We start from the raw sequence: 72,089 nt of genomic DNA, 5'->3' as shown, positions 1-72,089 counted from the left end.
GAATTTATGATCCGATTCAGTGGTTCCACCTATACTCAGTTTTTCCTCCGTCTCGTGTACTACCCCCTTTGGCAATACTGTCAAAATTTTTAACGGGCCACGTGGTGGCGTGAGGGAATGATTATTTATCCGATTCTTTCTTAGGGTCTTAAAATATGGTATGGCAATCTCCATGACCGAATTTATGATCCGATTCAGTGATTCGTCCCATACGCGGTTTTTCCTCCGGCTCGTGTACTACCTCCTTTGGCAATACTGGCAAAATTTCGAACGGGCCACGGGGTGGTGTGAGGGCATAATAATTGATCCGATTCTTTTTAGGGTCTTAAAAATATGGTATGGGAATCACCATGACCGAATTTATGATCCGATTCAGTGGTTAGACCCATACTGAGTTTTTCCTCCAGCTCGTGTACTACCTCCTTTGGCAATACTGGAAAATTTTTGAACAAGCCACGGGGTGGCGTGAGGGCATAATTATTTATCCGATTCTTTCTTTGGATTTTAAAATATGGTATAGCAATCTCCAGGACCGAATTTGTGATCCGATTCAGTGGTTCGACCCATACGCGGTTTTTCCTCCGGCTCGTGTACTACCTCCTTTGGCAATACTGGCAAAATTTCGAACGGGCCACGGGGTGGTGTGAGGGCATAATAATTGATCCGATTCTTTCTTAGGGTCTTAAAATATGGTATGGCAATCCCCATGACCGAATTTATGATCCGATTCAGTGGTTAGACCCATACTCAGTTTTTCCTCCGGCTCGTGTACTACCCCTTTGGCAATACTGGCAAAATTTTGAACTGGCCACGGGGTGGCGTGAGGGCATAATTATTGATCTGATTATTTCATAGGGTCACAAAATATGGTATGGCAGTCTCCATGACCGAATTTATGATCCGATTCATTGGTTCCACCCATACTCAGTTTTTCCTCCGTCTCGTGTACTACCCCCTTAGGCAATACTGTCAAAATTTTTAACGTGCCACGGGGTTTCGTGAGGGCATAATTATTTATCCGATTCTTTCTTTGGGTCTTAAAATTTGGTATGGCAGTCTCCATGACCGAATTTATGATCCGATTAAGTGGTTCGACCCATACTCAGTTTTTCCTCCGGCTCGTGTACTACCTCCTTTGGCAATACTGGCAAAATTTCGAACGGGCCACGGGGTGGTGTGAGGGCATAATAATTGATCCGATTCTTTCTTAGGGTCTTAAAATATGGTATGGGAATCACCATGACCGAATTTATGATCCGATTCAGTGGTTAGACCCATACTGAGTTTTTCCTCCGACTCGTGTACTACCACCTTTGGCAATCCTGACAAAATTTCGAACGGGCCACGGGGTGGCGTGAGGGCATAATTATTTATCCAATTCTTTCTTAGGGTCACAAAATATGGTATGGTAGTCTCCATGACCGAATTTATGATCCGATTCAGTGGTTCGACCCATACTTAGATTTTCCTCCGACTCGTGTACCACCCCCTTTGGCAATACTGGCAAAATTTCAAACGGGCCACTGGGTGGCGTAAGGGCATAATTATTAATCCGATTATTTCTTAGGGTCACAAAATATGGTATGGTAGTCTTCACGACCGAATTTTTGATCCGATTCAGTGGTTCCACCCATACTCAGTTTTTCCTCCGGCTCGTGTACTACACACCTTTGGAAATACTGACAAAATTTCGAACGAGCCATGGGTGACGTGAGGGCATAATTATTGATCCGATTCTTTTTTAGGGTCACAAAATACGGTATGGCAGTCTTCATGACAGAATTTATGATTCGATTCAGTGGTTCGATCCATACTCAGTTTTTCCTACGACTCGTGTACTACCCCCTTTGGCATTACAGGCAAAATTTCGAACGCGCCACGGGGTGGCGTGATGGCATAATTATTGATCTGATTTTTTCTTAGGGTCATAAAATATGGTATGGCAGTCTCCATGACCGAATTTATGATCCGATTCAGTGGTTCCACCCATACTCAGTTTATCCTCCGTCTCGTGTACTACCCCCTTTGGCAATACTGTCAAAATTTTTAACGGGCCACGGGGTGGCCTGAGGTCATAGTTATTGATTCGATTGTTTATTAAAGTTAAAAAATATGGTATGGCAGTCTCCATGACCGAATTTATGATCCAATTCAGTGGTTCGCCAATACTCAGATTTTCCTTCGTCTCGTGTACTACCCCATTTGGCAATACTGGCAAAATTTTGAACGGGCCACTGGGTGGCGTGAGTGCATAATTATTGATCTGATTCTTTCTTAGGGTCACAAAATATGGTATGGCAGTCTCCATGACCGAATTTATGATCCGATTCTGTGGTTCGACCCATACGCGGTTTTTCCTCCGGCTCGTGTACTATCTCGTTTGGCAATACTGGCAAAATTTCGAACGGGCCACGAGGTGGCGTGAGGGCATAATAAATGATCCGACTCTTTCTTAGGGTCTTAAAATATGGTATGGCAGTCTCCATGACCGAATTTATGATCCGATTCAGTGGTTAGACCCATACTGAGTTTTTCCTCCGGCTCGTGTACTACCCACTTTGGTAATACTAGCAAAATTTCAAACGGGCCACGGGGTGGCGTGAGGGCATAATTATTTATCTGATTTCTTCTTAGGGTCTCAAAATATGCATGGCAATCTCCATGACCGAATTTATGATCCGATTCAGTGGTTCGACCCATACTCAGATTTTCTTCCGACTCGTGTACCACCCCCTTTGGCAATACTGTCAAAATTACGAACGTGCAACGGGGTGGCGTGAGGGCATAATTATTGATCTGATTCTTTCTTTGGGTCACAAAATATGGTATGGCAGTCTCCATGACCGAATTTATTATCCGATTCAGTGGTTCGACCCATACGGGGTTTTTCCTCCGGCACGTGTACTATCTCCTTTGGCAATACTGCCAAAATTTCGAACGGGCCACGAGGTGGAGTGAGGGCATAATAATTGATCCGATTCTTTCTTAGTGTCTTAAAATATGGTATGGTAGTCTCCATGACCGAATTTATGATCCGATTCAGTGGTTCCACCCATACTCAGTGTTTCCTCTATCTCGTGTACTACCCCCTTTGGCAATACTGGCAAAATTTCGAACGGGCCACGGGGTGGCGTGAGTGCATAGTTATTGATCTGATTCTTTCTTTGGGTCAAAAATTATGGAATGGCAGTCTCCATGACAGAATTTATGATCCGATTCAGTGGTTCGATCCATACTCAGTTTTACCTCCGACTCGTGTACTACCCCCATCGGCAATACTGGCAAAATTTCAAACGGGCCACGTGATGGCGTGAGGGAATAATTGTTTATCTGATCTTTCTTAGGGTCACAAAATATGTATGGCAATCTCCATGACCGAATTTATGATCCGATTCAGTGGTTCGACCCATACTCAGATTTTCTTCCGATTCTGTACCACCCCCTTTGGCAATACTGTCAAAATTACGAACGGGCAACAGGGTGGTGTGAGGGCATAATTATTGATCTGATTCTTTCTTTGGGTCACAAAATATGGTATGGCAGTCTCCATGACCGAATTTATGATCCGATTCAGTGGTTCGACCCATACGGGGTTTTTCCTCCTGCTCGTGTACTATCTCCTTTGGCAATACTGGCAAAATTTCGAACGGGCCACGAGGTTGCTTGAGGGCATAATAAATGATCCGATTCTTTCTTAGGGTCTTAAAATATAGTATGGCAGTCTCCATGACCAAATTTATGATCCGATTCAATGGTTAGACCCATACTGAGTTTTTCCTCCGGCTCGTGTACTACCCATTTTGGCAATACTAGCAAAATTTCGAACTGGCCACGGGGTGGCGTGAAAGCATAATTATTGATCCGATTCTTTCTTAGGGTCACAAAATATGGTATGGCAGTCTCCATGACCGAAATTTCAGTGGTTCCACCCATACTCAGTGTTTCCTCTATCTCGTGTACTACCCTCTTTGGAAATACTGGCAAAATTTTGAACGGGCAACGAGGTGGCGTGAGGGCATAATTATTTATCTGATTCTTTCTTAGGGTCACAAAATTTGGTATGGCATTCTCCATGACCGAATTTATGATCCGATTCAGTGGTTCGACCCATACTCAGTTTTTCCTCCGACTCGTGTACCACCCCTTTGTCAATACTAGCAAAATTTCGAACGGGCCACGGGGTGGCATGAGTTCATAGTTATTGATCTGATTCTTTATTAAGGTCAAAAAATATGGTTTGGCAGTCTCCATGACCGAATTTATGATCCAATACATTGTTCGACCCATACTCAGATTTTCCTCCGTCTCGTGTACTACCCCATTTGGCAATACTGTCAAAATTTTGAACGGGCCACGGGGTGGCGTGAGTGCATAGTTATTGATCTGATTCTTTCTTTGGGTCAAAAAATATGGTACATGACCGAATTTATGATCCGATACAGTGGTTCGATCCATACTCAGTTTTTCCTCCGACTCGTGTACTACCCCCATTGGCAATACTGGCAAAATTTCAAACAGGCCACGGGGTGGCGTGAGGGCATAATTATTTATGTGATTCTTTCTTAGAGTCACAAAATATGTATGGCAATCTCCACGACCGAATTTATGATCTGATTCAGTGGTTCGACCCATACTCAGATTTTTTTCCGACTCGTGTACCACCCCCTTTGGCAATACTGTCAAAATTACGAACGGGCAACGGGGTGAAGTGAGGGCATAATTATTGATCTGATTCTTTCTTAGGGTCACAAAATATGGTATGGCAGTCTCCATGACCGAATTTATGATCCGATTTAGTGGTTCGACCCATACGGGGTTTTTCCTCCGGCTCCTGTACTATCTCCTTTGGCAATACTGGCAAAATTTCGAACGGGCCACGAGGTGGCGTGAGGGCATAATAAATGATCTGATTCTTTCATAGGGTCTTAAAATATGTTATGGCAGTCTCCATGACCGAATTTATGATCCGATTCAGTGGTCAGACCCATACTGAGTTTTTTCTCCGGCTCGTGTACTACCCACTTTGGCAATACTAGCAAAATTTTGAACTGGCCACGGGGTGGCGTGAGGGCATAATTATTGATTCGATTCTTTCTTAGGGTCACAAAATATGGTATGGCTGTCTCCATGACCGAAAATATGATCCGATTCAGTGGTTTCACCCATGCTTAGTGTTTCCTCTGTCTCGTGTACTACCACCTTTGGCAATACTGGCAAAATTTTTAATGGGCCACGGGGTGGCGTGAGGGCATAATTATTGATCTGATTCTTTCTTAGGGTCAAAAAATATGGTATGGCAGTCTCCATGACCGAAATTATGATCCGATTCAGTGGTTCCTCCCATACTCGGTGTTTCCTCTGTCTCGTGTACTACCACCTTTGGCAATACTGGCAAAATTTTGAACGGGCCACGGGGTGGCGTGAGGGCATAATTATTTATCTGATTCTTTCTTAAAGTCACAAAATATGGTATGGCTGTCTCCATAACCGAAATTATGATCCGATTCAGTGGTTCCACCCATACTCAGTGTTTCCTCTGTTTCGTGTACTACCCCCTTTGGAAATACTAGTAAAATTTTGAACGGGCCACGGGGTGGCGTGAAGGCATAATTATTTATCTGATTCTTTTTTAGTGTCACAAAATATGGTATGGATTTCTCCATGACCGAATTTATGATCCGATTCAGTGGTTCGACCCATACTCATTTTTTCCTTCGACTCGTGTACAATCCCCTTTGGCAAACTGGCAAAATTTTGAACGGGCCACGGGGTGGCGTGAGGTCATAGTTATTGATCTGATTCTTTATTAGGGTCAAAAAATATGGTATGGCAGTCTCCATGACCGAATTTATGATCCAATTCATTGGTTCGACCTATGCTTAGATTTTCCTCCGTCTCGTGTACTACCTCCTTTGGCAATACTGGCTTAATTTTGAACAGGCCACTGGGTGGCGTGAGGGTATAATTATTTATCCGATTCCTTCTTAGGGTCAAAAAATATGGTATGGCAGTCTCCCTGACCGAATTTATAATCCGATTCAGTGGTTCGATCCATACTCAGTTTTTCCTCCGACTCGTGTACTACCCCCATTGGCAATACTGGCAAAATTTCAAACTGGCCACGGGGTGGCGTGAGGGCATAATTATTTATCTGATTCTTTCTTAGGGTCACAAAATATGGTATGGCAGTCGCCATGTCCGAATTTATGATCAGATTCAGTGGTTCCACCCATACGGGGATTTTCCTCCGTTTCGTGTACTACCCCCTTTGGCAATACTCTCAAAATTTTTAACGGGCCACAGGGTGGCGTGAGGGCATAATTATTTATCCGATTCTTTCTTAGGGTCACAAAATATGGTATGACATTCTCCATTTCCGAATTTATGATCCGATTCAGTGGTTCGACCCATACGTGGTTTTTCCTCCGGCTCGTGTACTAAATCCTTTGGCAATACTGGAAAAATTTCGAACGGGCCACGGGGTGGTGTGAGGGCATAATAATTGATCCGATTCTTTCTTAGGGTCTTAAAATATGGTATGGCAATCACCATTACCGAATTTATGATCCGATTCAGTGGTTAGACACATACTGAGTTTTTCCTCCGGCTCGTGTACTACCCCCTTTGGCAATACTATCAAAATTACGAACGGGCCACGGGGTGGCGTGAGGGCATAATTATTGATCTGATTCTTACTTAGGGTCACAAAATATGGTATGGCAGTCTCCATTACCGAATTTCTGCTTCCGATTCAGTGGTTCGAACCATACGCGGTTTTTCCTCCGGCTAATGTACTACCTCCTTTGGCAATACTGGCAAAATTTCGAAAGGGCCACGGGGTGGCGTGAGGGCATAATAACTGATCCGATTCTTTCTTAAGGTCTTAAAATATAGTATGGCAGTCAACATGACCGAATTTATGATCCGATTCATTGGTTAGACCGTTACTGAGTTATTCCTCCTTCTCGTGTACTACCCTCTTTGGCAATACTGGCAAAATTTCGAACTGACCACGGGGTGGCGTGAGTGCATAATTATGGATCCGATTCTTTCTTGGGGTCATAAAATATGGTATGGCTGTCTCCATGACCGAAATTATGATCCAATTCAGTGGTTCCACCCATAATCATTGTTTCCTCTGTCTCGTGTACTATACCCCCTTTGGCAATACTGGAAAAATTTTGAACGGGCTACGGGGTGGTGTGAGGGCATAGTTATTGATCTGATTTTTTCCTAGGGTCAAAAAATATGGTATGGCAGGCTCCATGACCGAATTTATGATCCGATTCAGAGGTTCGACCCATACTCAGATTTTCCTCCGACTCGTGTACCACCCCTTTGGCAATACTGTCAAAATTACGAACGGGCCACGGGGTGGCGTGAGGGCATAATTATTGATCTAATTCTTTCTGTGGGTCACAAAATATGGTATGGCAGTGTCCATGACCGAATTTATGATCCGATTAAGTGGTTCGATCCATACGCGGTTTTTCCTCAGGCTCGTGTACTACCTCCTTTGGCAATACTGGCAAAATTTTGAACGGGCCACGGGGTGGCGTGAGGGCATAATAATTGATCCGATTCTTTCTTAGGGTCACCAAATATGGTATGGCAGTCTCCATGACCGAATTTATGATCTGATTCAGTGGTTCCATCCGTACTCAGTATTTCCTCCGACTCGTGTACTACCCCTTTTGGCAATACTGTCAAAATTTTTAACGTGCCACGGGGTGGCGTGAGGGCATAATTATTTATCCAATTCTTTCTTAGGGTCACAAAATATGGTATGACATTCTCCATGACCGAATTTATGATCCGATTCAGTAGTTCGACACATACTTAGATTTTCCTCCGACACGTGTACCACCCCCTTTGGCAATACAGGCTAAATTTCAAACGGGCCACGGGGTGGCGTAAGGGCATAATTATTAATCCGAATATTTCTTTGGGTCACATATTATGGTATGGTAGTCTTCATGACCGAATTTATGATCCGATTCAGTGGTTCCACCCATACTCAGTTTTTCCTCCGGCTCGTGTACTACCACCTTTGGCAATACTGACAAAATTTCGAACGGGCCACGGGGTAGCGTAAGGGCATAATTATTTATCCAATTCTTTCTTAGGGTCACAATATATGGTATAGCAGTCTCCATGACCGAATTTATAATCCGATTCAGTGGTTCGACCCATACTTAGATTTTCCTCCGACTCGTGTACCACCCCCATTGGCAATACTAGCAAAATTTCAAACGGGCCACGGGGTGCGTCAGGGCATAATTATTAATCCGATTATTTCATAGGGTCACAAAATATGGTACGGCAGTCTCCATGACCGAATTTATGATCCGATTCAGTAGTTCGACCCATACTTAGATTTTTCTCAGAATCGTGTACCACCCCCTTTGGCAATACTAGTTAAATTTCAAACGGGCCACGGGGTGGCGTAAGGGCATAATTATTAATCCGAATATTTCTTAGGGTCACATAATATGGTATGGCAGTCTTCCTGACCGAATATATGATCCGATTCAGTGGTTCCACCCATACTCAGTTTTTCCTCAGGCTCGTGTACTACCCACCTTTGGAAATACTGACAAAATTTCGAACGGGCCTCGGGGTGACGTGAGGGCATAATTATTGATCCGATTCTTTCATAGGGTCATAAAATATGGTATGGAAGTCTTCATGACCGAATTTATGATTCGATTCAGTGGTTCGATCCATACTCAGTTTTTCCTCTGACTCGTGTACTACCCCCTTTGGCAATACTGGCAAAATTTCGAACAGGCCACGGGGTGGCGTGTGGGCATAATTATTGATATTTTTTTCATATGGTCATAAAATATGGTATGGAAGTTCCATGACCGAATGATCCGATTAACTGGTTCGACCCATACGCGGTTTTTCCTCAGGCTCGTGTACCCTTTGGCAATACTGGCAAAATTTCGAACGGGCCACGGGGTGGCGTGAGGGCATAATAATTGCTCTGATTCTTTCTTAGGGTCACAAAATATGGTATGGCAGTCTCCATGACCGAATTTATGATCCGATTCAGTGGTTCCACCCATACTCAGTTTTTCCTCCGTCTCGTGTACTACCCCCTTTGGCAATACTGTCAAAATTTTTAACGGGCCACGGGGTGGCGTGAGGGCATAATTATTTATCCGATTCTTTCTTAGGGTCAAAAAATATGGTATGACAGTCTCCATGACCGAATTTATGATCCGATTCAGTGGTTCAACCCATACGCGGTTTTTCCTCCGGCTCGTGTACTACCTCCTTTGGCAATACTGGCAAAATTTCGAACGGGCCACGGGGTGGTGTGAGGGCATAATAATTGATCCGATTCTTTCTTAGTGTCTTAAAATATGGTATGGCAGTCTTCATGACCGAATTTATGTTCCGATTCAGTGGTTCAACCCATACTCAGTTTTTCCTCCGACTCGTGTACGACCCCATTTGGCAATACTGGCAAAATTTCGAACGGGCCACGGGGTGGCGTGAGGGCATAATTATTGATCTGATTATTTCTTAGGGTCACAATATATGGTATGGCAGTCTCCATGACCGAATTTATGATCCGATTCAGTGGTTCCACCAATACTCAGTTTTTCCTCCGTCTCGTGTACCACCCCTTTGGCAATACTGGCAAAATTTGAAACGGGCCACGGTGTGGCGTGAGGGTATAATTATTATTCCGATTCTTTCTTAGGGTCACAAAATATGGTATGGTATTCTTCATGACCGAATTTATGATCCGATTCAGTGATTCGACCAATACGCGGTTTTTCCTCCGGCTCGTGTACTACCTCCTTTGGCAATACAGGCAAAATTTCGAACGGGCCACGGGGTGGTATGAGGGCATAATAATTGATCCGATTCTTTCTTAGGGTCTTAAAATATGGTATGGGAATCACCATGACCGAATTTATGATCCGATTCAGTGGTTAGACCCATACTGAGTTTTACCTCCGACTCATGTACTACCCCCTTTGGCAATATAGGCAAAATTTCGAACTGGACACGGGGTGGCGTGAGGGCACAATTATTGATCTGATTATTTCTTAGGGTCGCAAAATATGGTATGGCAGTCTCAATGACAGAATTTATGATCCGATTATGTGGTTCCACCCATACTCAGTTTTTCCTCCGTCTCGTGTACTACCCCCTTTGGGAATACTGTCATAATTTTTAACGTGCCACGAGGTGGCGTGAGGGCATAATTATTTATCCAATTCTTTTTTAGGGTCTTAAAATATGGTATAGCAATCTTCATGACCGAATTTATGATCCGATTCAGTGGTTAGACCCATACTGAGTTTTTCCTCCGACTCGTGTACTACCACCTTTGGCAACACTGACAAAATTTTGAACGGGCCACGGGGTTGCGTGAGGGCATAATTATTGATCCGATTCTTTCTTAGGGTCACAAAATATGGTATGGCAGTCTCCATGACCGAATTTAAGATCCGATTCAGTGGTTCGACCCATACTTAGATTTTCCTCCGACTCGTGTACCACCCCCTTTGGCAATACTGCCAAAATTTCAAACGGGCCACTGGGTGGCTTAAGGGCATAATTATTGATCCGATTATTTCTTAGGGTCAAAAAATATGGTATGGTAGTCTTCACGACCGAATTTATGATCCGATTCAGTGGTTCCACCCATACTCATTTTTTCCTCCGACTCGTGTACTACCCCCTTTGGCAATACTGGCAAAATTTCGAACAGGCCACGGGGTGGCGTGTGGGCATAATTTTTGATCTGTTTTTTTCATATGGTCATAAAATATGGTATGGCAGTGTCCATGACCGAATTTATGATCCGATTAAGTGGTTCGACCCATACGCGGTTTTTCCTCAGGCTCGTGTACTACATCCTTTGGCAATACTAGCAAAATTTCGAACGGGCCACGGGGTGGCGTGAGGGCATAATTATTGATCTGATTCTTTCTTAGGGTCACAAAATATGGTATGGAAGTCTCCATGACCGAATTTATGATCCGATTCAGTGGTTCCACCCATACGCGGTTTTTCCTCCGACTCGTGTATGACCCCCTTTGGCAATACTGGCAAAATTTCGAACGGGCCACGGGGTGGCGTGAGGGCATAATAATTGATCCGATTCTTTCTTAGGGTCTTAAAATATGGTATGGCAGTCTCCATGACCGAATTTATGTTCCGATTCAGTGGTTCGACCCATACTCAGTTTTTCCTCCGACTCGTGTACGACCCCATTTGGCAATACTGGCAAAATTTCGAACGGGCCACGGGGTGGAGTGAGGGCATAATTATCGATCTGATTATTTCTTAGGTCACAAAATATGGTATGACAGTCTCCATGACCGAATTTATGATCCGATTTAGTGGTTCCACCAATACTCAGTTTTTCCTCCGTCTCGTGTACCACCCCTTTGGCAATACTGGCAAAATTTGAAACGGGCCACGGTGTGGCGAGAGGGCATAATTATTATTCCGATTCTTTCTTAGGGTCACAAAATATGGTATGGTATTCTTCATGACCGAATTTATGATCCGATTCAGTGATTGGACCAATACGCGGTTTTTCCTCCAGCTCGTGTACTACCTCCTTTGGCAATACTGGCAAAATTTCGAACGGGCCACGGGGTGGTGTGAGGGCATAATAATTGATCCGATTCTTTCTTAGGGTCTTAAAATATGGTATGGGAATCACCATGACCGAACTTATGATCCGATTCACTGGTTAGACCCATACTGAGTTTTTCCTCCGACTCGTGTACTGGTAACCTTTGGCAATACAGACAAAATTTCGAACGGGCCACGGGGGTGGCGTGAGGGCATAATTATTTATCCAATTCTTTCTTAGGGTCACAAAATATGGTATGGCAGTCTCCATGACCGAATTTATGATCTGATTCAGTGGTTCGACCCATACTTAGATTTTCCTCCGACTCGTGTACTACCACCTTTGGCAACACTGACAAAATTTCGAACGGGCCACGGGGTGGCGTGAGGGCATTATTATTGATCCGATTCTTTCTTTGGGTCACAAAATATGGTATGGCAGTCTCCATAACCGAATTTATGATCCGATTCAGTGGTTCGACCCATACTTAGGTTTTCCTCCGACTCGTGTACCTCCCCCTTTGGCAATACTGGCAAAATTTCAAACGGGCCACTGGGTGGCGTAGGGGCATAATTATTAATCCGATTATTTCTTAGGGTCACAAAATATGGTTTGGTAGTCTTCACGACCGAATTTATGATCCGATTCAGTGGTTCCACCCATACTCAGCTTTTCCTCCGTCTCGTGTACTACCCCCATTGGCAATACTGTCAAAAATTTTAACGGGCCACGGGGTGGCGTGAGGGCATAATTATTGATCTGATTCTTTCTTAGGGTCACAAAATATGGTATGGAAGTCTCCATGACCGAATTTATGATCCGATTCAGTGGTTCCACCCATACGCGGTTTTTCCTCCGACTCGTGTATGACCCCCTTAGGCAACACTGGCAAAATTTAGAACGGGCCACGGGGTGGCGTGAGGGCATAATAATTGATCCGGTTCTTTCTTAAGGTCTTAAAATATGGTATGGCAGTCTCCATGACCGAATTTATGTTCCGATTCAGTGGTTCGACCCATACTCAGTTTTTCCTCCGACCCGTGTACGACCCCATTTGGCAATACTGGCAAAATTTCGAACGGGCCACGGGGTGGAGTGAGGGCATAATTATCGATCTGATTATTTGTTATGGTCACAAAATATGGTATGACAGTCTCCATGACCGAATTTATGATCCGATTTAGTGGTTCCACCAATACTCAGTTTTTCCTCCGTCTCGTGTACCACCCCTTTGGCAATACTGGCAAAATTTGAAACGGGCCACGGTGTGGCGAGAGGGCATAATTATTATTCCGATTCTTTCATAGGGTCACAAAATATGGTATGGTATTCTTCATGACCGAATTTATGATCCGATTCAGTGATTGGACCAATACGCGGTTTTTCCTCCGGCTCGTGTACTACCTCCTTTGGCAATACTGGCAAAATTTCGAACGGGCCACGGGGTGGTGTGAGGGCATAATAATTGATCCGATTCTTTCTTTGGGTCTTAAAATATAGTATGGGAATCACCATGACCGAACTTATGATCCGATTCACTGGTTAGACCCATACTGAGTTTTTCCTCCGACTCGTGTACTACCACCTTTGGCAATACTGACAAAATTTCGAACGGGCCACGGGGTGGCGTGAGGGCATAATTATTTATCCAATTCTTTCTTAGGGTCACAAAATATGGTATGGCAGTCTCCATGACCGAATTTATTATCTGATTCAGTGGTTCGACCCATACTTAGATTTTCCTCCGACTCGTGTACTACCACCTTTGGCAACACTGACAAAATTTCGAACGGGCCACGGGGTGGCGTGAGGGCATAATTATTGATCCGATTCTTTCTTCGGGTCACAAAATATGGTATGGCAGTCTCCATAACCGAATTTATGATCCGATTCAGTGGTTCGACCCATACTTAGGTTTTCCTCCGACTCGTGTACCTCCCCCTTTGGCAATACTGGCAAAATTTCAAACGGGCCACTGGGTGGCGTAAGGGCATAATTATTAATCCGATTATTTCTTAGGGTCACAAAATATGGTTTGGTAGTCTTCACGACCGAATTTATGATCCGATTCAGTTGTTCCACCCATACTCAGCTTTTCCTCCGTCTCGTGTACTACCCCCATTGGCAATACTGTCAAAATTTTTAACGGGCCACGGGGTGGTGTGAGGGCATAATTATTGATCTGATTCTTTCTTAGGGTCACAAAATTTGGTATGGAAGTCTCCATGACTGAATTTATGATCCGATTCAGTGGTTCCACCCATACGCGGTTTTTCCTCCGACTCGTGTATGACCCCCTTAGGCAACACTGGCAAAATTTAGAACGGGCCACGGGGTGGCGTGAGGGCATAATAATTGATCCGGTTCTTTCTTAAGGTCTTAAAATATGGTATGGCAGTCTCCATGACCGAATTTATGTTCCGATTCAGTGGTTCGACCCATACTCAGTTTTTCCTCCGACTCGTGTACGACCCCATTTGGCAATACTGGCAAAATTTCGAACGGGCCACGGGGTGGAGTGAGGGCATAATTATTGATCTAATTATTTCTTAGGGTCACAAAATATGGTATGGCAGTCTCCATGACCGAATTTATTGATCTGATTATTTTCCTCCGTCTCGTGTACCACCCCTTTGGCAATACTGGCAAAATTTGAAACGGGCCACGGTGTGGCGTGAGGGCATAATTATTATTCCGATTCTTTCTTTGGGTCACAAAATAAGGTATGGTATTCTTCATGACCGAATTTATGATCCGATTCAGTGATTCGACCAATACGCGGTTTTTCCTCCGGCTCGTGTACTACCTCCTTTGGCAATACTGGCAAAATTTCGAACGGGCCACGGGGTGGTGTGAGGGCATAATAATTGATCCGATTCTTTCTTAGGGTCTTAAAATATGGTATGGGAATCACCATGACCGAATATAAGATCTGATTCAGTGGTTCGACCCATACTTAGATTTTCCTCCGACTCGTGTACTACCACCTTTGGCAACACTGACAAAATTCGAACGGGCCACGGGGTGGCGTGAGGGCATAATTATTGATCCGATTCTTTCTTCGGGTCACAAAATATGGTATGGCAGTCTCCATGACCGAATTTATGATTCGATTCAGTGGTTCGACCCATACTTAGATTTTCCTCCGACTCGTGTACCACCCCCTTTGGCAATACTGGCAAAATTTCAAACGGGCCACTGGGTGGCGTAAGGGCATAATTATTAATCCGATTATTTCTTAGGGTCACAAAATATGGTTTGGTAGTCTTCACGACCGAATTTATGATCCGATTCAGTGGTTCCACCCATACTCAGCTTTTCCTCCGTCTCGTGTACTACCCCCATTGGCAATACTGTCAAAATTTTTAACGGGCCACGTGGTGGCGTGAGTGCATAATTATTGATCTGATTCTTTCTTAGGGTCACAAAATATGGTATGGAAGTCTCCATGACCGAATTTATGATCCGATTCAGTGGTTCCACCCATACGAGGTTTTTCCTCCGACTCGTGTATGACCCCCTTAGGCAATACTGGCAAAATTTCGAACGTGCCACGGGGTGGCGTGAGGGCATAATAATTGATCCGATTCTTTCTTAGGGTCTTAAAATATGGTATGGCAGTCTCCATGACCGAATTTATGTTCCGATTCAGTGGTTCGACCCATACTCAGTTTTTCCTCCGACTCGTGTACGACCCCATTTGGGAATACTGGCAAAATTTCGAACGGGCCACGGGGTGGAGTGAGGGCATAATTATTGATCTGATTATTTCTTAGGGTCACAAAATATGGTATGGCAGTCTCCATGACCGAATTTATTGATCTGATTATTTTCCTCCGTCTCGTGTACCACCCCTTTGGCAATACTGGCAAAATTTGAAACGGGCCACGGTGTGGCGTGAGGGCATAATTATTATTCCGATTCTTTCTTTGGGTCACAAAATAAGGTATGGTATTATTCAAGACCGAATTTATGATCCGATTCAGTGATTCGACCAATACGCGGTTTTTCCTTCGGCTCGTGTACTACCTCCTTTGGCAATACTGGCAAAATTTCGAACGGGCCACGGGGTGGTGTGAGGGCATAATAATTGATCCGATTCTTTCTTAGGGTCTTAAAATATGGTATGGGAATCACCATGACCGAATTTATGATCCGATTCAGTGGTTAGACCCATACTGAGTTTTTCCTCCGACTCGTGTACTACCACCTTTGGTAATACTGACAAAATTTCGAACGGGCCACGGGGTGGCGTGAGGGCATAATTATTAATCCACTTCTTTCTTAGAGTCACAAAATATGGTATGCAGTCTCCATGACCGAATTTATGATCCGATTCAGTGGTTTGACCCATACTTAGATTTTCCTCCGACTCGTGTACCACCCCCTTTGGCAATACTGGCAAAATTTCAAACGGGCCACTGGGTGGCGTATGGGCATAATTAATAATCCGATTATTTCTTAGGGTCACAAAATATGGTATGGTAGTCTTCACGACCGAATTTTTGATCCGATTCAGTGGTTCCACCCATACTCAGTTTTTCCTCCGGCTCGTGTACTACACACCTTTGGAAATACTGACAAAATTTCGAACGTGCCATGGGGTGACGTGACGGCATAATTATTGATCCGATTCTTTCTTAGGGTCACAAAATATGGTATGGCAGTCTTCATGACAGAATTTATGATTCGATTCAGTGGTTCGATCCATACTCAGTTTTTTCCTACGACACGTGTACTACCCCCTTTGGCATTACAGGCAAAATTTCAAACGCGCCACGGGGTGGCGTGATGGCATAATTATTGATCTGATTTTTTCTTAGGGTCATAAAATATGGTATGGCAATCTCCATGACCGAATTTATGATCCGATTCAGTGGTTCCACCCATACTTAGTTTTTCCTCCGTCTCGTGTACTACCCCCTTTGGCAATACTGTCAAAATTTTTAACGGGCCACGTGGTGGCGTGAGAGCATAATTATTTATCCGATTCTTTCTTATGGTCTTAAAATATGGTATGGCAATCTCCATGACCGAATTTATGATCCGATTCAGTGATTCGACCCATACGCGGTTTTTCCTCCGGCTCGTGTACTACTTCCTTTGGCAATACTGGCAAAATTTCGAACGGGCCACGGGGTGGTGTGAGGGCATAATAATTGATCCGATTCTTTTTAGGGTCTTAAAAATATGGTATGGGAATCACCATTACCGAATTTATGATACGATTCAGTGGTTAGACCCATACTGAGTTTTTCCTCCGGCTCGTGTACTACCCCTTTGGCGATAATGGCAAAACTTCGAACGGGCCACGGGGTGGCGTGAGGGCATAATAATTGATCCGATTCTTTCTTAGGGTCTTAAAATATGGTATGGCAATCTCCATGACCGAATTTATGTTCCGATTCAGTGGTTCGACCCATACTCAGTTATTCCTCCGACTCGTGTACGACCCCATTTGGCAATACTGGCAAAATTTCGAACGGGCCACGGGGTGGAGTGAGGGCATAATTATTGATCTGATTATTTCTTAGGGTCACAAAATATGGTATGGCAGTCTCCATGACCGAATTTATGATCCGATTCAGTGGTTCCACCAATACTCAATTTTTCCTCCGTCTCGTGTACCACCCCTTTGGCAATACTGGCAAAATTTGAAACGGGCCACGGTGTGGCGTGAGGGCATAATTATTATTCCGATTCTTTCTTAGGGTCACAAAATATGGTATGGTATTCTTCATGACCGAATTTATGATCCGATTCAGTGATTCGACCAATACGCGGTTTTTCCTCCGGCTCGTGTACTACCTCATTTGGCAATACTGGCAAAATTTCGAACGGGCCACGGGGTGGTGTGAGGGCATAATAATTGATCCGATTCTTTCTTAGGGTCTTAAAATATGGTATGGGAATCACCATGACCGAATTTATGATCCGATTCAGTGGTTAGACCCATACTGAGTTTTTCCTCCGACTCGTGTACACCACCTTTGGTAATACTGACAAAATTTCGAACGGGCCACGGGGTGGCGTGAGGGCATAATTATTTATCCAATTTTTTCTTAGAGTCACAAAATATGGTATGCAGTCTCCATGACCGAATTTATGATCCGATTCAGTGGTTCGACCCATACTTAGATTTTCCTCCGACTCGTGTACCACCCCCTTTGGAAATACTGGCAAAATTTCAAACGGGCCACTGGGTGGCGTAAGGGCATAATTATTAATCCGATTATTTCTTAGGGTCACAAAATATTGTATGGTAGTCTTCACGACCGAATTTTTGATTCGATTCAGTGGTTCCACCCATACTCAGTTTTTCCTCCGGCTCGTGTACTACACACCTTTGGAAATACAGACAAAATTTCGAACGAGCCATGGGGTAACGTGAGGGCATAATTATTGATCCGATTCTTTCTTAGGGTCACAAAATATGATATGGCAGTCTTCATGACAGAATTTATGATTCGATTCAGTGGTTCGATCCATACTCAGTTTTTCCTACGACTCGTGTACTACCCCCTTTGGCATTACAGGCAAAATTTCGAACGCGCCACGGGGTGGCGTGATGGCATAATTATTGATCTGATTTTTTCTTTGGGTCATAAAATATGGTATGGCAGTCTCCATGACCGAATTTATGATCCGATTCAGTGGTTCCACCCATACTCAGTTTTTCCTCCGTCTCGTGTACTACCCCCTGTGGCAATAGTGTCAAAATTTTTAACGGGCCATGTGGTGGCGTGAGGGCATAATTATTTATTTGATTCTTAATTAGGGTCTTAAAATATGGTATGGCAATCTCCATGACCGAATTTGTGATCCGATTCAGTGATTTGACCTATACGCGGTTTTTCCTCCGGCTCGTGTACTACCCCCTTTGGCAATACTGTCAAAATTTTTAACGGGCCACGTGGTGGCGTGAGGGCATAATTATTTATCCAATTCTTTCTTAGGGTCTTAAAATATGGTATGGCAATCTCCATGACCAAATTTATGATCCGATTCAGTGATTCGACCCATACACGGTTTTTCCTCCGGCTTGTGTACTACCTCCTTTGGCAATACTGGCAAAATTTCGAACTGGCCACGGGGTGGTGTGAGGGCATAATAATTGATCCGATTCTTTTTAGGGTCTTAAAAATATGGTATGGGAATCACCATGACCGAAATTATGATCCGATTCAGTGGTTAGACCCATACTGAGTTTTTCCTCCGGCTCGTGTACTACCCCCTTTGGCAATACTGGCAAAATTTTGAACAGGCCACGGGGTGGCGTGAGGGCATAATTATTGATCTGATTATTTCTTAGGGTCACAAAATATGATATGTTAGTATCCGTGACCGAATTTATGATCTGATTCAGTGGTTCCACCCATACTCAGTTTTTCCTCCGTCTCGTGTACTACCTCCTTTGGCAATGCTGTCAAAATTTTTAACGTGCCACGGGGTGGCGTGAGGGCATAATTATTTATCCAATTCTTTCTTAGGGTCACAAAATATGGTATGGCAGTCTCCATGACTGAATTTATGATCCGATTCAGTGGTTCGACCCATACTTAGATTTTCCTCCGACTCGTGTATCCCTTTGGCAAAACTGGCAAAATTTCAAACGGTCCACTGGGTGGCGTAAGGGCATAATTATTAATCCGAGTATTTCTTAGGGTCACAAAATATGGTATGGTAGTCTTCACGACCGAATTTTTGATCCGATTCAGTGGTTCCACCTATACTCAGTTTTTCCTCCGGCTCGTGTACTACACACCTTTGGAAATACTGACAAAATTTCGAACGAGCCATGGGGTGACGTGAGGGCATAATTATTGATCCGATTCTTTCTTAGGGTCACAAAATATGGTATGGCAGTCTTCATGACAGAATTTATGATTCGATTCAGTGGTTCGATCCATACTCAGTTTTTCCTACCCCCTTTGGCATTACAGGCAAAATTTCGAACGCGCCACGGGGTGGCGTGATGGCATAATTATTGATCTGATTTATTCTTAGGGTCATAAAATATGGTATGGCAGTCTCCATGACCGAATTTATGATTCGATTCAGTGGTTCCACCCATACTCAGTTTTTCCTCCGTCTCGTGTACTACCCCCTTTGGCAATACTGTCAAAATTTTTAACGGGCCACGTGGTGGCGTGAAGGCATAATTATTTATCCGATTCTTTCTTAGGGTCTTAAAATATGGTATGGCAATCTCCATGACCGAATTTATGATCCGATTCAGTGATTCGACCCATACACGGTTTTTCCTCCGGCTCGTGTACTACCTCCTTTGGCAATACTGGCAAAATTTCGAACGGGCCACGGGGTGGTGTGAGGGCATAATAATTGATCCGATTCTTTTTAGGGTCTTAAAAATATGGTATGGGAATCACCATGACCGAATTTATGATCCGATTCAGTGGTTAGACCCATACTGAGTTTTTCCTCCGGCTCGTGTACTACCCCCTTTGGCAATACTGGCAAAATTTTGAACAGGCCACGGGGTGGCGTGAGGGCATAATTATTGATCTGATTATTTCTTAGGGTCACAAAATATGATATGTTAGTATCCATTACCGAATTTATGATCTGATTCAGTGGTTCCACCCATACTCAGTTTTTACCCCGTCTCGTGTACTACCCCCTTTGGCAATACTGTCAAAATTTTTAACGTGCCACTGGGTGGTGTGAGGGCATAATTATTTATCCAATTCTTTCTTAGGGTCACAAAATATGGTATGGCAGTCTCCATGACTGAATTTATGATCTGATTCAGTGGTTCGACCCATACTTAGATTTTCCTCCGACTCGTGTATCACCCCCTTTGGCAATACTGGCAAAATTTCAAACGGGCCACTGGGTGGCGTAAGGTCATAATTATTAATTCGAGTATTTCTTAGGGTCACAAAATATGGTATGGTAGTCTTCACGACCGAATTTTTGATCCGATTCAGTGGTTCCACCTATACTCAGTTATTCCTCCGGTTCGTGTACTACACACCTTTGGAAATACTGACAAAATTTCGAACGAGCCATGGGGTGACGTGAGGGCATAATTATTGATCCGATTCTTTCCTAGGGTCACAAAATATGGTATGGCAGTCTTCATGACAGAATTTACGATTCGATTCAGTGGTTCGATCCATACTCAGTTTTTCCTAAGACTCGTGTACTACCCCCTTTGGCATTACAGGCAAAATTTCGAACGCGCCACGGGGTGGCGTGATGGCATAATTATTGTTCTGATTTATTCTTTGGGTCATAAAATATGGTATGGCAGTCTCCATGACCGAATTTATGATCCGATTCAGTAGTTCCACCCATACTCAGTTTTTCCTCCGTCTCGTGTACTACCCCCTTTGGCAATACTGTCAAAATTTTTAACGGGCCACGTAGTGGCGTGAGGGCATAATTATTTATCCGATTCTTTCTTAGGGTCTTAAAATATGGTATGGCAATCTCCATGACCGAATTTATGATCCGATTCAGTGATTCGACCCATACACGGTTTTTCCTCCGGCTCGTGTACTACCTCATTTGGCAATACTGGCAAAATTTCGAACGGGCCACGGGGTGGTGTAAGGGCATAATAATTGATCCGATTCTTTTTAGGGTCTTAAAAATATGGTATGGGAATCACCATGACCGAATTTATGATCCAATTCAGTGGTTAGACCCATACTGAGTTTTTCCTCCGGCTCGTGTACTACCCTCTTTGGCAATACTGGCAAAATTTTGAACAGGCCACGGGGTGGCGTGAGGCATAATTATTGATCTGATTATTTCTTAGGGTCACAAAATATGATATGTTAGTATCCATTACCGAATTTATGATCTGATTCAGTGGTTCCACCCATACTCAGTTTTTCCTCCGTCTCGTGTACTACCCCCTTTGGCAATACTGTCAAAATTTTTAACGTGCCACGGGGTGGCGTGAGGGCATAATTATTTATCCAATTCTTTCTTAGGGTCACAAAATATGGTATGGCAGTCTCCATGACTGAATTTATGATCTGATTCAGTGGTTCGACCCATACTTAGATTTTCCTCCGACACGTGTATCACCCCCTTTGGCAATACTGGCAAAATTTCAAACAGGCCACTGGCTGGCGTAAGGGCATAATTATTAATCCGATTATTTCTTAGGGTCACAAAATATGGTATGGTAGACTTCACGACCGAATTTTTGATCCGATTCAGTGGTTCCACCTATACTAAGTTTTTCCTCCGGCTCGTGTACTACACACCTTTGGAAATACTGACAAATTTCGAACGAGCCATGGGGTGACGTGAGGGCATAATTATTGATCCGATTCTTTCTTAGGGTCATAAAATATGGTATGGCAGTCTTCATGACAGAATTTATGATTCGATTCAGTAGTTCGATCCATACTCACTTTTCCTACGACTCGTGTACTACCCCCCTTTGGCATTACAGGCAAAATTTCGAACGCGCCACGGGGTGGCGTGATGGCATAATTATTGATCTGATTTATTCTTAGGGTTATAAAATATGGTATGGCAGTCTCCATGACCGAATTTATGATCCGATTCAGTGGTTCCACCCATACTCAGTTTTTCCTCCGTCTCGTGTACTACCCCCTTTGGCAATACTGTCAAAATTTTTAACTGGCCACGTGGTGGCGTGAGGGCATAATTATTTATCCGATTCTTTCTTAGGGTCTTAAAATATGGTATGGCAATCTCCATGGCCGAATTTATGATCCGATACAGTGATTCGACCCATACACGGTTTTTCCTCCGGCTCGTGTACTACCTCCTTTGGCAATACTGGCAAAATTTCGAACGGGCCACTGGGTGGTGTGAGGGAATAATAATTGATCCGATTCTTTTTAGGGTCTTAAAAATATGGTATGGGAATCACCATGACCGAATTTATGATCCGATTCAGTGGCTAGACCCATACTGAGTTTTTCCTCCGGCTCGTGTACTACCCCCTTTGGCAATACTGGCAAAATTTTTAACAGGCCACGGGGTGGCGTGAGGGCATAATTATTGATCTGATTATTTCTTAGGGTCACAAAATATGTTATGTTAGTATCCATGACCGAATTTATGATCTGATTCAGTGGTTCCACCCATACTCAGTTTTCCCTCCGTCTCGTGTACTACCCCCTTCGGCAATACTGTCAAAATTTTTAACGTGCCACGGGGTGGCGTGAGGGCATAATTATATATCCAATTCTTTCTTAGGGTCACACAATATGGTATGGCAGTCTCCATAACCGAATTTATGATCCGATTCAGCGGTTCGACCCATACTTAGATTTTCCTCCGACTCGTGTATCACCCCCTTTGGCAATACAGGCAAAATTTCAAACGGGCCACTGGGTGGCGTAAGGGCATAATTATTAATCCGATTATTTCTTAGGGTCACAAAATATGGTACGGTAGTCTTCACGTCCGAATTTTTGATCCGATTCAGTGGTTTCACCTATACTCAGTTTTTCCTCCGGCTCGTGTACTACACACCTTTGGAAATACTGACAAAATTGACGTGATGGCATTATTATTGATCCGATTCTTTCTTAGGGTCACAAAATATGGTATGGCAGTCTTCATGACAGAATTTATGATTCGATTCAGTGGTTCGATCCATACTCAGTTTTTCTTACGACTCGTGTACTACCCCCTTTGGCATTACAGGTAAAATTTCGAACGCGCCACGGGGTGGCGTGATAGCATAATTATTGATCTGATTTTTTCTTAGGGTCATAAAATATGGTATGGCAGTCTCCATGACCGAATTTATGATCCGATTCAGTGGTTCCACCCATACTCAATTTTTCCTCCGTCTCGTGTACTACCCCCTTTGGCAATACTATCAAAATTTTTAACGGGCCACGTGGTGGCGTGAGGGCATAATTATTTATCCGATTCTTTCTTAGGGTCTTAAAATATGGTATGGCAATCTCCATGACCGAATTTATGATCCGATTCAGTGATTCGACCCATACGCGGTTTTTCCTCCGGCTCGTGTACTACCTCCTTTGGCAATACTGGCAAAATTTCGAACGGGCCTCGGGGTGGTGTGAGGGCATAATAATTGATCCGATTCTTTTTAGGGTATTAAAATTATGGTATGGGAATCACCATGACCGAATTTATGATCCGATTCAGTGGTTAGACCCATACTGAGTTTTTCCTCCGGCTCGTGTACTACCCCATTTGGCAATACTGGCAAAAATTTGAACAGGCCACGGGGTGGCGTGAAGGCATAATTATTGATCTGATTATTTCTTAGGGTCACAAAATATGGTATGTTACTATTCATGACCGAATTTATGATCTGATTCAGTGGTTCCACCCATACTCAGTTTTTCCTCCGTGTCGTGTACTACCCCCTTTGGCAATATTGTCAAAATTTTTAACGTGCCACGGGTTGGCGTGAGGGCATAATTATTTATCCGATTCTTTCTTTGGATTTTAAAATATGGTATAGCAATCTCCAGGACAGAATTTATGATCCGATTCAGTGGTTTAACCCATACGCGTTTTTTCCTCCGGCTCGTGTACTACCTCCTTTGGCAATACTGGCAAAATTTCGAACGGGCCACGGGGTGGTGTGAGGGCATAATAATTGATCCGATTCTTTCTTAGGGTCTTAAAATATGGTATGGCAATCACCATGACCGAATTTATGATCCGATTCAGTGGTTAGACCCATACTGTGTTTTTCCTCCGGCTCGTGTACTACCCCTTTGGCAATACTGGCAAAATTTCGAACTGGCCACGGGGTGGCGTGAGGGCATAATTATTGATCTGATTATTTCATAGGGTCACAAAATATGGTATGGCAGTCTCCATGACCGAATTTATGATCCGATTCAGTGGTTCCACCCATACTCAGTTTTTCCTCCGTCTCGTGTACTACCCCCTTAGGCAATACTGTCAATATTTTTAACGTGCCACGGGGTTTCGTGAGGGCATAATTATTTATCCGATTCTTTCTTTGGGTCTTAAAATTTGGTATGGCAGTCTCCATGACCGAATTTATGATCCGATTAAGTGGTTCGACCCATACTCAGTTTTTCCTCCGGCTCGTGTACTACCTCCTTTGGCAATACTGGAAAAATTTCGAACGGCCCACGGGGTGGTGTGAGGGCATATTAATTGATCCGATTCTTTCTTAGTGTCTTAAAATATGGTATGGCAATCACCATGACCAAATTTATGTTCCGATTCAGTGGTTAGACCCATATGGAGTTTTTCCTCCGGCTCGTGTTCTACCCCATTGGCAATACAGGCAAAATTTCGAACCGCTACGGGGTGGTGTGAGGGCATAATAATTGATCCGATTCTTTCTTAGGGTCTTAAAATATGGTATGGGAATCACCATGACCGAATTTATGATCCGATTCAGTGGTTAGACCCATACTGAGTTTTTCCTTCGACTCGTGTACTACCACATTTGGCAATACTGACAAAATTTCGAACGGGCCACGGGGTGGCGCGAGGGCATAATTATTTATCCAATTCTTTCTTAGGGTCACAAAATATGGTATGGCAGTCTCTATGACCGAATTTATGATCCGATTCAGTGGTTCGACCCATACTTAGATTTTCCTCCGACTCGTGTACCACCCCCTTTGGCAATACTGGCAAAATTTCAAACGGGCCACTAGGTGGCGTAAGGGCATAATTATTAATCCGATTATTTCTTAGGGTCACAAAATATGGTATGGTAGTCTTCACGACCGAATTTTTGATCCGATTCAGTGGTTCCACCCATACTCAGTTATTCCTCCGGCTCGTGTACTACACACCTTTGGAAATACTGACAAAATTTCGAACGAGCCATCGGGTGACGTGAGTGCATAATTATTGATCCGATTCTTTCTTAGGGTCACAAAATATGGTATGGCAGTCTTCATGACAGAATTTATGATTCGATTCAGTGGTTCGATCCATACTCTGTTTTTCCTACGACTCGTGTACTACCCCCTTTGGCATTAAAGGCAAAATTTCGAACGCTCCACGGGGTGGCGTGATGGCATAATTATTGATCTGATTTTTTCTTATGGTCATAAAATATGGTATGGCAGTCTCCATGACCGAATTTATGATCCGATTCAGTGGTTCCACCCATACTCAGTTTTTCCTCCGTCTCGTGTACTACCCCCTTCGGCAATACTATCAAAATTTTTAACGGGCCACGTGGTGGCGTGAGGGCATAATTATTTATCCGATTCTTTCTTAGGGTCTTTAAATATGGTATGGCAATCTCCATGACCGAATTTATGATCCGATTAAGTGATTCGACCCATACGCGGTTTTTCCTCCGGCTCGTGTACTACGTCCTTTGGCAATACTGGCAAAATTTCGAACGGGCCACGTGGTGGTGTGAGGGCATAATAATTGATCCGATTCTTTTTAGGGTCTTAAAAATATGGTATGGGAATCACCCTTACCGAATTTATGATCCGATTCTGTGGTTAGACCCATACTGAGTTTTTCCTCCGGCTCGTGTACTACCCCCTTTGGCAATACTGGCAAAATTTTGAATAGACCACGGGGTGGCGTGAGGGCATAATTATTGATCTGATTATTTCTTAGGGTCACAAAATATGGTATGTTAGTATCCATGACCGAATTTATGATCTGATTCAGTGGTTCCACCCATACTCAGTTTTTCCTCCGTCTCGTGTACTACCCCCTTTGGCAATACCGTCAAAATTTTTAACGTGCCACGGGGTGGCGTGAGGGCATAATTATTTATCCGATTCTTTCTTTGGATTTTAAAATATGGTATAGCAATCTCCATGACCGGATTTATGATCCGATTCAGTGGTTCGACCCATACGCGGTTTTTCCTCCGGCTCGTGTACTACCTCCTTTGGCAATACTGGCAAAATTTCGAAAGGGTCACGGGGTGGTGTGAGGGCATAATAATTGATCCGATTCTTTCTTTGGGTCTTAAAATATGGTATGGCAATCACCATGACCGAATTTATGATCCGATTTAGTGGTTAGACCCGTACTGAGTTTTTCCTCCGGCTCGTGTACTACCCCTTTGGCAATACTGGCAAAATTTCGAACTGGCCACGGGGTGGCGTGAGGGCATAATTATTGATCTGATTATTACATAGGGTCACAAAATATGGTATGGCAGTCTCCATGACCGAATTTATGATCCGATTCAGTGGTTCCACCCATACTCAGTTTTTCCTCCGTCTCGTGAGGGCATAATTATTTATCCGATTCTTTCTTAGGGTCAAAAAATATGGTATGGCAGTCTGCATGACCGAATTTATGATCCTATTTAGTGGTTCGACCAATACTTAGATTTTCCTCCGACTCGTGAACCATCCCCTTTGGCAATACCGGCAAAATTACGAACGGGCCACGGGGTGGCGTGAGGGCATAATAATTGATCCGATTCTTTCTAAGGGTCTTAAAATATGATATGGCAGTCTCCATGACCGAATTTATGATCCGATTAAGTGGTTCGACCCATACTCAGTTTTTCCTCCGACTCGTGTATGACCCCCTTTGGCAATACTGGCAAAATTTCGAACGGGCCACGGGGTGGCGTGAGGGCATAATAATTGATCCGATTCTTTCTTAGTGTCTTAAAATATGGTATGGCAGTCTCCATGACCGAATTTATGATCCGATTCAGTGGTTCCACCCATACTCAGATTTTCCTCCGACTCGTGTACCACCCCCTTTGGCAATACTGTCAAAATTTTGAACAGGTCACGGGGTGGCGTGAGGGCATAATTATTGATCCGATTCTTTCTTGGGGTCACAAAATATGGTATGACAGTCTTCATGACCGAATTTATGATTCGATTCAGTGGTTCGACCCATACTCTGTTTTTCCTCCGACTCGTGTACTACCCCCTTTGGCAATATTGACTAAATTTCGAACGGGCCACAGGGTGACGTGAGGGCATTAATTATTGATCCGATTCTTTCTTGGGGTCACAAAATATGGTATGACAGTCTTCATGACCGAATTTATGATTCGATTCAGTGGTTCGACCCATACTCTGTTTTTCCTCCGACTCGTGTACTACCCTCTTTGGCAATACTGGCAAAATTTCGAACGGGCCACTGGGTGGCGTGAGGGCATAATTATTGATCTGATTATTTCTTAGGGTCACAAAATATGGTATGGCAGTCTCCATCACCGAATTTATGATCCGATTCAGTGGTTCCACCCATACTCAGTTTTTCCTCCGTCTCGTGTACTACCCACTTTGGCAATATTGTCAAAATTTTTAACGGGCCACGGGGTGGCGTGAGGGCATAATTATTTATCTGATTCTTTCTTAGAGTCACAAAATATGGTATGGCAGTCTCCATGACCGAATTTATGATCCGATCAAGTGGTTCGACCCATACTCAGTTTTTCCTCCGACTCGTGTACGACCCCCTTTGGCAATACTGGCAAAATTTCAAACGGGCCACGGTGAGGCGTGAGGGCATAATTATTATTCCGATTCTTTCATAGGGTCACAAAATATGGTATGACAGTCTTCATGACCGAATTTATGATTCGATTCAGTGGTTCGACTCATACTCTGTTTTTCCTCCGACTCGTGTACTACCCCCTTTGGCAATACTGACAAAATTTCGAACGGGCCACGGGGTGACGTGAGGGCATAATTATTGATCCGATTCTTTCTTAGGGTCACAAAATATGGTATGGCAGTCTTCATGACCGAATTTATGATCCGATCAAGTGATTCGACCCATACTCAGTTTTTCCTCCGACTCGTGTACGACCCCCTTTGGCAATACTGGCAAAATTTCAAACGGGCCACGGTGTGGCGTGATGGCATAATTATAATTCCGATTCTTTCTTAGGGTCACAAAATATGGTATGACAGTCTTCATGACCGAATTTATGATTCGATTCAGTGGTTAGACCCATACTCTGTTTTTCCTCCGACTCGTGTACTACCCCCTTTGGCAATACTGACAAAATTTCGAACGGGCCACGGGGTGACGTGAGGGCATAATTATTGATACGATTCTTTCTTAGGGTCACAAAATATGGAATGGCAGTCTTCATGACCGAATTTATGATTTGATTCAGTGGTTCGATCCATACTTAGTTTTTCATCCGACTCGTGTACTACCCCCTTTGGCAATACAGGCAAAATTTTGAACAGGCCACGGGGTGGCGTGAGGGCATAATTATTGATCTGATTATTTCATAGGGTCACAAAATATGGTATGGCAGTCTCCATAACCGAATTTATGATCCGATTCAGTGGTTCCACCCATACTCAGTTTTTCCTCCGTCTCGTGTACTACCCACTTTGGCAATACTGTCAAAATTTTTAACGGGCCACGAGGTGGCGTGAGGGCATAATTATTTATCCGATTCTTTCTTAGGGTCACAAAATATGTATGGCAGTCTCCATGACCGAATTTATGATCCGATTCAGTGGTTCGACCCATACTTAGATTTTCCTCCGACTAGTGTACCAGCCCTTTTGGCAATACTGGCAAAATTACGAACGAGCCACGGGGTGGCGTGAGGGCATAATTATTGATCTGATTCTTTCTTAGGGTCATAAAATATGTTATGGAAGTCTCCATGACCGAATTTATTATCCGATTCAGTGGTTCCACCCTTACGCGGTTTTTCCTCCAGCTTGTGTACCACCTCCTTTGGCAATACTGGCAAAATTTCGAACGGGCCACGGGGTGGCGTGAGGGCATAATAATTGATCCGATTCTTTCTTAGGGTCTTAAAATATGGTATGGCAGTCTCCATGACCGAATTTATGATCCGATCAAGTGGTTCGACCCATACTCAGTTTTTCCTCCGACTCGTGTACGACCCCCTTTGGCAATACTGGCAAAATTTCGAACGGGCCACGGGGTGGCGTGAGGGCATAATAATTGATCCGATTCTTTCTTAGGGTCTTATAATATGGTATGGCAGTCTCCACGACCGAATTTATGATCCGATTCAGTGGTTCGACCTATACTTAGATTTTCCTCCGACTCGTGTACCACCCCCTTTGGCAATACTAGCAAAATTACGAACGGGCCACGGGGTGGCGTGAGGGCAAAATTATTGATCTGATTCTTTCTTAAGGTCACAAAATATGGTATGGAAGTCTCCATGAGGTTTTTCCTCCGGCTCGTATACCACCTCCTTTGGCAATACTGGCAAAATTTCGAACGGCCACGGGGTGGCGTGAGGGCATAATAATTGATCCGATTCTTTGTTAGGGTCTTAAAATATGGTATGGCAGTCTCCATGACCGAATTTATGATCTGATTAATTGGTTCGACCCATACTCAGTTTTTCCTCCGACTCGTGTACGACCCCCTTTGGCAATACTGGCAAAACTTCGAACGGGCCACGGGGTGGCGTGAGGGCATAATAATTGATCCGATTCTTTCTTAGGGTCTTAAAACATGGTATGGCAGTCTTCATGACCGAATTTATGATCCGATTCAGTGGTTCCACCCATACTCAGTTTTCCTCAGGCTCGTGTACCACCTCCTTTGGCAATACTTGCAAAATTTCGAACGGGCCACGGGGTGGAGTGAGGGCATAATAACTTATCTGATTCTTTCTTACGGTCTTAAAATATGGTATGGCAGTCTCCATGACCGAATTTATGATCCGATTAAGTGGTTCGACCCATGCTCAGTTTTTCCTCCGACTCGTGTACGACCCCCTTTGGCAATACTGGCAAAATTTCGAACGGGCCACGGGTTGGCGTGAGGGCAAAATAATTGATCCGATTCTTTCTAAGGGTCACAAAATATGGTATGGCAGTCTCCATGACCGAATTTATGATCCGATTCAGTGGTTCCACCCATACTCAGTTTTTCCTCCGTCTCGTGTACTACCCCCTTGGCAATACTGTCAAAATTTTTAACGGGCCAAGGGGTGGCGTGAGGGCATAATTATTTATCCGATTCTTTCTTAGGGACACAAAATATGGTATGGTAGTCTCCATGACCGAATTTATGATCCGATTCAGTGGTTCGACCTATACTTAGATTTTCCTCCGACTCGTGTACCACCCCCTTTGGCAATACTAGCAAAATTAGGAACGGGCCACGGGGTGGCGTGAGGGCAAAATTATTGATCTGATTCTTTCTTAGGGTCACAAAATATGGTATGGAAGTCTCCATGACCGAATTTATGATCCGATTCAGTGGTTCCACCCATACGCGGTTTTTCCTCCGGCTCGTGTACCACCTCCTTTGGCAATACAGGCAAAATTTCGAACGGCCACGGGTTGGCGTGAGGGCATAATAATTGATCCGATTCTTTCTTAGGGTCTTAAAATATGGTATGGCAGTCTCCATGACCGAATTTATGATCCGATTAAGTGGTTCGACCCATACTCAGTTTTTCCTCCGACTCGTGTACGACCCCCTTTGGCAATACAGGCAAAACTTCGAACGGGCCACGGGGTGGCGTGAGGCCATAAAAATTGATCCGATTCTTTATTAGGGTCTTAAATTATGGTATGGCGGTCTCCATGACCGAATTTATGATCCGATTCAGTGTTTCGACCCATACTCAGTATTTCCTCCGGCTCGTGTACTACCCCTCTGGCAATACTGGCAAAATTTAGAACGGGCCACGGGGTGGCGTGAGGGCAAAATAATTGATCCGATTCTTTCTTAGGGTCTTAAAATATGGTATGGCAGTCTTCATGACCGAATTTATGATCCGATTCAGTGGTTCCACCCATACTCAGTTTTCCTCAGGCTCGTGTACCACCTCCTTTGGCAATACTGGCAAAATTTCGAACGGGCCACGGGGTGGAGTGAGGGCATAATAACTGATCTGATTCTTTCTTAGGGTCTTAAAATATGGTATGGCAGTCTCCATGACCGAATTTATGATCCGATTAAGTGGTTCGACCCATGCTCAGTTTTTCCTCCGACTCGTGTACGACCCCCTTTGGCAATACTGGCAAAATTTCGAACGGGCCACGGGGTGGCGTGAGGGCGTAATAATTGATCCGATTCTTTCTAAGGGTCACAAAATATGGTATGGCAATCTCCATGACCGAATTTACGATCCGATTCAGTGGTTCCACCCATACTCAGTTTTTCCTCCGTCTCGTGTACTACCCCTTTGGCAATACTGTCAAAATTTTTAACGGGCCAAGGGGTGGCGTGAGGGCATAATAACTTATCTGATTCTTTCTTACGGTCTTAAAATATGGTATGGCAGTCTCCATGACCGAATTTATGATCCGATTAAGTGGTTCGACCCATGCTCAGTTTTTCCTCCGACTCGTGTACGACCCCCTTTGGCAATACTGGCAAAATTTCGAACGGGCCACGGGTTGGCGTGAGGGCAAAATAATTGATCCGATTCTTTCTAAGGGTCACAAAATATGGTATGGCAGTCTCCATGACCGAATTTATGATCCGATTCAGTGGTTCCACCCATACTCAGTTTTTCCTCCGTCTCGTGTACTACCCCCTTGGCAATACTGTCAAAATTTTTAACGGGCCAAGGGGTGGCGTGAGGGCATAATTATTTATCCGATTCTTTCTTAGGGACACAAAATATGGTATGGTAGTCTCCATGACCGAATTTATGATCCGATTCAGTGGTTCGACCTATACTTAGATTTTCCTCCGACTCGTGTACCACCCCCTTTGGCAATACTAGCAAAATTACGAACGGACCACGGGGTGGCGTGAGGGCAAAATTATTGATCTGATTCTTTCTTAGGGTCACAAAATATGGTATGGAAGTCTCCATGACCGAATTTATGATCCGATTCAGTGGTTCCACCCATACGCGGTTTTTCCTCCGGCTCGTGTACCACCTGCTTTGGCAATACTGGCAAAATTTCGAACGGCCACGGGGTGGCGTGAGGGCATAATAATTGATCCGATTCTTTCTTAGGGTCTTAAAATATGGTATGGCAGTCTCCATGACCGAATTTATGATCCGATTAAGTGGTTCGACCCATACTCAGTTTTTCCTCCGACTCGTGTACGAGCCCCTTTGGCAATACTGGCAAAACTTCGAACGGGCCACGGGGTGGCGTGAGGGCATAATAATTGATCCGATTCTTTCTTAGGGTCTTAAATTATGGTATGGCGGTCTCCATGACTGAATTTATGATCCGATTCAGTGTTTCGACCCATACTCAGTTTTTCCTCCGGCTCGTGTACTACCCCTTTGGCAATACTGGCAAAATTTCGAACGGGCCACGGGGTGGCGTGAGGGCAAAATAATTGATCCGATTCTTTCTTAGGGTCTTAAAATATGGTATGGGAGTCTTCATGACCGAATTTATGATCCGATTCAGTGGTTCCACCCATACTCAGTTTTCCTCAGGCTCGTGTACCACCTCCTTTGGCAATACTGGCAAAATTTCGAACGGGCCACGGGGTGGAGTGAGGGCATAATAACTGATCTGATTCTTTCTTAGGGTCTTAAAATAAGGTATGGCAGTCCCCATGACCGAATTTTTGATCCGATTAAATGGTTCGACCCATGCTCAGTTTTTCCTCCGACTCGTGTACGACCCCCTTTGGCAATACTGGCAAAATTTCGAACGGGCCACGGGTGGCGTGAGGGCATAATAATTGATGCGATTCTTTCTTAGGGTCACAAAATATGGTATGGCAGTCTCCATGACCGAATTTATGATCCGATTCAGTGGTTCCACCCATACTCAGTTTTTCCTCCGTCTCATGTACTACCCCCTTTGGCAATACTGTCAAAATTTTTAACGTGCCACGGGGTGGCGTGAGGGCATAATTATTTGTCCGACTCTTTCTTAGGTTTTTAAAATATGGTATAGCATTCTCCATAACCGAATTTATGATCCGATTCAGTGGTTCGACCCATACGCGGTCTTTCCCCCGTCTCGTGTACCACCCTCTTTGGCAATACGGTCAAAATTTCAAACGGGCCACGAGGTGGCGTCAGGGCATAATTATTAGTCCGATTCTTTTTAGGGTCACAAAATATGGTATGGCAGTCTCCATGACCGAATTTAAGATCCGATTCAGTGGTTCGACCCATACTTAGATTTTCCTCTGACTCGTGTACGGGCCTTTGGCAATACTGGCAAAATTTCAAACGGGCCACGGGGTGGCGTCAGGGCATAATTATTGATCTGATTATTTCTTAGGGTCACATAATATGGTATGGCTGTCTTCATGACCGAATTTATGATACGATTCAGTGGTTCCACCCATAATCAGTTTTTCCTCCGTCTCGTGTACTGCCAACTTTGGCAATACTGTCAAAATTTTAAACAGGCCACGGAGTGGCGTGAGGGCATAATTATTTATCCGATTCTTTCTTAGGGTCACAAAATATGGTATGGCAGTCTCTATGACGAATTTATGATCCGATTCAGTGGTTCGACCCATATACTTAGATTTTCCTCCGACTCGTGTACCACCCCCTTAGGCAATACTAGCAAAATTACGAATGGGCCACGGGGTGGCATGAGGGCTTAATTATTGATCTGATTCTTTCTTAGGGTCACAAAATATGATTATGGAAGTCTCCATGACCGAATTTATGATCCGATTCAGTGGTTCCACTCATACGCGGTTTTTCCTCCGGCTCGTGTACCACCTCCTTTGGCAATACTGGCAAAATTTTGAACGGGCCACGGGGTGGCGTGAGGGCATAATAATTGATCCGATTCTTTCTTAGGGTTACAAAATATGGGATGGCAGTCTCCATGACCGAATTTATGATCCGATTCACTTGTTCCACCCATACTCTGTTTTTCCACCATCTCGTGTACTACCCCCTTTGGCAATACTGTCAAAATTATTAACGGGCCAAGGGGTGGCGTGAGGGCATATTAATTGATCCGATTCTTTCTTAGGGTCACAAGATATGGTTTGGCAGTCTCCATGACCGAATTTATGATCCGATTCAGTGGTTCGACCCATACTCAGTTTTTCCTCCGACTTGTGTACTACCCCCTTTGGCAATACTGACAAAATTTCGAACGGGCCACGGGGTGACGTGAGGGCATAAATATTGATCCGATTCTTTCTTAGGGTCACAAAATATGGTATGGCAGTCTTCATGACCGAATTTATGATCCGATTCAGTGGTTCCACCCATACTGAGTTTTTCCTTCGTCTCGTGTACTACCCCCTTTGGCAATACTGTCAAAATTTTTAACGGGCCAAGGGGTGGCGTGAGGGCATAATTATTTATCCGATTCTTTCTTAGGGTCACAAAATATGGTATGGCAGTCTCCATGACCGAATTTATTATCCGATTCAGTGGTTCGACCTATACTTAGATTTTCCTCCGACTCGTGTACCACCCCCGTTGGCAATACTAGCAAATTTACGAACGGGCCACGGGGTGGCGTGAGGGCATAATTATTGATCTGATTCTTTCTTAGGGTCACAAAATATGGTATGGAAGTCTCCATGACCGAATTTATGATCCGATTCAGTGGTTCCACCCATACGGGGTTTTTCCTCCGGCTCGTGTACAACCTCCTTTGGCAATACAGGCAAAATTTCGAACGGCCATGGGGAGGCGTAAGGGCATAATAATTGATCCGATTCTTTCTTAGGGTCTTAAAATATGGTATGGCAGTCTCCATGACCGAATTTATGATCCGATTAAGTGGTTCGACCCATACTCAGTTTTTCCTCCGACTCGTGTACGACCCCCTTTGGCAATACTGGCAAAATTTCGAACGGGCCACGGAGTGGCGTGAGGGCATAATAATTGATCCGATTCTTTCTTAGGGTCTTAAATTATGGTATGGCGGTCTTCATGACCGAATTTATGATCGGATTCAGTGGTTTGACCCATACTCAGTTTTTCCTCCGACTCGTGTACGACCCCTTTTGGCAATACTGGCAAAATTTTGAACGGGCCACGGGGTGGCGTGAGGGCATAATAATTGATCTGATTCTTTCTTAGGGTATTAAAATATGGTATGGCAGTCTTCATGACCGAATTTATGATCCGATTCAGTGGTTCCACCCATACTCAGTTTTTCCTCGGGCTCGTGTACCTCCTCCGTTGTCAATACTGGCAAAATTTCGAACGGGCCACGGGGTGGCGTGAGGGCATAATAATTGATCTGATTCTTTCTTTGGGTCTTAAAATATAGTATGGCAGTCTCCATGACCGAATTTATGATCCGATTAAGTGGTTCGACCCATGCTCAGTTTTTCCTCCGACTCGTGTACGACCTCCTTTGGCAATACTGGCAAAATTTCGAACGTGCCACGGGGTGGCGTAAGGGCATAATAATTGACCAATACTTTCTTAGGGTCTTAAATTATGGAATGGCGGTCTCCATGACCGAATTTATGATCCGATTCAGTGGTTCCATCCATACTCAGTTTTTCCGCCGACTCGTGTACTACCCCCTTTGGCAATACTGAAAAAATTTCGAACGGGCCACGGGGTGACGTGAGGGCATAAATATTGATCCGATTCTTTCTTAGGGTCACAAAATATGGTATGGCAGTCTTCATGACCGAATTTATTATCCGATTCTGTGGTTCCACCCATACGCGGTTTTTCCTCCGGCTCGTGTACCACCTCCTTTGGCAATACTGGCAAAATTTCGAACGGCCACGGGGTGGCGTGAGGGCATAATAATTGATCCGATTCTTTCTTAGGGTCTTAAAATATGGTATGGCAGTCTCCATGACCGAATTTATGATCCGATTAAGTGGTTCGACCCATACTCAGTTTTTCCTCCGACTCGTGTACGACCCCCTTTGGCAATACTGGCATAATTTCGAACGGGCCACGGGGTGGCGTGAGGCCATAATAATTGATCCGATTCTTTCTTAGGGCTTAAATTATGGTATGGCGGTCTTCATGACCGAATTTATGATCCGATTCAGTGGTTCCACCCATACTAAGTTTTCCTCAGGCTCGTGTACCACCTCCTTTGGCAATACTGGCAAAATTTTGAACGGGCCACGGGGTGGAGTGGTGGCATATTAACTGATCTGATTCTTTCTTAGGGTCTTAAAATATGGTATGGCAGTCTCTATGACCGAATTTATGATCCGATTAAGTGGTTCGACCCATGCTCAGTTTTTCCTCCGACTCGTGTACGACCCCCTTTGGCAATACTGGCAAAATTTCGAACGGGCCACGGGGTGGCGTGAGGGCATAATTATTTATCCGATTCTTTCTTAGGGACACAAAATATGGTATGGTAGTCTCCATGACCGAATTTATGATCCGATTCAGTGGTTCCACCCATACTCAGTTTTTCCTCCGTCTCGTGTACTACCCCCTTTGGCAATACTGTCAAAATTTTTAACGGGCCAAGGGGTGGCGTGAGGGCATAATTATTTATCCGATTCTTTCTTAGGGACACAAAATATGGTATGGTAGTCTCCGTGACCGAATTTATGATCCGATTCAGTGGTTCGACCTATACTTAGATTTTCCTCCGACTCATGTACCACCCCCTTTGGCAATACTAGCAAAATTACGAACGGGCCACGGGGTGGCGTGAGGGCAAAATTATTGATCTGATTCTTTCTTAGGGTCACAAAATATGGTATGGAAGTCTCCATGACCGAATTTATGATCCGATTCAGTGGTTCCACCCATACGCGGTTTTTCCTCCGGCTCGTGTACCACCTCCTATGGCAATACTGGCAAAATTTCGAACGGCCACGGGGTGGCGTGAGGGCATAATAATTGATCCGATTCTTTCTTAGGGTCTTAAAATATGGTATGGCAGTCTCCATGACCGAATTTATGATCCGATTAAGTGGTTCGACCCATGCTCAGTTTTTCCTCCGACTCGTGTATGACCCCCTTTGGCAATACGGGCAAAACTTCGAACGGGCCACGGGGTGGCGTGAGGTCATAATAATTGATCCGATTCTTTCTTAGGGTCTTAAATTATGGTATGGCGGTCTCCATGACCGAATTTATGATCCGATTCAGTGTTTCGACCCATACTCAGTTTTTCCTCCGGCTCGTGTACTACCCCTTTGGCAATACTGGCAAAATTTCGAACGGGCCACGGGATGGCGTGAGGGCATAATAATTGATCCGATTCTTTATTAGGGTCTTAAAATATGGTATGGCAGTCTTCATGACCGAATTTATGATCCGATTCAGTGGTTCCACTCATACTCAGTTTTCCTCAGGCTCGTGTACCACCTCCTTTGGCAATACTGGCAAAATTTCGAACGGGCCACGGGGTGGAGTGAGGGCATAATAACTGATCTGATTATTTCTTAGGGTCTTAAAATATGGTATGGCAGTCTCCATGATCGAATTTTTGATCCGATTAAGTGGTTCGACCCATGCTGAGTTTTTCATCCGACTCGTGTACGACCCCCTTTGGCAATACTGGCAAAATTTCGAACGGGCCACGGGGTGGCGTGAGGGCATAATAATTGATGCGATTCTTTCTTAGGGTCACAAAATATGGTATGGCAGTCTCCATGACCGAATTTATGATCCGATTCAGTGGTTCCACCCATACTCAGTTTTTCCTCCGTCTCATGTACTACCCCCTTTGGCAATACTGTCAAAATTTTTAACGTGCCACGGGGTGGCGTGAGGGCATAATTATTTATCCGACTCTTTCTTAGGGTCTTAAAATATGGTATAGCATTCTCCATAACCGAATTTATGATCCGATTCAGTGGTTCGACCCATACGCGGTTTTTCCTCCGTCTCGTGTACCACCCTCTTTGGCAATACTGTCAAAATTTCAAACGGGCCACGAGGTGGCGTCAGGGCATAATTATTAGTCTGAATTTTTTTAGGGTCACAAAATATGGTATGGCAGTCTCCATGACCGAATATAAGATCCGATTCAGTGGTTCGACCCGTACTTAGATTTTCCTCTGACTCGTGTACGGGCCTTTGGCAATACTGGCAAAATTTCAAACGGGCCACGGGATGGCGTCAGGGCATAATTATTGATCTGATTATTTCTTAGGGTCACATAATATGGTATGGCTGTCTTCATGACTGAATTTATGATCCGATTCAGTGGTTCCACCCATACTCAGTTTTTCCTCCGACTCGTGTACAACCCCCTTTGGCAATACTGTCAAAATTTTAAACGGGCCACGGAGTGGCTTGAGGGCATAATTATTTATCCGATTCTTTCTTAGGGTCACAAAATATGGTATGGCAGTCTCTATGACCGAATTTATGATCCGATTCAGTGGTTCGACCCATATACTTAGATTTTCCTCCGACTCGTGTACCACCCCCTTTGGCAATACTAGCAAAATTACGAATGGGCCACGGGGTGGCGTGAGGGCATAATTATTGATCTGATTCTTTCTTAGGGTCACAAAATATGATTATGGAAGTCTCCATGACCGAATTTATGATCCGATTCAGTGGTTCCACCCATACGCGGTTTTTCCTCCGGCTCGTGTACCACCTCCTTTGGCAATACTGGCAAAATTTTGAACGGGCCACGGGGTGGTGTGAGGGCATAATAATTGATCCGATTCTTTCTTAGGGTTACAAAATATGGGATGGCAGTCTCCATGACCGAATTTATGATCCGATTTACTGGTTCCACCCATACTCAGTTTTTCCTCCGTCTCGTGTACTACCCCCTTTGGCAATACTGTCAAAATTATTAACGGGCCAAGGGGTGGCGTGAGGGCATAATAATTGATCCGATTCTTTCTTAGGGTCACAAAATATGGTATGGCAGTCACCATGACCGAATTTATGATCCGATTCAGTGGTTCGACCCATACTCAGTTTTTCCTCCGACTCGTGTACTACCCCCTTTGGCAATACTGACAAAATTTCGAACGGGCCACGGGGTGACGTGAGGGCATAAATATTGATCCGATTCTTTCTTTGGGTCACAAAATATGGTATGGCAGTCTTCATGACCGAATTTATGATCCGATTCAGTGGTTCCACTCATACTCAGTTTTTCCTCCGTCTCGTGTACTACCACCTTTGGCAATACTGTCAAAATTTTTAACGGGCCAAGGGGTGGCGTGAGGGCATAATTATTTATCCGATTCTTTCTTAGGGTCACAAAATATGGTATGGCAGTCTCCATGACCGAATTTATGATCCGATTCAGTGGTTCGACCTATACTTAGATTTTCCTCCGACTCGTGTACCACCCCCGTTGGAAATACAAGCAAAATTACGAACAGGCCACGGGGTGGCGTGAGGGCATAATTATTGATCTGATTCTTTCTAAGGGTCACAAAATATGGTATGGAAGTCTTCATGACCGAATTTATGATCCGATTCAGTGGTTCCACCCATACGCGGTTTATCCTCCGGCTCGTGTACCACCTCCTTTGGCAATACTGGCAAAATTTCGAACGGCCACGGGGTGGCGTGAGGGCATAATAATTGATCCGATTCTTTCTTAGGGTCTTAAAATATGGTATGGCAGTCTCCATGACCGTATTTATGATCCGATTAAGTGGTTCGAACCATACTCAGTTTTTCCTCCGACTCGTGTACGACCCACTTTGCAATACTGTCAAAATTTTTAACAGGCCACGGGGTGGCGTGAGGGCATAATTATTTTTCCGATTCTTTCTTAGGGTCTTAAAATATGGTTTGGCAATCTCCATGACCGAATTTATGATCCGATTCAGTGGTTCGACCCATACGCGGTTTTTCCTCCGGCTTGTGTACTACCTCCTTTGGCAATACTGGCAAAATTTCGAACGGGCCACGTGGTAGTGTGAGGGCATAATAATTGATCCGATTCTTTCTTTGGGTCTTAAAATATGGTATGGGAATCACCATAACCGAATTTATGATCCGATTCAGTGGTTAGACCCACACTGAATTTTTCCTCCGGCTCGTGTACTACCCCTTTGGCAATACTTGTAAAATTTCGAACGGGCCACGGTGTGGCGTGAGGGCATAATTATTGATCCGATTATTTTTTAGGGCCACAAAATATGGTATGGAAGTCTCCATGACCGAATTTATTATCCAATTCATTGGTTCCACCCATACGCGGTTTTTCCTCCGGCTCGTTAGCACCTCCTTTGACAATACTGACAAAATTTCGAACGGGCCACGGGGTGGCGTGAGTGCATAATAATTGATCCGATTCTTTCTTAGGGTCTTAAAATATGATATGGCAGTCTCCATGACCGAAGTTATGATCCGATAAGTGGTTCGACCCATACTCAGTTTTTCCTCCGACTCGTGTACGTCCCCCTTTGGCAATACTGGCAAAATTTTGAACTGGCCACGGGCTGGCGTGAGGGCATAATTATTGATCCGATTCTTTCTTAGGGTCACAAAATATGTTATGGCAGTCTCCTTGACCGAATTTATGATCCGATTCAGTGTTTCCACCCATACTCAGTTTTTCCTCCGTCTCGTGTACTACCCCCTTTGGCAATACTGTCAAAATTACGAACGGGCCACGGGGTGGCGTGAGGGCATAATTATAGATCTGATTTTTTCTTAGGGTCACAAAATATGGTATGGCAGTGTCCATTTCCGAATTTATGATCTGATTCAGTGGTTCGACCTATACTTAGATTTTCCTCCGACTCGTGTACCACCCCCTTTGGCAATACTAGCAAAATTACGAACGGACCACGGGGTGGCGTGAGGGCATAATTATTGATCTGATTCTTTCTAAGGGTCACAAAATATGGTATGGAAGTCTTCATGACCGAATTTATGATCCGATTCAGTGGTTCGACCCATACGCGGTTTTTCCTCCGGCTCGTGTACTACCTCCTTTGGCAATACGGGCAAAATTTTCGAACGGGCAGTCTCCTTTGGCAAAATTTCGAACGGGCCACGGGGTGGCGTGAGGGCATAATAATTGATCCGATTCTTTCTTAGGGTCACAAAATATGGTATGGCAGTCTTCATGACCGAATTTATGATCCGATTCAGTGGTTCTACCCATACTCAGTTTTTCCTCCGGCTCGTGTACAACCTCCATTGGCAATACTGGCAAAATTTCGAACGGGTCACAAAATATGGTATGGTATGGTGATTCCCATACCATATTTTGTGATCCGATTATTTCTTAGGTCTAAAATATGGTATGGCAGTCTCCATGAACGAATTTATGATCCGATTCAGTGGTTTGACCCCTACTCAGTTTTTACTCCGACTCGTGTACGACCCCCTTTGGTAATACTGGCAAAATTTCGAACGGGCCACGGGGTGGCGTGAGAGCATAATTATTGATCCGATTATTTCTTAGGGTCACAAAATATGGTATGGCAGTCTCCTTGACCGAATTTATGATCCGATTCAGTGGTTCCACCCATACTCAGTTTTTCCTCCGTCTCGTGTACTACCCCCTTTGGCAATACTGTCAAAATTACGAACGGGCCACGGGGTAGCGTGAGGGCATAATTATAGATCTGATTTTTTCTTAGGGTCACAAAATATGGTATGGCAGTGTCCCTTTCCGAATTTATGATCCGATTCAGTGGTTCGTCCCATACGCGGATTTTCCTCCGGCTCGTGTACAACCTCCTTTGGCAATACTGGCAAAGTTTCGAACGGGCCACAAAATATGGTATGGTATGGTGATTCCCATACAATATTTTGTGATCCGATTATTTTTTAGGGTCACAAAATATGGTATGGAAGTCTCCATGACCGAATTTATGATCCAATTCAGTGGTTCCACCCATACGCGGTTTTTCCTCCGGCTCGTGTACCACCTCCTTTGGCAATACAGGCAAAATTTCGAACGGGCCACGGTGTGGCGTGAGTGCCTAATAATTGATCTGATTCTTTCTTAGGGTCTTAAAATATGGTATGGCAGTCTCCATGACCGAATTTATGATCCGATTAAGTGGTTCGACCCATGCTCAGTTTTTCCTCCGACTCGTGTACGACCCCCTTTGGCAATACTGGCAAAATTTCTAACGGGCCACGGGGTGGCGTGAGGGCATAATAATTGATCCGATTGTTTCTTAGGGTCTTAAAATATGGTATGGCAGTCTCCATGACCGAATTTATGATCCAATTCAGTGGTTCGACCCATACTCAGTTTTCCTCCGACTCGTGTACGACCCCCTTTGGTAATACTGGCAAAATTTCGAACGGGCCACGGGGTGGCGTGAGGGCATAATTATTGATCCGATTATTTCTTAGGATCACAAAATATGGTATGGCAGTCTCCATGACCGAATTTATGATCCGATTCAGTGGTTCCACCCATACTCAATTTTTCCTCCGACTCGTGTACGTCCCCCTTTGGCAATACTGTCAAAATTACGAACGGGCCACGGGGTGGCGTGAGGGCATAATTATTTTTCCGATTCTTTCTTAGGGTCACAAAATATGGTATGGCAGTCTCCTTGACCGAATTTATGATCCGATTCAGGGGTTCCACCCATACTCAGTTTTTCCTCCGTCTCGTGTACTACCCCTTTGGAAATACTGTCAAAATTACGAACGGGCCACGGGGTAGCGTGAGGGCAGAATTATAGATCTGATTTTTTCTTAGGGTCACAAAATATGGTATGGCAGTGTCCATTTCGGAATTTATGATCCGATTCAGTGGTTCGACCCATACGCGGTTTTTCCTCCTGCTCGTGTACAACATCCTTTGGTAATACTGGCAAAATTTCGAACGGGTCACGAGGTGGTGTGAGGGCATAAAATTGATCCGATTCTTTCTTAGGGTCTTAAAATATGGTATGGGAATCACCATGACCGAATTTATGATCCGATTCAGTGGTTAGACCCATACTTTGTTTTTCCTCCGGCTCGTGTACTTCCCCCATTTGGCAATACTGGCAAAATTTCGAACTGGCCACGGGGTGGCGTGAGGGCATAATTATTGTTCCGATTCTATCTTAGGGTCACAAAATATGGTATGGCTGTCTCCATTACCGAAATTATTATTCGATTCAGTGGTTCCATCCATACTCAGTGTTTCCTCTATATCGTGTACTACCCCCTTTGGCTGGCCACGGGGTGGCGTGAGGACATAATTATTTTTCCGATTCTTTCTTAGGGTCTTAAAATATAGTATGGCAATCTCCATGACCGAATTTATGATCCGATTCTGTGGTTCGACCAATACGCTGTTTTTCCTCCGGCTCGTGTACTACCCCCTTTGGCAATAATGGAAAAATTTTGAACTGGCCACGGGGTGGCGTGAGGGCATAATTATTGATCTGATTATTTCTTAGGGTCACAAAATATGGTATGGCAGTCTCCATGACCGAATTTATGATCCGATTCAGTGGTTCCACCCATACTCAATTTTTCCTCTGTCTCGTGTACTACGCCTTTTGGCAATACTGTCAAAATTTTTAACGGCCCACGGGGTGGCGTGAGGGCATAATTATTTTTCCGATTCTTTCTTAGGGTCTTAAAATATGGGTTGGCAATCTCCATGACCGAACTTATGATCCGATTCAGTGGTTCGACCCATACGCGGTTTTTCCTCCGGCTTGTGTACTACCTCCTTTGGCAATACTGGCAAAATTTCGAACGGGCCACGGGGTGGTGTGAGGGCATAATTATTGATCCGATTCTTTCTTTGGGTCTTAAAATATGGTATGGGAATCACCATCACCGAATTTATGATCCGATTCAGTGATTAGACCCACACTGAATTTTTCCTCCGGCTCGTGTACTACCCCTTTGGCAATACAGGCAAAATTTCGAACGGGCCACGGTGTGGCGTGAGGGCATAATTATTGATCTGATTATTTTTTAGGGTCACAAAATATGGTATGGAAGTCTCCATGACCGAATTTATGATCCAATTCAGTGGTTCCACCCATACGCGGTTTTTCCTCCGGCTCGTGTACCACCTCCTTTGACAATACTGGCAAAATTTTGTACGGGCCACGGGGTGGCGTGAGTGCATAATAATTGATCCGATTCTTTCTTAGGGTCTTAAAATATGGTATGGCAGTCTCCATGACAGAATTTAGATAAGATAAGTGGTTCGACCCATACAGAGTTTTTCCTCCGGCTCGTGTACTACCCCCTTTGGCAATAATGGCAAAATTTTGAATTGGCCCGGGGTGGCGTGAGTGCATAATTATTGATCTGATTATTTCTTAGGGTCACAAAATATGGTATGGCAGTCTCCATGACCGAATTTATGATCCGATTCAGTGGTTCCACCCATACTCAATTTTTCCTCTATCTCGTGTACTACGCCTTTTGGCAATACTGTCAAAATTTTTAACGGGCCACGGGGTGGCGTGAGGGCATAATTATTTTTCGGATTCTTTCTTAGGGTCTTAAAATATGGTTTGGCAATCTCCATGACCGAATTTATGATCCGATTCTGTGGTTCGACCCATACGCGGTTTTACCTCCGGCTCGTGTACTACCTCCTTTGGCAATACTGGCAAAATTTCGAACGGCCACGGGGTGGCGTGAGGGCATAATAATTGATCCGATTGTTTCTTAGGGTCTTAAAATATGGTATGGCAGTCTCCATGACCGAATTTATGATCCAATTCAGTGGTTCGACCCATACTCAGTTTTCCTCCGACTCGTGTACGACCCCCTTTGGTAATACTGGCAAAATTTCGAACGGGCCACAGTGTGGCGTGAGGGCATAATTATTGATCAGATTATTTTTTAGGGTCACAAAATATGGTATGGAAGTCTCCATGACCGAATTTATGATCCAATTCAGTGGTTCCACCCATACGCGGTTTTTCCTCCGGCTCGTGTACCACCTCCTTTGACAATACTGGCAAAATTTAGAACGGGCCACGGGGTGGCGTGAGTGCATAATAATTGATCCGATTCTTTCTTAGGGTCTTAAAATATGGTATGGCAGTCTCCATGACCGAGTTTATGATCTGATAAGTGGTTCGACCCATGCTCAGTTTTTCCTCCGACTTGTGTACGACCCCTTTTGGCAATACTGGCAAAATTTCGAACGGGCCACGCGGTGGAGTGAGGGCATAATAATTGATCTGATTCTTTCTTAGGGTCTTAAAATATGGTATGGCAGTCTCCATGACCGAATTTATGATCCGATTAAGTGGTTCGACCCATTCTCAGTTTTTCCTGCGACTCGTGTACGACCCCCTTTGGCAATACTGGCAAAATTTCGAACGGGCCACGGGGTGGCGTGAGGGCATAATAATTGATCCGATTGTTTCTTAGGGTCTTAAAATATGGTAAGGCAGTCTCCATGACCGAATTTATGATCCGATTCAGTGGTTCGACCCATATTCAGTTTTTCCTCCGACTCGTGTACGACACACTTTGGTAATAGTGGCAAAATTTCGAACTGGCCACGGGGTGGCGTGAGGGCATAATAATTGATCTGATTATTTCTTAGGGTCACAAAATATGGTATGGCAGTCTCCATGACCGAATTTATGATCCGATTCAGTGGTTCCACCCATACTCAATTTTTCCTCTGTCTCGTGTATTACGTCTTTTGGCAATACTGTCAAAATTTTTAACGGGCCACGGGGTGGCGTGAGGGCATAATTATTTTTTCGATTATTTCTTAGGGTCTTAAAATATGGTTTGGCAATCTCCATGACCGAATTTATGATCCGATTCAGTGGCTCGACCCATACGCGGTTTTTCCTCCGGCTCGTGTATTACCTCCTTTGGCAATACGGGCAAAATTTCGAACGGGCCACGGGGTGGTGTTAGGGCATAGTAATTGATCCGATTCTTTCTTAGGGTCTTAATATATGGTATGGGAATCACCATGACCGAATTTATGATCCGATTTAGTGGTTAGACCCATACTGACTTTTTCCTCCGGCTCGTGTACTACCCCTTTGGCAATACTGGCAAAATTTCGAACTGGCCACAGTGTGGCGTGAGGGCATAATTATTGATCCGCTTCTATCTTAGGGTCACAGAATATGGTATGGCTGTCTCCATGACCGAAATTATGATCCGATTCAGTGGTTCCACCCATACTCAGTGTTTCCTCTATCTCGTGTACTACCCCCTTTTGGCAATACTATCAAAATTTTTAACGGGCCACGGGGTGGCGTGAGGGCATAATTATTTTTCCGATTCTTTCATAGGGTCTTAAAATATGGTATGGCAATCTCCATGACCGAATTTATGATCCGATGTTGGTACATGATGTCAGTAGTTCAGTGTCTAGTGTCTGTAATCGAGTTAGTTGGATTTGTATTTTGTATTAAGCGAAGTTAGCTCACAAGTTCGCTTATATAGGCGAACTTGTGGAACAAGCGAAGTTAGTGACAACTTCGCCTAAACATGTTAGGCGAAGTTGTCGTCTGTTATATACGGCTAGGTTACGGCTGATTTAGATGAATCAGTTGTTTAGAGTTTGCGTAATCGGTGATCAGTGAATCACGTGTTTCCAGTTGCAATACAACGTGTCTTTGTTTATTGTAACGTGTGTTTGATTGTGTTAAAGTGTATCGTCTTCTACGCTCGTATCGTCTTACGTAGGGATTCCGCACCTACGTAGAACGAGGTATTCCGTGTAGATCCGGCTGGAAACCTACAATTGGTATCAGAGCTTTTGCTCGTGATTGTGTGGTTCGGGATTATCACGCGGGTGTAGAAATCATTCCGTTCGACTATTCGCGGGACGAGTTTACCGAATTTTTGTGTCCTACTCAACTCCCACCATCATAAACAACCCATTACACCTTCGCATACCTCGCAAAACGTCAAAATCAAACCTGCAAAATCATCGTGTTCATCAGGCGAAGTTGCCGCTACTGTTTGTAGGGTTTAGGCGAAGATATAAGGTTAAGTGAAGTTATCCACAACTTCGCCTACCTCACAAGTTCGCTTAACTTAATCAAGCGAAGTTGAGAAATCAAGCGAAGATAAGACTTAAGCGAAGTTAACTTTAACTTCGCCTACAGTGCTATTCAGAATAAAATTTTTATTTTTTCGGGTTTCTTTGTGTTTTCGTTTCGTGAAAGATGACTTCCATAAATATTATGGAACTGGTAAAAATGGAGGTGGAAGCGGGTTCAGCTACTAAGGCACCGAAAATGCTTAAGGGTACCGATTTCGTGGCGTGGAAAGATCGGTTTGAGCAGTATGTTAAATATCAAGATGCTAAGATGTGGGTGTGCATTCAATATGGATACATTCCACCAACTGCTTTGTATGAGGGTCGTGAACAAATTAAGAAATACAACAAGATGGAAGAGGAAGAAAAGAAGATGTATGAGGCTGAAAGCAAAGCTCATGTTGCGATAACAATGGCTCTTCCACAAGAGATTCTTCACACCTTCAGGAAGTATAAAACCGCTAGAGAGTTATGGGAAGCACTTGAAAACCGATTTGAAGGTAATGTGGGGATACGTGCATCCAAGATTAAACTACTCAAAACCCAATTCTCGGTGTTCAAGTATTTGAAGAATGAATCACTTGATGATATCATCACGAGATATTATCACTTGATGACCGAACTCAGCAATTATTCCATTGCTTACAAAGAAGAGGAGATTGTAGAAAAACTTCTTGATGCTCTCCCACCGAAATGGGAGATGTACACTGTCTTGATGAGAGAAGATAAAGAGTTTGCCGACTATGACTTGGAAACAGCAGTCAATAAACTACGAACCTTTGAACTTAACATGGTTCGAAAAGAGACACCAACTGATCAGGTTCAGGATCCGGGAATGTATGGTGCGAAAGTTAATTCAAGTTCAAGTTCGAAGTCAGAATCATCTGCTTATTACTCAAAGGGAGACTCGAGCTCTAACTCAACTCATGATGGTCATGTTTCTCTCAACATGGACGGTGATGTGTGTTTCGTAGCTGGTGGAACAAATTCTTCTAAACCTTAAACAACAAAGGGTAGTTTTTCTTCAAGTGTTCCGAACATCAACTACTCTCAGATGCCCATGAGTGTTAAATCTGCTGAACAGCAGTTTGCTCTCTATGCATCTTTCATTGCTTCTTACGAAAATTACATTAAAGGTAAAATCGTTGATCCTGCAACTTTAGACGAAGACTATGATCAGATCGATGCTGTTGATCTGGAGGAGATGGATCTGCAGTGGCAGATGGCAATGATTGTAAGAAGAGTTAAAAGGTTTATGAAGAAAACTGGTAGAAAATTTGTTGGTGAAAGACCAGGTTTTGACAAGTCAAAGGTTCGGTGTTATAACTGTCAACAGAATGGCCACTTTGCAAAAGAATGCACAAATGACAGAGTAGAACGCAGTCAAAACAGGTCTACACAACAGAGTGGTGGAGGTAGTGAGAATAGGGCGATGATATCCAGACAGAACGGGGAATACAACTGGAATCTGCAAGTTGAGGAAGTGTTCGAACAGGCCAACTTGGTTAACATCGAAACTGAAGAAAAACCCAGAGAGACAAAAGAAAATCAAGCCTACATGGCAGAAGTGAACGATCAGCTTTCTGAGGTAAGTCCTAAACTCCCTTGTACGAAATGTGAAAATCTGTCTGAACAGTTGAAAACAATAACTGATCAGTTTGTTAGTTTGGATGCTCAATTCAGAACATTAAAAGAAGATCATTATTACACTAAAACTAGAGAAAACAGTTACAAGGTAAAAATTAAAGCTAGTGAGAAAGATATCAGAAGTCTTTAAGCAAGTCTAGCTGAAAAAATACAAGTAATTGATCTTAGCTATGAAGTGTTAGAAGAGAAAACAAAACTAATTGCTGAAAGGGATAAACAGATAGCTGATCACCAGGTGAAAATGGTGGAACTAAACAGAAAGCTTGAGCAATTTAGAAATTCCTCCGCAATACTTGATCACCTCGTAAGTGATCAACGTTCCCCAGTTAAAAGGGGAGGAATTGGATATAATGAAGTTCCACCACCTTATAATCATAACTATACTTTTGATCCTAGTAATCAGAAATCTGTTGATGTTGAAATTGGTCAGACAGTTCCTGTTAAGGTTACGATTAAAAATCCAGAAATTAGTAAAGACGAAACGAGTAAGCCTGTTTCGAATGTTAAGATTTCTGTTCCTAGTTCTGTCTCATCAAATTCGGACAAGACATCCGAGTCTAGTGAGACAGAAGAAGAGGAAGTGTTACTAAAACGTGGAGAGGAACATAAACCAACTGAAAAGAATTCTCCACTAAACCCGCATGTCCCACCATATGTTAGACAAACGGACAGTAATGCAGCCTCATCATCTAAAACAACTATTGAGACGAAAGTTGAACACAGGAGTTGTTTCAGATGCAATCAAATAGGACACCTAATTGTTGATTGCCCTCTGAAGCAGAGATTCAGAGGTATGAGGCCTTCGAAAACTGAGAATAGAACTAACAGTAATTTCTATAATGGTAAAAATGAAAACTCATCAAAGTTCAGATGTTGGACTAATCCAGGTTTTCAAAGAAGTCGACCTCAGTTTTTCCCAGTTAACCACCAAACCATTAGTAATAATTCATTTAACTCATGAAGGTTTGGATGGCCTCATAGTCAATCTACTAGAAGGTATCCTTTTGGGACTTACAGAAATCAGTCTAATACTAACTTTGGACAGCCAAAGTACGGGATGCATTTTAACAGATTTAATCGACCCAAGACCAATAGGTCTTGGGTCCCCAGATTTTAATCCTTTGCTTTGATCGTGCAGGAACAGTTGAACAGAGCTGCAAACAATCTATGGGTTGTGGATAGCAGCTGTTCCTGGCACATGACGGGTAACAAGAATTTGTTACACGAGTGGAAACCTGTTCAGGGAGGAAGAGTTAGTTTTGCTGGAGAGAGTGGTGGAAGGATTACTGGAATTGGGACAGTGACTAATGGCAAAATGAAGTTAGAGAAGGTGAATTTCGTTGAAGAACTGAAGCATAATCTGCTGAGTGTATCTCAGATCTGTGACAAAGAGTACACTGTGCACTTTACCAAAGATGAAGCGATCGTACTGTATCTTGGTTTCAAGATACCAGAGGAATGGATAGTAATGAAGGCTCCAAGGGAAAAGAATACATATATTATGGACATGAGGTCGACTAAGATGGCAACAGAAGAATCGTGTCTTCTGTCAAATGCAATCAGAATCGGAAGTCAACAACAGGTGGATGTCAGTTTCTTGGAGGCAGATTAGTGTCATGGCAGTGCAAGAAGCAGACCTCAGTCGCCATTTCTACCTGTGAAGCAGAATACATGGCAGCATCGAACTGCTGCTCCCAGGTTCTTTGGATACAACAGCAATTGCGCGATTATGGTCTGGATTTCACTCATACTCCTATTTGCATAGATAACACTGCTGCTATCTCAGTAACTAACAATCCCGTAAAGCATAGCAAAACTAAACACATTGACATCCGTCATCATTTTATACGGGATTGTGCTGAGAAGAAATTGATTGTGCTCGAAAAGGTTGATTCGTTAGATAATTTCGCTGATTTGTTTACTAAAGCGTTTGACAAAACTCGTTTTCAAAACCTTGTTGAGCTAAATGGGATGATCAATCCCGAGTAACCGTGTTTTTCGTTTTCGAGTATTTGTAAAAAAAAAAAAAAAAAAAAAAAAAAAAAAAACGTCACTATCGCTTTGAATTATGTCGGTTGCTTCAGTTTGAAGGACATATCTTCGGATATGTTTGGTCCTCATTTCTACCTGTAGAGTATGAGGATAGCCATTAACCAGATGACTGAAAGTGACCGAGGCGGTTTATGATGTGTTTTTATTCTTTCGCTGAAAATTAGTCGTTCATACTTAGTTAGAAGGACACATACTCGTATGTGGTCGGTCCAGCTGATCCATTGGATCTTCAGGATAGCCGTTTACCTGAAGACTTTGAATTGATCGGGGCGATAGAAGTTAAATTTTTTTAGGGAGATGAAATTATTTTTCAAGTCTACTACTTCGTAAGAAGTTTCTTTACTATGTTTAAAGGAAAATTGATCCAACCTTGGAAAGTGATAGACAAACTGATTCTGTGTGCTTAATAAGTGAAGTTATTAGGCCTAAAAGACTTTAGAACAGTCATTGTATGTCATGGTAGCTTTTTATGGTGCGTAAAAGTAGAAGTGATACAAACTAAATCTCCTCGATTTTACGTGGAAACTCCTTAAGAGTTGTGCATGTCTCCATATATATCTTTCCGAATGATAGGCAGAAAAGCGATTGCCCAGTCATACACGAGCCCGTGAGTGTTCTAATTCCCGTGAAAATAGCATGTCAAGAAACTGCAGTGATCCAGATTCGGGACTTGCAGTTGTTTACGTCTCTAAAACTGTGTAAATCTTGTTATTAAAAAAAAAACTGAGACATTCTAGAGCTTATAATGTTAATACTTCTCAATCAAGATGCAAGAAAGAGAACGGGAAGAAGAGTCTAAAGATCGAAGAGTACTTACTATTTAATCAGACACTACGGGTCGAGGTCAACTCGGGGTGACTTGGTGAAAGCCAAATACGCTTTGAGAATAGATAAGAGACATCACAATCTCTGACGTGTTGCCCATTTAAATTTTGAGCTTAATTGAACCTAACCCGTATTACAGAAGCGATGAAAACCATTTGAAGTTATTTACCTGCTTACAACCTGTCTCTTTATGTCATAATACAGCTGAACATGGATCTATGTGACAGTCACGTAATTAGTATGATTCCTGTTCGGATCTTTTCTAAAACGTGGTAGTCCCTGTCGAGACTGAAATTTGATCCCGTGTACCTTATTTCTAAGTTTTATCCTACTTATGTAGTTGTATGATTTTATACCTGGTTACTTGGTCTTGATCGTATCATTTAACTCTTTAAAGGATGTTTTAAAACTTAATTGCAAATTGTTCAAATTATAGGGGTTTGTTTTGTAAATTTAATATCGGCGAAGTTATCCCTAACTTCGCCTGCAATAGGCGAAGTTATCCATAACTTCGCCTGTATAACCTTGACCCTATATAAAGAAGTTTTTGGTCAAATGCTCAGTATTGTTTTTCAAAATCCGGCGAACTTATTCCTAGTAACCCTAAGCGAAGTTATATCTCGATCAATCTGTGTTATTTTTTCTCGAGTTCATTCCGTGTTAAAGGTGTGTAGGGTTGTTGCATCTTTTAATCTATGTCATTGACGTTAATCAAAGGTCGTTTCGACCTGTTTAGTGACCTCGTTCTTTCAAACATCCAACACCCGATTTTCAAACTTATTTTCACGTGGTCGTAATCATATTGATCGTCTAGATCTCCATAAAAACATGTGTTTAACAGTCCGCAATCTCCAAATTGACCAAATCAATTCGTTTGAACAACTAAACTGTTGCCGATTCATATTCAGGCGAACTTACAGTTTAGGCGAAGTTATCCTTAACTTCGCCTGAGGGTTAACTTCGCCTGATAATTAATTATGTAACAGTACATGAGGCGAAGTTGTGGTTAGGCGAAGTTATCATTAACTTCGCCTGGCCCTTTTTACTTAACATTGATCAGGCGAAGTTCAAGTTGAGGCGAAGTTGTTCCCAACTTCGTCCCACCTCTAACTTCGCCTATACAGAATAAATCATAACTTCGCTCATGGTAACAGGCGAACTTGTGATTTGCCTCGACGATTCTCTAACTAGTCTGTTTTTGTTGCAGAAATGGAGCTGTAGCTGGAGCAGGTGGTGCAGGTGGTGACGAAAGAGGAGATAACCATTGACAGTTTTTCCCGGGGCATAACATGTACATCACATTGGACCCGGATGCGAGCGGTGTTGATGATTTCCGCGAGATCATCACATTTCTACTCCGCTCGCGTATCTTCCACGCTATTACTACAACACTGCCTATCTTCCAGCCTGTTCTGGCAGACAGTGGAATATGACTGTCGAGTCGAGCCCCCGGTTATGCGTGCAACGGTTAACAATCAGATAGTACAGTTCTCGTCTGAACAGATCAGGGTGGCTTTATAGTTTGGGGATGAAACGAGAGACGATCCTACAGACTTCGTGGCTCCATTCAGAGATGGTGCTTATCTGAGGATGGGATATTCTGGTCCATTGGGAGATACTCAAAGACGAAAGGGATTCTTGTTAGACCAATGGCGATTTCTTATGCACGTGATGATCGTGTGTATGTCAGGGAGAAAGGCTGGTACGGATGGAATGGGTGCGACCATGCAGTCGGCGATGACTGCACTGACTTACAATAAGCGTTATAGCTTTAGTCAGATGGTATTCTACGAGATAGACCGTCAAAGAATAGCGGTGGCGCGTGAGAGATTTCTGATGTATCCAAGATTCCTTCAAATGATCTTGAATCATGTTGCTCCCACGTTACCTCAGCGCCGCCCGATTAGATATGTGGAGAGTGTAAGCAAGAGGATCTTCGCTCAGTGTAGATCATCAAGTGCAAGAAGCAAGCCTGAGCTCCGTCCTCGACATACTCCATTATTTGGGTACTTTATCAACCCAGAGTATGTTCCAGCTCGTGGGGACGAGTTTCGGGATCCGGCACCACAACAGGCTGGAGCACCTCAACCACCACCTGAGGTACAAAAAGCTTTACCTACTACTCTTGTTGTGGCACCGGAGGAAAATGTAGACCTTGAAGCTGCGTTTGGCGGTCAAGGATTTTTTGATATGGATCGTGTTGACCCTGAGGAAGAGGTACAAGTCTCGGTAGCCCGGGTTACTAGTGTGGATGTTGCTAGGGCAGCTACGACTGAGGCTGATTCTGATTCTTCAGATGATGATGTGGCTGAAGCTAGACGGATTTTGGTTACACAAGAAAGGATTCATGGGAAGAGGAAGAGAGACAATGATCACAGTGAGTCGGATTTTGAGGAAGATTTACATCAGTTGGTCCATAGATCGAGAAGGGAACGGGTAGGTGCAGGTTCGGGAGCTGGTGAGAGCTCAAGGGTGGTTCGTTTCACTCCACCCGCACTGTCTGGTATTACTATAGTCCCTACACCATTGCAAGTTACAGGGCCAATCGCCACGGATGTTCCCATGGTGACTACCTCATCTTCCTTCGACATCCCACCCACTACATTCCAGCTCTCGGCTCTGGAGATTGTGTCCCTGCCACCTCCAACTCTTACTCCAACGGAGGTTGTAGCAAGGTTTGTTGAGTCGACAGTTGTTGCTACTGCAGGGTTGTCGGTTACGATACCACCTGCGGTTACGTTTCCACCTGTTTCTGAGGTGCCGATTACATTGGAAATCCCTCCTCCGTACGCTCAAGACATATCATATATGAGGTTTGATTTCGATGCAACCTTATCCGATTCGGAAAGAATAGCAGCGCTAGAAAGGGTCGTGGCAGAACAATCAAGGGTAAATCTTATCCAGACTAATGCTATTCAGCGCCTCGTTGCGGAGAATCAGATTCAGTCGTCCCTCCTGATCGAGCATGGTAAAATAATTGATGCCTTGAAACAGTTCTTGGCATCTCAGGGGGAGACGGGCTGTAAGGGTGATGAGCTGAGGACGAAGAAGCGTAATGATCGAGACGCTGATCCCAATGCATCGAAAGGTGCAGGTGGAGAGTTGCCAAGAACAGAACAAGCTCTTGGGACTTCCACATCTCAGGGGGAGTCAACGAGTGCAGCTGGCGGTTCAGGGGGTGATGATGAGGTGGTTGTGGATGCTGAGGAGGTGTTAGATGATGTTATAGGTGATGAGGATGTGTTACCGATGGAGGAGATAGAGAAGATAGGGGCTGAGATTGTCATTGATAGTGAGATTGAAGAAGGAGAGATTGTGGAGGAGAACGTTGAGCATGAGATTCCGGAAGTTGATAAGGCATATATGGGTCAAGATATGGGAAGCGATGAGACGGAATGGGAGGAGCAGCCAAGATGGAAAGAAGGCTACGCTCAGTGGTTCGTAAAGACTAAGAAACCGGCGTCCCTACTATGTTCAAGAAAAGTTACAACGTCAGGGGTTATGCTGAATCGAAAAAGGGGAGTATATGCTGGTTATATGATGAGCAGTTGAGGATTTTTGTGATTAAAAGGTATGATGGGGTTCAGTATTTCAAGAGGCTGTTGAGATCGTTGAATACGTTGCCTGAGTGTGAAGTGAAGGACTTAGCCAGGTTGGGGTTGATAAACAGGAGTGATGATAACATGGCTAGGGTCATTGGGAAGATAGTCTGGAAGGAAAGCATAAAGGAGAAAAAGTTCGAGCTGTTGAAACCACAGAAAGGAAAGCTTGTTGAAGACAAAGACAGAGAAATGAGAGCAGATGGCAAGCCTTGGATGATCATGAAGTATAAGCCGATCCGGTGTTTAAAAGAAGTGCCGATGAAACAAATGCCCAAGGATGTGCTCAAAGATCTGAAGTGGTGGTATGTGGATTATGAAACAGCTGAAGCAGTAATGGAGGATGAAGATGAACAAGAGCTGATGAGAGTTAATGATCCTATGCATCTAGTGAATCTGTCTCAAGCTGATCTGCAGGTGCTAAACGAGAAAAAGATATTTTATATTCCTGCTTGGAAAGAAGAAGCAAAGAAGTATCAAAGAGTTGTTTCAGTTTGTGTACGAGAAGGCGTTCATGCTTGAAGATGAAAGATACAAGATTTTTGGGATTACAAGACACATGTTTGAGATAGAGGTATGAAGCTACTGCCAAGGGGGAGTCTGTTGGTACATGATGTCAGTAGTTCAGTGTCTAGTGTCTGTAATCGAGTTAGTTGGATTTGTATTTTGTATTAAGCGAAGTTAGCTCACAAGTTCGCTTATATAGGCGATCTTGTGGAACAAGCGAAGTTAGTGACAACTTCGCCTAAATATGTTAGGCGAAGTTGTCGTCTGTTATATACGGCTAGGTTACGGCTGATTTAGATGAATCAGTTTATGAGTTGTTCAGAGTTTGTGTAATCGGTGATCAGTGAATCACGTGTTTCCAGTTGGAATACAACGTGTCTTTGTTTATTGTAACGTGTGTTTGATTGTGTTAACGTGTATCGTCTTCTATGCTCGTATCGTCATACGTAGGGATTCCGCACCTACGTAGAACGAGATATTCCGTGTAGATCCGGCTGGGAACCTACATCCGATTCAGTGGTTCGACACATACGCGGTTTTTCCTCTGGCTCGTGTACTACCTCCTTTGGCAATACTGGCAAAATTTCGAACGGGCCACGAAGTGGTGTGAGGGCATAATAATTGGTCTGATTCTTTCTTAGGGTCTTAAAATATGGTATAGCAATCACCATGACCGAATTTATGATCCGATTCAGTGGTTAGACCCATACTGAGTTTTTCCTCCGGCTCGTGTACTAGCCCCTTTGGCAATACTGGCAAAATTTTGAACTGGCCACGGGGTGGCGTGAGGGCATAATTATTGATCTGATTATTTCTTAGGGTCAAAAAATATGGTATGGCAGTCTTCATGACCGAATTTATGATCCGATTCAGTGGTTCCACCCATACTCAATTTTTCCTATGTCTCGTGTACTACGCCTTTTGGCAATACTGTCAAAATTTTTAACGGGCCACGGGGTGGCGTGAGGGCATAATTATTTTTCCGATTCTTTCTTAGGGTCTTAAAATATGGTTTGGCAATCTCCATGACCGAATTTATGATCCGATTCAGTGGTTCGACCCATACGCGGTTTTTCCTCCGGCTTGTGTACTACCTCCTTTAACAATACTGGCAAAATTTCGAACGGGCCACGGAGTGGTGAGAGGGCATAATAATTTATCAGATTCATTCTTAGGGTCTTAAAATATGGTATGGGAATCACCATGACCGAATTTATGATCCGATTAAGTGGTTAGACCCACACTGACTTTTTCCTCCGGCTCGTGTATTACCCTTTTGGCAATACTGGCAAAATTTCGAACTGGCCACAGTGTGGCGTGAGGGCATAATTATTGATCTGATTATTTTTTAGGGTCACAAAATATGGTATGGCAGTCTCCATGACCGAATTTATGATCCGATTCAGCGGTTCCACCCATACTTAGATTTTCCTCCGACTCGTGTACCACCCCCTTTGGCAATACTGGCAAAATTACGAACGGGCCACGGGGTGGCGTGAGGGCATAATTATTGATCTGATTCTTTATTAGGGTCACAAAATATGGTATGGAAGTCTCCATGACCGAATTTACGATCCGATTCAGTGGTTCGACCCATACGCGGTTTTTCCTCCGGCTCGTGTACCACCTCCATTGGCAATACTGGCAAAATTTGGAACGAGCCACTGGGTGGCGTGAGGGCATAATAATTGATCCGATTCTTTCTTAGGGTCTTAAAATATGGTATGGCTGTTCCCATGACCGAATTTATGATCCGATGAAGTGGTTCGATCCATACTTAGTTTTTCCTCCGACTCGTGTATGACCCTCTTTGGCAATACTGACAAAATTTCGAACGGGCCACGGGGTGGCGTGAGGGCATAATAATTGATCCGATTCTTTCATAGGGTCTTAAAATATGGTATGGCAGTCTCCATGACCGAATTTATGATCCGATTTTGTGGTTCGATCCATACTCAGTTTTTCCTCCGACGCGTGTACGACCCCCCCTTTGGCGATACTGGCAAAATTTCGAAAGGGCCACGGGGTGGTGTGAGGGCATAATTATTGATCTGATTATTTCTTAGGGTCACAAAATATGGTATGGCAGTCTCCATGACCGAATTTATGATCCAATTTAGTGGTTGCACCCATACTCAGTTTTTCCTCCGTCTCGTGTACCACCCCCTTTGGCAATACTGGCAAAATTTCAAACGGGCCACGGGGTGGCGTCAGGTTATAATTATTTATCCGATTCTTTCTTAGGGTCACAAAATATGGTATGGCAGTCTTCATGACCGAATTTATGATTCGATTCATTGGTTCGACCCATACACAGTTTTTCCTCCGACTCGTGTACTACCCCCTTTGGCAATACTGATAAAATTTTGAACGAGCCACGGGGTGACGTGAGGACATAATTATTGATCCGATTCTTTCTTAGGGTCACAAAATATGGTATGGCAGTTTCCATGACCGAATTTTATGATCCGATTCAGTGGTTCCACCCATACTCAGGTTTTCCTCCGTCTCGTGTACGACCCCATTGGCAATACTGTCAAAATTACGAACGGGCTATGGGGTAGCGTGAGGGCACAATTAATGATCTGATTCTTTCTTAGGGTCGCAAAATATGGTATGGCAGTGTCCATGACCGAATTTATGATCCGATTCAGTGGTTCGACCCATACTCAGTTTTTCATCCGACTCGTGTACGACCCCCTTTGGCAATACTGGCAAAATTTTGAACGGGCCACGTGGTGGCGTGAGGGCATAATTATTGATCTGATTATTTCTTAAGGTCACAAAATATGGTATGGAAGTCTCCATGACCGAATTTATGATCCGATTCAGTGGTTCCACCCATACTTAGTTTTTCCTCCGTCTCGTGTACCACCCCCTTTGGCAATACTGGCAAAATTTCAAACGGGCCACGGGGGTGGCGTCAGGGGCATAATTATTAATCCGATTCTTTCTTAGGGTCACAAAATATGGTATGGCAGTCTTCATGACCGAATTTATGATTCGATTCAGTGGTTCGACCCATACTCAGTTTTTCCTCCGACTCGTGTACTACCCCCTTTCGCAATATTGACAAAATTTCGAACGGGCCACGGGGTGACGTCAGGGCATAATTATTGATCCGATTCTTTCTTAGGGTCACAAAATATGTTATGGCAATCATCATGACCGAATTTATGATTCGATTCAGTGGTTCGATACATACTCAGTTTTTCCTCCGACTCGTGTACTACCCCCTTTGGCAATACTGTCAAAATTTCGAACGGGCCACGGGGTGGCGTTAGCGCATAATTATTGATCTGATTATTTCTCAGGGTCACAAAATATGGTATAGCAGTCTCCATGACCGAATTTATGATCCGATTCAGTGGTTCCACCCATACTCAGTTTTTCCTCCGTCTCGTGTAGTACCACCTTTGGCAATACTGGCAAAATTTTGAACGGGCCACGGGGTGGCGTGAGGGCATATTTATTTATCTGATTCTTTCTTAGGGTCAAAAAATATGGTATGGCTTTCTCCATGACCGAAATTATGATCTGGTTCAGTGGTTACTCCCATACTCAGTGTTACCTCTGTCTCGTGTACCCACCTTTGGCAATACTGGCAAAATTTTGAACGGGCCATGGGGTGGCGTGAGGGCATAATTATTTATCTCATTCTTTCTTAGGGTCAAAAAATATGGTATGGCAGTCTCCATGACCGAATTTATGATCTGATTCAGTGGGTAGACCCATACTGAGTTTTTCCTCCAGCTCGTGTACTACCCCCTTTGGCAATACTGGTAAAATTTCGAACTTGCCACGGGGTGGCGTGAGGGCATAATTATTGATCTGATTATTTCTTAGGGTCACAAAATATGGTATGGCAGTCTACATGACCGAATTTATGATCCGATTTAGTGGTTCCACCAATACTCAATTATTCCTCTGTCTCGTGTACTACCCCCTTTGGCAATACTGTCAAAATTTTAAACGGTCCACGGGGTGGCGTGAGGGCATAATTATTTTTCCGATTCTTTCTTAGGGTCTTAAAATATGGTTTGGCAATCGCCATTAACGAATTTATGATCCGATTCAGTGGTTCGACCCATACGCGGTTTTTCCTCCGGCTCGTGTACTACCACCTTTGTTAATACTGGCAAGATTTTGAACGGCCACGGGGTGGCGTGAGGGCATAGTTATTTATCTGATTCTTTCTTAGGGTCAAAAAATATGGTATGGCTGTCTCCATGACCGAAATTATGATCCGATTCAGTGGTTACTCCCATACTCAGTGTTACCTCTGTCTCGTGTACTACCACCTTTGAGAATACTGGTAAAATTTTGAACGGGCCATGGGGTGGCGTGAGGGCATAATTATTTATCTGATTCTTTCTTAGGGTCAAAAAATATGGTATGGCAGTCTCCATGACCGAATTTATGATCTGATTCAGTGGGTAGACCCATACTGAGTTTTTCCTCCAGCTCGTGTACTACCCCCTTTGGCAATACTGGCAAAATTTCGAACTGGCCACGGGGTGGCGTGAGGGTATAATTATTGATCTGATTATTTCTTAGGGTCACAAAATATGGTATGGCAGTCTCCATGACCGAATTTATGATCCGATTCAGTGGTTCCACCCATACTCAATTTTTCCTCTGTCTCGTGTACTACCCCCTTTGGCAATACTGTCAAAATTTTTAACGGTCCACGGGGTGGCGTGAGGGCATAATTATTTTTTCGATTCTTTCTTAGGGTCTTAAAATATGGTTTGGCAATCGCCATTAACGAATTTATGATCCGATTCAGTGGTTCGACCCATACGCGGTTTTTCCTCCGGCTCGTGTACTACCTCCTTTGGCAATACTGGCAAAATTTCGAACGGGCCACGGGGTGGTGTGAGGGCATAATAATTGATCTGATTCTTTCTTAGGGTCTTAAAATATGGTATGGCAATCACCATGACCGAATTTATGATCCGATTCAGTGGTTAGACCCATACTGAGTTTTTCCTCCGGCTCGTGTACTACCCCCTTTGGCATTACTGGCAAAATTTTTAACGGGCCACGGGGTGGCGTGAGGGCATAATTATTTATCCGATTCTTTCTTAGGGTCACAAAATATGGTATGGCAGTCTACATGACCGAATTTATGATCCGATTCAGTGGTTCGACCCATACTTAGATTTTCCTCCGTCTCGTGTACCACCCCCTTTGGCAATACTGGCAAAATTACGAACGGGCCACGGGGTGGCGTAAGGGCATAATTATTGATCTGATTCTTTTTTACGGTCACAATATATGGTATGGAAGTCTCCATGACCGAATTTATGATCTGATTCAGTGGTTCCACCCATACGCGGTTTTTCCTCCGGCTCGTGTACCACCTCCTTTGGCAATACTGGCAAAATTTCGAACGGCCACGAGGTGGCATGAGGGCATAATAATTGATCCGATTCTTTCTTTGAGTCATAAAATATGGTATGGCAGTTTCCATGACCGAATTTATGATCCGATAAAGTGGTTCCACCCATACGCGGTTTTTCCTCCGACTCGTGTACGACCCCCTTTGGCAATACTGGCAAAATTTCGAACGGGCCACGGGGTGGCGTGTGGGCATAATAATTGATCCGATTATTTCTTAGGGTCATAAAATATAGTATGGCAGTCTCCATGACCGAATTTATGATCCGATTCTGTGGTTCGACCCATACTCAGTTTTTCCTCCGACGCGTGTACGACCCCCTTTGTCAATACTGGCAAAATTTCGAACGGGCCACGGGGTGGTGTGGGGGCATAATTATTGATCTGATTATTTCTTAGGGTCACAAAATATGGTATGGCAGTCTCCATGACCGAATTTATGATCCGGTTCAGCGGTTGCACCCTTACTCAGTTTTTCCTCCGTCTCGTGTACCATCCCCTTTGGCAATACTGGCAAAATTTCAAACGGGCCACGGGGTGGCGTCAGGTTTTAATTATTAATCCGGTTCTTTCTTAGGGTCTTAAAATATGGTATGGCAGTCTCCATGACCGAATTTATGATCCGATTCAGTGGTTAGACCCATACTGAGTTTTTCCTCCGGCTCGTGTACTACCCCCTTTGGCAATACTGGCAAAATTTCGAACTGGCCACGGGGTGGCGTGAGGGCATAATTATTGATCCGATTCTTTCTTAGGGTCACAAAATATGGTATGGCAGTCTCCATGACCGAAATTATGATCTGATTCAGTGGATCCACCCATACTCAGTGTTTCCTCTGTCTCGTGTACTACCCCCTTTGGCAATACTGGCAAAATGTTGAACGGGCCACGGGGTGGCGTGAAGGCAAAATTATTGATCTGATTCTTTCTTAGGGTCACAAAATATGGTATGTCAGTGTACATGACCGAATTTATGAGCCGATTCAGTTGTTCGACCCATACACGGTTTTTCCTCCGGCTCGTGTACGACCTCATTTGGCAATACTGGCAAAATGGCCACGGGGTGGGGTGAGGGCATAATAATTGATCCGATTCTTTCTTAGGGTCTTAAAATATGGTATGGAAATCACCTTTACCGAATTTATGATCCGATTCAGTGGTTAGACCCATACTGAGTTTTTCCTTCGGCTCGTGTACTACCCCCTTTGGCAATACTTGCAAAATTTCGAACTGGCCACAGGGTGGCGTGACCGCATAATTATTGATCCGATTCAATCTTAGGGTCACAAAATATGGTATGGCTGTCTCCATGACCGAAATTATGATCCGATTCAGTGGTTCCACCCATACTCAGTGTTTCCTCTTTCTCGTGTACTACCCCCTTCGGCAATACTGTCAAAATTTTTAACGGGCCACGGGGTGGCGTGAGGGCATAATTATTTTTCCGATTCTTTCTTAGGGTCTTAAAATATGGTTTAGCAATCTCCATGACCGAATTTATGATCCGATTCAGTGGTTCGACCCATACGCGGTTATTCCTCCGGCTCGTGTACTACCTCCTTTGGCAATACTGGCAAAATTTCGAACGGGCCACGAAGTGGTGTGAGGGCATAATAATTGATCTGATTCTTTCTTAGGGTCTTAAAATATGGTATGGCAATCACCATGACCGAATTTAAGATCCGATTCAGTGGTTATACCCATACTGAGTTTTTCCTCCGGCTCGTGTACTACCCCCTTATGCAATACTGGAAAAATTTTGAACTGGCCACGGGGTGGCGTGAGGGCATAATTATTGATCTGATTATTTATTAGGGTCACAAAATATGGTACGGCAATCTCCATGACCGAATTTATGATCCGATTCAGTGGTTACACCCATACTCAATTTTTCCTCTGTCTCGTGTACAACCCCCTTTGGCAATACTGTCAAAATTTTTAACGGGCCACGGGGTGGCGTGAGGGCATAATTATTTTTCTGATTCTTTCTTAGGGTCTTAAAATATGGTTTGGCAATCTCCATGACCGAATTTAGGATCCGATTCAGTGGTTCGACCCATACGCGGTTTTTCCTCCGGCTCGTGTACTACCTCCTTTGGAAATACTGGCAAAATTTCGAACGGGCCACGGGGTGGTGTGAGGGCATAATAATTGATCTGATTCTTTCTTAGGGTCTTAAAATATGGTATGGCAAACACCATGACCGAATTTATGATCCGATTTAGTGGTTAGACCCATACTGAGTTTTTCCTCCAGCTCGTAATACTGGCAAAATTTTTAACTGGCCACGGGGTGGCGCGTGGGCATAATTATTGATCTGATTATTTCTTAGGGTCACAAAATATGGTATGGCAGTCTCCATGACCGAATTTATGATCCGATTCAGTGGTTCCACCCATACTCAATTTTTCCTCTGTCTCGTGTACTACCCCCTTTGGCAATACTGTCAAAATTTTTAACGGGCCACGGGGTGGCGTGAGGGCATAATTATTTTTCCGATTCTTTCTTAGGGACTTAAAATATGGTTTGGCAATCTCCATGACCGAATTTATGATCCGATTCAGTGGTTCGACCAATACGCGGTTTTTCCTCCGGCTCGTGTACTACCTCCTTTGGCAATACTGGCAAAATTTCGAACGGGCCACGGGGTGGTGTGAGGGCATAATAATGGATCCGATTCTTTTTTTAGGGTCTTAAAATATGGTCTGTCATTCACCATGACCGAATTTATGATCCGATTTAGTGGTTAGACCCATACTAAGTTTTTCCTCCGGCTCGTGTACTACCCCCGTTGGCAATACTGGCAAAATTTTGAACTGGCCACGGGGTGGCGTGAGGGCATAATTATTGAGCTGATTATTTATTTGGGTCACAAAATATGGTATGGTAGTCTCCATGACCGAATTTATGATCCGATTCAGTGGTTCCACCCATACTCAATTTTTCCTCTGTCTCGTGTACTACCCCCTTTGTTAATACTGTCAAAATTTTTAACGGGCCACGGGGTGGCGTGATGGCATAATTATTTTTCCAATTCTTTCTTAGGGTCTTAAAATATGGTTTGGCAATCTCCATGACCGAATTTATGATCAGATTCAGTGGTTCGACCCATACGCGGTTTTTCCTCCGGCTCGTGTACTACCTCCTTTGGCAATACTGGCAAAATTTCGAACGGGCCACGGGGTGGTGTGAGGGCATAATAATTGATCTGATTCTTTCTTAAGGTCTTAAAATATGGTATGGCAAACACCATGACCGAATTTTTGATCCGATTCAGTGGTTAGACCCATACTGAGTTTTTCCTCCGGCTCGTGTACTACCCCCTTTGGAAATACTGTCAAAATTTTTAACTGGCCACGGGGTGGCGCGTGGGCATAATTATTGATCTGATTATTTCTTAGGGTCACAAAATATGGTATGGTAGTCTCCATGACCGAATTTATGATCCCATTAAGTGGTTCCACCCATACTCAATTTTTCCTCTGTCTCGTGTGCTACCCCCCTTTGGCAATACTGTCAAAATTTTTAACTGGCCACGGGGTGGCGCGTAGGCATAATTATTGATCTGATTATTTCTTAGGGTCACAAAATATGGTATGACAGTCTCCATGACCGAATTTATGATACGAGTCAGTGGTTCCACCCATACTCAATTTTTCCTCTGTCTCGTGTACTACCCCCTTTGGCAATACTGTCAAAATTTTTAACGGGCCACGGGGTGGCGTGAGGGCATAATTATTTTTCCGATTCTTTCTTAGGGTCTTAAAATATGGTTTGGCAATCTCCATGACCGAATTTATGATCCGATTCAGTGGTTCGACCCACACGCGGTTTTTCCTCCGGCTCGTGTACTACCTCCTTTGGCAGTACTGGCAAAATTTCGAACGGGCCACGGGGTGGTATGAGGGCATAATAATGGATCCGATTCTTTCTTAGTGTCTTAAAATATTTGTCTGGCATTCACCATGACCGAATTTATGATCCGATTCAGTGGTTAGACCCATACTAAGTTTTTCCTCCGGCTCGTGTACTACCCCCTTTGGCAATACTGTCTAAATTTTGAACTGGCCACGGGGTGGCGTGAGGGCATAATTATTGAGCTGATTATTTATTAGGGTCACAAAATATGGTATGGCAGTCTCCATGACCGAATTTATGATCCGATTCAGTGGTTCCACCCATACTCAATTTTTCCTCTGTCTCGTGTACTACCCCCTTTGGCAATACTGTCAAAATTTTTAATGGGCCACGGGGTGGCGTGATGGCATAATTATTTTTCCAATTCTTTCTTAGGGTCTTAAAAATATGGTTTGGCAATCTCCATGACCGAATTTATGATCTGATTCAGTGGTTCGACCCATACGCGGTTTTTTCCTCCGGCTCGTGTACTACCTTCTTTGGAAATACTGGCAAAATTTCGAACGGGCCCACGGGGTGGTGTGAGGGCATAATAATTGATCTGATTCTTTCTTAGGGTCTTAAAATATGGTATGGGCAAACAACCATGACCGAATTTATGATCCGATTTAGTGGTTAGACCCATACTGAGTTTTTTCCTCCGGCTCGTGTACTACCCCCTTTTGGCAATACTGGCAAAATTTTTAACTGGCCACGGGGTGGGCGCTGGTGGGCATAATTATTGATCTGATTATTTTCTTAGGGTCACCAAAATATGGTATTGGCAGTCCTCCATGACCGAATTTTATGATCCGATTCAGTGGTTTCCACCCATACTCAATTTTTCCTCTGTCTCGTGAACTACCCCCTTTGGCAATACTGTCAAAAATTTTTAAACGGGCCACGGGGTGGCGTGAGGGCATAATTATTTTTCCGATTCTTTTCTTAGGGACTTAAAAATATGGTTTTGACAATCTCCATGACCGAATTTATGATCCGATTCAGTGGTTCGACCCATACGCGGTTTTTTCCTCCGGCTCGTGTACTACCTCCTTTGGCAATACTGGCAAAATTTCGAACGGGCCCACGGGTTGGTGTGAGGGCATAATAATGGATCCGATTTCATTTTTTAGGGTCTTAAAAATATGGTCCTGTCATTCACCATGACCGAATTTATGATCCGATTCAGTGGTTAGGACCCATACTAAGTTTTTTCCTCCGGCTCGTGTACAACCCCCTTTGGCAATACTGGAAAAAATTTTGAACTGGCCACGGGGTGGCGTGAGGGCATAATTATTGAGCTGATTATTTTATTTGGGTCACAAAAATATGGTATGGTAGTTCTCCATGACCGAATTTATGATCCGATTCAGTGGTTCCACCCCATACTCAATTTTTCCTCTGTCTCGTGTACTACCCCCTTTGTTAATACTGTCAAAATTTTTAACGGGGCCACGGGGTGGCGTGATGGCATAATTATTTTTCCAATTCTTTCTTAGGGTCTTAAAAATATGGTTTGGCAATCTCCATGACCGAATTTATGATTCCGATTCAGTGGTTCGAACCCCATACGCGGTTTTTCCTCCGGCTCGTGTACTACCTCCTTTGGCAATACTGGCAAAAATTTCGAACGGGGCCCACGGGGTGGTGTGAGGGCATAATAATTGATCTGATTTCTTTCTTAGGGTCTTAAAATATGGTATGGCAAACACCATGACCGAAATTTATGATCCGATTCAGTGGTTAGACCCATACTGAGTTTTTCCTCCGGCTCGTGTACTACCCCCTTTGGAAATACTGGCAAAATTTTTTAACTGGCCACGGGGTGGCGCGTGGGCATAATTTATTGATCTGATTATTTCTTAGGGTCACAAAAATATGGTATGGTAGTCCTCCATGGACCGAATTTATGATCCGATTCAGTGGTTCCACCCATACTCAATTTTTCCTCTGTCTCGTGTACTACCCCCCTTTGGCAATACTGTCAAAATTTTTAACTGGCCACGGGGTGGCGCGTAGGCATAATTATTGATCTGATTATTTCTTAGGGTCACAAAATATGGTATGACAGTCTCCATGACCGAATTTATGATACGAGTCAGTGGTTCCACCCATACTCAATTTTTCCTCTGTCTCGTGTACTACCCCCTTTGGCAATACTGTCAAAATTTTTAACGAGCCACGGGGTGGCGTGAGGGCATAATTATTTTTCCGATTCTTTCTTAGGGTCTTAAAATATGGTTTGGCAATCTCCATGACCGAATTTATGATCCGATTCAGTGGTTCGACCCACACGCGGTTTTTCCTCCGGCTCGTGTACTACCTCCTTTGGCAATACTGGCAAAATTTCGAACGGGCCACGGGGTGGTGTGAGGGCATAATAATGGATCCGATTCTTTCTTAGTGTCTTAAAATATTTGTCTGGCATTCACCATGACCGAATTTATGATCCGATTCAGTGGTTAGACCCATACTAAGTTTTTCCTCCGGCTCGTGTACTACCCCCCTTTGGCAATACTGTCTAAATTTTGAACTGGCCACGGGGGTGGCGTGAGGGCATAATTATTGAGCTGATTATTTATTAGGGTCACAAAATATGGTATGGGAGTCTCCATGACCGAATTTATGATCCGATTCAGTGGTTCCACCCATACTCAATTTTTCCTCTGTCTCGTGTACTACCCCCTTTGGCAATACTGTCAAAATTTTTAACGGGCCACGGGGTGGCGTGATGGCATAATTATTTTTCCAATTCTTTCTTAGGGTCTTAAAATATGGTTTGGCAATCTCCATGACCGAATTTATGATCCGATTCAGTGGTTCGACCCATACGCGGTTTTTCCTCCGGCTCGTGTACTACCTTCTTTGGAAATACTGGCAAAATTTCGAACGGGCCACGGGGTGGTGTGAGTGCATAATAATTGATCTGATTCTTTCTTAGGGTCTTAAAATATGGTATGGCAAACACCATGACCGAATTTATGATCCGATTTAGTGGTTAGACCCATACTGAGTTTTTCCTCCGGCTCGTGTACTACCCCCTTTGGCAATACTGGCAAAATTTTTAACTGGCCACGGGGTGGCGCGTGGGCATAATTATTGATCTGATTATTTCTTAGGGTCACAAAATATGGTATGGCAGTCTCCATGACCGAATTTATGATCCGATTCAGTGGTTCCACCCGTACTCAATTTTTCCTCTGACTCGTGAACTACCCCCTTTGGCAATACTGTCAAAATTTTTAACGGGCCACGGGGGTGGCGTGAGGGCATAATTATTTTTCCGATTCTTTCTTAGGGACTTAAAATATGGATTGGCAATCTCCATGACCGAATTTATGATCCGATTCAGTGGTTCGACCCATACGCGGTTTTTCCTCCGGCTCGTGTACTACCTCCTTTGGCAATACTGGCAAAATTTCGAACGGGCCACGGGTTGGTGTGACGGCATAATAATGGATCCGATTCTTTTTTAGGGTCTTAAAATATGGTCTGTCATTCACCATGACCGAATTTATGATCCGATTCAGTGGTTAGACCCATACTAAGTTTTTCCTCCGGCTCGTGAACAACCCCCTTTGGCAATACTGGAAAAATTTTGAACTGGCCACGGGGTGGCGTGAGGGCATAATTATTGAGCTGATTATTTATTAGGGTCACAAAATATGGTATGGCAGTCTCCATGACCGAATTTATGATCCGATTCAGTGGTTCCACCCATACTCAATTTTTTCTCTGTCTCGTGTACTACCCCCTTTGTTAATACTGTCAAATATTTTAACGGGCCACGGGGTGGCGTGATGGCATAATTATTTTTCCAATTCTTTCTGAGGGTCTTAAAATATGGTTTGGCAATCTCCATGACCGAATTTATGATCTGATTCAGTGGTTCGACCCATACGCGGTTTTTCCTCCGGCTCGTGTACTACCTCCTTTGGCAATACTGGCAAAATTTCGAACGGGCCACTGGGTGGTGTGAGGGCATAATAATTGATCTGATTCTTTCTTAAGGTCTTAAAATATGGTATGGCAAACACCATGACCGAATTTATGATCCGATTCAGTGGTTAGACCCATACTGAGTTTTTCCTCCGGCTCGTGTACTACCCCCTTTGGCAATACTGGCAAAATTTTTAACTGGCCACGGGGTGGCGCGTGGGCATAATTATTGATCTGATTATTTCTTAGGGTCACAAAATATGGTATGGTAGTCTCCATGACCGAATTTATGATCCAATTCAGTGGTTCCACCCATACTCAATTTTTCCTCTGTCTCGTGTACTACCCCCTTTGGCAATACTGTCAAAATTTTTAACTGGCCACGGGGTGGTGCGAGGGCATAATTATTGATCTGATTACTTCTTAGGGTCACAAAATACGGTATGACAGTCTCCATGACCGAATTTATGATACGATTCAATGGTTCCACCCATACTCAATTTTTCCTCTGTCTCGTGTACTACCCCCTTTGGCAATACTGTCAAAATTTTTAACGGGCCACGGAGTGGCGTGAGGGCATAATTATTTTTCCGATTCTTTCTTAGGGTCTTAAAATATGGTTTGGCAATCTCCATGACCGAATTTATGATCCGATTCAGTGCTTCGACCCATACGCGGTTTTTCCTCCGGCTCGTGTACTACCTCCTTTGGCAAAACAGGCAAAATTTCGAACGGGCCACGGGGTGGTGTGAGGGCATAATAATGGATCCGATTCTTTCTTAGTGTCTTAAAATATTTGTCTGGCATTCACCATGACCGAATTTATGATCCGATTCAGTGGTTAGACCCATACTAAGTTTTTCCTCCGGCTCGTGTACTACCCCCTTTGGCAATACTGGCAAAATTTTGAACTGGCCATGGGGTGGCGTGAGGGCATAATTGTTGAGCTGATTATTTATTAGGGTCACAAAATATGGTATGGCAGTCTCCATGACCGAATTTATGATCCGATTCAGTGGTTCCACCCATACTCAGTTTTTCCTCCGTCTCGTGTACTACCCCCTTTGGCAATACTGACAAAATTTTTAACGGGCCACGGGGGTGGCGTGATGGCATAATTATTTATCCGATTCTTTCTTAGGGTCACAAAATATGGTATGACAATCTCCATGGCCGAATTTATGATCCGATTCAGTGGTTCGACCCATACTTAGATTTTCCTCTGACTCGTGTACCACCACCTTTGGCAATACTGGCAAAATTACGAACGGGCCACGGGGGTGGCGTAAGTGCATAATTATTGATCTGATTCTTTCTTAGGGTCACTAAATATGGTATGGCAGTTTCCATGACCGAATTTATGATCCGATTAACTGGTTCGAACCATACGCGGTTTTCCCTCCGGCTCGTGTACTACCTCCTCTGGCAATACTGGCAAAATTTCGAACGGGCCACGGGGTGAAGTGAGGGCATAATAAATAATCCGATTCTTTCTTAGGGTCTTAAAATATGGTATGGCATTCTCCATGACCGAATTTATGATCCGATTCAATGGTTTGACCCATACTCAGTTTTTCCTCCGACTCGCGTACGACCCCCTATGGCAATACAGGCAAAATTTTGAACGAGCCCCGGGGTAGCGTGAGGGCATAATTATTGATCTGATTATTTCTTAGGGTCACAAAATAATGTATGGCAGTCTTCATGACCGAATTTATGATTCGATTCAGTGGTTTGACCCATACTCAGTTTTTCCTTCGACTCGTGTACTACCCCCTTTGGCAATATTGTCAAAATTTTGAACAAGCCACGGGGGTGGCGTGAGGGCATAATTATTGATCTGATTATTTCTTAGAATCACAAAATATGGTATGGCAGACTCCATGAATGAATTTATGATCCGATTCAGTGGTTCCACCCATACTCAGCTTTTCCTCCGTCTCGTGTACCACCCCCTTTGGCAATACTGTCAAAATTTTTACGGGCCACGGGGGTGGCGTGATGGCATAATTATTTATCCGATTCTTTCTTAGGGTCACAAAATATGGTATGACAGTCTCCATGACCGAATTTATGATCCTATTCAGTGGTTCCATCAATACTCAGTTTTTCCTCCGTCTCGTGTACCACCCCCTCTGGCAATACTGTCAAAATTTTGAACGAGCCACGGGGTGGCGTGAGGGCATAATTATTGATCTGATTATTTCTTAGGGTCACAAAATATGGTATGGAAGTCTCCATGACCGAATTGATGATCCGATTCAGTGGTTCCATCCATACTCAGTTTTTCCTCCGTCTCGTGTACCACCCCCTTTGGCAATACTGACAAAATTTCGAACGTGCCACGGGGGTGGCGTAAGGGCATAATAATTGATCCGATTGTTTCTTAGGGTCACAAAATATGGTATGGCAGTCTTTATGACCGAATTTATGATCCGATTCAGTGGTTCGACGTATACTCAGGTTTTCCTCCGGCTCGTGTACTACCACCTTTGGCTAGACTGGCAAAATTTCGAACGGGCCACGGGGTGGTGTGTGGGCATAATAATTGATCCGATTCTTTCATAGGGTCTTAAAGTATGGTGTGGTAGTTACCATGACCGAATTTATGATCCGATTCTGTGGTTATACCCATACTGAGTTTTTCCTCCGGCTCGTGTACTACCCCCTTTGGCAATACTGGCAAAATTTCGAACGGGCCACGGGGTGGTGGTGTGAGGGCAGAATAATTGATCCGATTCTTTCTTAGGGTCTTAAAATATGGTATGGCAATCACCATGACCGAATTTATGATCCGATTCAGTGGTTAGACCCGTACTGAGTTTTTCCTCCGGCTCGTGTACTACCCCCTTTGGCAATACTGCCAAAATTTTGAACTGGCCACGGGGTGGCGTGAGGGCA

The 72,089-nt window shown here is 43.8% G+C and overlaps 2 long non-coding RNA genes across 2 annotated transcripts in view; both read left to right on the top strand.

Moving 5' to 3' along the window:
• LOC143563073 (uncharacterized) overlaps positions 1–12,803 on the top strand; it is an 18,872-nt gene extending 6,069 nt beyond the window's left edge. The window contains exon 2 of the long non-coding RNA XR_013140596.1: positions 12,708–12,803. This is a non-coding gene — a long non-coding RNA (uncharacterized LOC143563073). The remainder of the gene's footprint in view (positions 1–12,707) is intronic.
• A 31,058-nt stretch (positions 12,804–43,861) lies between these two features.
• Positions 43,862–63,229, top strand: LOC143563074 (uncharacterized). Its single transcript, XR_013140597.1, has 2 exons — positions 43,862–44,214; positions 62,593–63,229. It is a non-coding gene; the product is annotated as an uncharacterized LOC143563074 (long non-coding RNA).
• The last annotated feature ends 8,860 nt before the right edge of the window (positions 63,230–72,089 follow it).

This window comes from Bidens hawaiensis, unplaced genomic scaffold, assembly GCF_021521415.1.
Source record: "Bidens hawaiensis isolate Kalapana, Puna unplaced genomic scaffold, B.hawaiensis_p1.1 tig00021234_1, whole genome shotgun sequence".
NCBI lineage: Eukaryota > Viridiplantae > Streptophyta > Magnoliopsida > Asterales > Asteraceae > Bidens > Bidens hawaiensis.
The sequence above is the reverse complement of the archived record's forward strand: the minus strand, read 5'-3'. Positions and strand labels throughout refer to the sequence as shown.